The sequence below is a fragment of the Dryobates pubescens genome, chromosome Z (assembly GCF_014839835.1).
Source record: "Dryobates pubescens isolate bDryPub1 chromosome Z, bDryPub1.pri, whole genome shotgun sequence".
NCBI classification, from domain to species: domain Eukaryota; kingdom Metazoa; phylum Chordata; class Aves; order Piciformes; family Picidae; genus Dryobates; species Dryobates pubescens.
Window position 1 is genome coordinate 116,798,920 of NC_071657.1, and position 72,089 is coordinate 116,871,008.

The window sequence follows — 72,089 nt, forward strand, 5'->3', positions numbered from 1 at the left end:
AAGGCTATAATGGGAGCTGGGCTGATAGCCCATATGTGTGCTGCAGTTGTCTGCATATGTTCATGTGAATCCACCCTTAATCTCTTCAGCAGCAACGAGACCATGATTTCCCAGTCCCTTTATCCCAGCCAAAGTGCAGTTGCTGCATACCATCCCTCATGTCACCATTCCTGCTTAGTGCAGGCCCATGCATCTGTGCTGAGTCAAAGGAGGGAATGGATGCAGCTGCAAACTCACTTATCAAGTAAAGGAAAGAACAAGAGCTAATTTAGGAGAAATCTGTTCCCTGATCCCAAACCCTGCACAAACACTGAGCCATGATGGAAAAGGTTGGGAACCTGCAGTGTGAGATGGGCTGGAAAGCTGAACCATGTCTTTGGAAACAGCCTGCATTTAGGCCAGGTTAAAGAAATTGAATGTGGAGACCTAAGAATAGAAAAGCAAAAATTCTCTGTTTTTAAGACCCAGCTAGACATGTATGGTTGTAGATCCTTTCTACAATTCTCCAGTGGGATGAATGCCAACTCTTTCACAGATGAAAACCTGTTCACCTGCATTAACTCCACTGTAGCTAAATCATGTAAAAGTTCCAAAAGACTTGAGGCTCTGGTCTTGCCTTGTGCACATGTACAACAGGAAGAAGCCACGTGAATTCTGCACTCCAAGCAGCCATGTTTGTAGGTTATGTATAGGGGACCTGGTCCTGTTAGTGATACACACAACTTGCTCTAGACACAACATCACAAAATTAGCCACAGACTATTAAAGAGAAGGGCCCATTCCTGTGCCTTCCACTGGCCACAGAAAAGTCTTCAAGCTTCATTTAACGTGGCAGAAGAAATGCTTTGCCTGGGTCCTTTGTGTCTGCAAGCCATAGGAAAGTGTGGAGACCATCACCTATGTTACAACATCAAGTTGTTCTGTGAAGTTTTGGGAGGCTCTTCAGTTTCATGAAGTGTCATATTGTACCAGTCCCATCAGAGGCTGCTCGTTCTGCCTTTCCTCACCCTCTGCCTCGACTGCCTTTGTGGGATGCTTCAGATAGAGTGGCTGACTATGGAGAGAAGAAAATTAAATGGCTATGCAAATTGCCTTCCTTTTTTATCCTCCTCTGATCCACACCCTTAGAAAGTGTGAGAAATGTTGAGTGGCACCCAGAGGGGTTCTGAACTTTCTCCTTTGTGAACAGGCTAGTTTGATCTCATTGCAATAACAGGTGATGCAGGCACCCAAAATGAAACTCACTCAAGCTAGTTATTTAGCTCCCCATTTCCTTCTGTGTGGGATACAAGGAGACAGCGGGCAGAGGCAGGGACTCCAGCCACTACTGGTAATGTTCAGTGTTGCTCTTGAAATCAGCAGGAAGACCCTGAGGTATGTCAACTTATGCGCTTGTGCAGGTCTCCACCAGCTATATAAACAGATCTTTATGGGGTCAGGATCTGCTTTTTTGGCTGGCAGATGCCTTTTAGTGGGTGAAGGAGAGTTCATACCCTTCAGCTATAACTCCTGGTTCCTTTCCCTCTTGGTGATGCTGATCCTCAGATCATGAATTCATTTTGCAGATACAGTTTTGCCTCAAAAATGAGGGAGGGTTGGAAATATTCCATCTGACCTCTAGAAAATGAGGTTTTTATGGTATCAGAAGAAAAGCATCTCAAATCTAAAAACACTTCCCCACCCCTCTCAGTTGGCCCTCATTCAGTACTTTGACATCTTTCCTGCATCATAGATGCATCCATTTTCATTCAGCAAATCAGAGATGACCTTTAAAGTTCCCTTCCAAGCCAAAACATTGTATGATTCTATCAAATCCCCTGAAGGCAGCTGTTCTCAACACAGTTCTTCCACTGACTAAGAACAGGAGTTCATTTCTTCCTCCCTACTTAACCACAATCGATTAAGCATATTAAGGAGTTTGTAACTCTTTCTAATATCATCTGGAATGATTTCCACATGTTGCATTCTTCTCTGGAGTGGGCAAAGCTCCCCTGTACCAGGGAAGCAGGGTGCAGGATTACTGAACATCAATTGCACCATATTTTAGTGTTTTATTGGAGGAGAGGTTGCAGGTGGCCCTTTATAGAAAGATACATTTCATCCTTAATTTCCAGATACCTTGTTGTATCCTTTCCACTGGGAAATTAAGCAGACACTCTCCATATCCATTGCAGCTGCTTCTGATGTTAAATTAAACTGCTGCTATTACAGTGAACCATTGCTGGAGCTGAGTTGTGCTCTTCCTTAATTGTTTATGCCTGTGGATGCAAGCCAAGCAGCAGTCCTATAGTGGCAAATGCTGGAGATGTGACCTGGAGAACAGATGTTTGGACCAAAGCCAAGGTGGTTTCAGGAAAGACAGTGAGAGGGAAACAGGAAACCAGTTATCTGTCTGATTTATTGGACAGGGTGAAGAAACTCACCCCAGGGCAGAGTGCTCACATGAGGCTGGTACAACAGTAAACTCTGATTTTAGCTAGCTTGTGGGAAGCCCCTGCAAAACCTATGTGCGCAGCTGTTGATTTGCTAACACTAGATGTGCCAAACCTACATGTTGTGCAGCTAGGTATGAAATTCTAGCATGTTTCCTGATGGCTGCAGAACACTTCATGCAATGTACTGGTTTCTGCAAAGTTATAGAGTCATATAATTGTTTCAGTTGGAAAAAAACTTAGAGATCATTAAGTCTAAGTGTTAATGCAACAACACCATGGCCATTAAACCACATTCTGAAGTCCCAGCATAAGTCTTTTAGATGTGATACAATGCAGGGGATTTTCTCAGATGTAGTAGTCTGAGGAATCTGATCATGACTAGACATTCACCTTTGGTTTCAGAGGAATGAAATGGGTTCATCACATGCTAACAGAAGGGTCTGAAATGAGTCCAGCTCATGATCTGAGGGTGCCAGTTTCTCTCTGTTTATAGAGTCATTAAGACTGGAAAAGACTTCTAAGATCGTCAAGTCCAACTGTCAACCCAACACTATCATGACCACTAAGCCATGTCCTCTCTCAGGAGCCCAGATAATCACCTCATGTGGAGATGCAGACGCTGTAGACATCTAGGATTAGGTGAGATCTGTCCCACTCATGTTTTCACAGAATCACAGTCTGGTTGAACTTCAGTGGGACTTCTGGAGGCCTTCTTGTCCATCTTTCCTGTACAGACAGGGCCACCTGGAACCACTTGCCCATGACCATGTCTAGATGGCTTTTGAATATCTCCAAGGACAGAGACTCCACAACCTCTCCAGGAAACTTGTTGTGAAGTACATGATCACACAGAACCAAAAGGACATGCTATACTGTGAGGAAGGCAGTGGGTATTCAGCATTTTAAAACTGAGAGAAGTTTTAAAGTCAGTGCTTAGGGAGCAGATCCACAGATCTGAACAGGTGTCTTGTAGTACTTCCAAGTAGTGGGTTTTGGAGCAGTGATAGGAGTCTTTAGCAGGTCAGGTTTCTTTCACAGTTTTAACTGTTTCAACTACATTGACTTCACTGGAATGTAAGGTATGCCAAGTTCAAACTTCTAGCCCTAATTTTGCTTCTGTAGTACTTGAGTCAACAGTGTTGCTACATTTTAGTGCTGAGTCATCAATAGAAACCCTTTGGCTTCCTTTAACACTCATGTTCTTGGATGCCCAACATGTTGATTAGTCATTCTGGCTAACACTCTTGAGTTTTCAAAGGTGAATTTTGAAAGTCCTTGTAAGTGAGTTTGTAGACACCTCCTTACACATCCTGCTCCTGTCCATGGAACAGCAGCTTCTCAAAGCCAGGGATGTGCAAATTTGGAACACGAGACATAATCTCTTCTTGCTTGGCAGTCTCCAGAAGTATTACTGTGTGGCAGTTTCAGGCTATGCCTAGAAAATTTTCTACAGATCTTGAACAGAAAGTGGTAGAATGCAAATAAATCACTATTGGGTGCAAAAAGGAAAATAATGATCAGTGCTAAACAATCCCATTGGATAGATTACAAACACAAGCTGGTTGTGCAGGCTAACTTCTTTTCTCTTTTTGGCTTTCTCGCTCTGGGAGACACTAAATTGTTTCTGCTTGACTTTGCTAACCTTGGCTGTGTTCTCTGTTGTGAGTGAGTATCCTAACAAAACAATACTCTGCTCTTTCTCATGCCCCTTTGTGTCCAGGGGGGTAAAGAGGGGAGCAGGGAAGGGGAAACTATTAGCTCCCCTGTTTTTGGCCAGGGGGGTTCTTGTGCTGTTTATAAATTGTAAATACCTGTAAATATATGTAAATATTGCATATTTTGTAAATATTCACAGCATTTCATTTTAGATTGTAGGTTTGCTTGTAAATACAGCTTCATTTACTTCCAGCTGGGCTGGTCTGGCAATTTAATATTGGGGGGAATTTTCAACCCACCACATTGTGGAATATGGCAGAGGCAGAGAGAATGCATCTCTGTTTGCATGAAGAGACATGATACAGATGTTATACCTGTTGTCCTTACCCTTAGGCTGCTGACAGCTTTCCACACTGATGGTGCATTGTGCAGCCAGAACATGCAACTACTTGGATTCCCCTTCTGCTGCCAGAGATCCTTTGATTTGTTTTGTCTGTAAACTAAGTAAGCATCTTAATTTTTGAAGTGAAGGAAATGTCTAAATAATTGCATAAAACTAGAGGGGAATATATATACACACACATTTGTTTCCTTCTGTTAAAGATATTTTTCCCATTTAATTTGATCAGATTTCTCTCATTCTGTCAGTCAAGGTAGAAGGTTCAAACTTTTTATGTCATGAGCCATTCACAAGCCATTCATTGTATTATCGTGCAGTTACAAAAATGGTCTTCCTTACACAACTACCTGTGCTTGAGTACCTAAATGCAACTGGCTTTCCAGAGCAAGTTCACCATGCATTTTGGTAATGTTTCTGAAACACCCTTCAGAGAGATGCTTTCCTCATCCAGAGGAGAACAGGATAATCCTAATCTCCTGCATCCAGACCCAGGCAATGCTTCGCCTTTCCCATTAACTTCTGTAAAATTACAAAAGTGCTGATGTTTTCACAGTTGAAGATAGAGCCACATGCAGAAGTCCTTGGACAGTCTTCAGATGAGATCTGATAGCTGCTGGTGGCCCATGATCCCTGTGTGATTAGGGATAAACAGTAGATATGAATCACAGCATTTTTTTCTCTCCTCCTGTCCTATCTGATCTTCCCCAGCAACCTGATGGCTTTCTTCTAAGTACAATATCCAAGTGAGTTTGAGTCTTTGCTGTTTTCCTGTGTGTCTGCTGACATATTCAGGAACTCAAATGGGAAGGAGTATCTTCCTAGGCTTTCCTTGTATAGATTTACCTTATGTATGGTAAAAAATTGAGGGAAATATCCTGGGAAACCTCCTCTGCCAAAATCTCTCTCAGAGAAGAGGTGCAGCTGCTTATATGGGCTATCAGTGGGTGTTTCAGTCCCAGTGCTAACTGCAGCTGTTTCTCTTCAATTCATAGAACAGGAAGAAGTAGAAGATCTCACCATATCCAGCACACAAGCAAAACAACGACCTGCTGTGACCTGGCCATGCCATAATAGAAAGGTATTGTGAGTTTTACAGTCACATTAGACTTCCGCACAGGGGCTTATGGAAGCTCATCACTCCATGCTGCCTGGTGGGAGAGAAGATGCTCAAGAAAAAGTCTACATCTTAGTTTCTCAAGTTTTCCTCTCCCCTTGATGGTAGTGCCTTCTGTCTCCTTAAACAAAAAGTCCATGTTTTAAAGTCTGCCCATCAGAGGAGCAGTTATCCCCATTCATTCACTGAGAAAATCCTTTCTATGTTGTCCACAAGTGTGATGAAAAGAGAATCCACTTTTGCTGTAGACTGGACTTATCTGTCAGGAAAATACCATTTGCAGGTAAGTAAGTGCCACTCCCAGCAAAGAATCTGGATCTTCCTCTGTGTGAGGCTAGAGAAGCTGCCCTTGGATAGAGCATTTTATGTGGTACAAGAAGAAAAGACTTGGGATGCATACCACACCATAAGTCATTCAGCTTTTTGTTGTTGTAGTTGAACAATATACTGTTGGCAATATATTTGACAGGAAACAGCTGGTGTTAGGAGTCACATCTGTTAACTCTGGTGGTCCAAGACACAGATGTCTGCACCTGAGTTCAAAGTGCCTATTGCACCTCATTGCCTAGAAGGCAAGCCAGGAATTGAGACAAGCTCAGAAGCTGACCCAAAAGTTGGGTGGTAAAGCTCAGCCTTTGGGTTCAGATAGCCCAATGATGGCAGCAGTTAATAATTTCTGGTTTCATTAAATCTTCTTGCTGGAAGCTTTGAAAGAGCCTGTAGAAATGGCCAGCTAAAAGGCTTTGTTGTGCTTCCTTACATCTAGACTTTATGTTTCTGTTTTCAGCTGCTTAAAGTTATCCTGAGAGCTATATTTTTTTATGATATTTTTTCCTGCCCTACTCTCTGCACAGTGTGGTTCATATGAGTTGAATTTTCTCTTTATAGCTTCACTCATGAATATGGGTCAGCACCAGGCAGTTGCTGTATATAAATAGTACACAGTTATTTCACAGTTTCATGTTCAGCTTGCAGGCTTCCAACAGCCTTGTATTCCCGAAACCCTTTCTATCCTCATAGCATTTGGGTTCTTGAACGTGTGACTCAACGTTACAGAAGAGGGTATTCCAGCCAAGAAAGTCCTGCTTCGTCTCCTGCATCTTATCATTCTCATTCCTGACGGCTGGTGTCCACTCAGAGCTGCTGTTGTGGGTCTTTCTGGCCCTGTGATGAGTTCAGCTACGTGGTTACGCCAGCAGCTGAGCTACGTTACCTTATGCACGTTAAGCAGTACTTGGTCAGTCTGTCTTCTTGCTAGACAGTGGAGGAAGTCTGAGTGTCTCCAGCTGGATGGATGACTAACGGCCAGCGTACCCCTGTCCGATGCAGATAAGAGGCTGGTTAAAACCGAGGAAATTTTTAGACTCTTCCCAAATATTGCCTGTCTTTTATTTGACACAGGACTTGTCATGTCTCCCTTTCTGCGTATTGGTTTATCCAACTATGACAGCGGCCCTTACCTGCCATCCCAGGGGGAGGTGATTAACCCTTACTGTGCCGTGATGGTTAAGGAAGCTGTGGAGTCAGGTAAGTGGAGAGGTATTAAATATGCATGTGAGCTTCTATCAGACATACATGCACCTTACTGTGTCATTGCTGGTGTGTAGGAACCTCACTGGCAAATCTTTATGAGGATTTGAGGAGTGCTTCTTGTGTCTCAGCACGTTGCAAGTTTGGTTTTGGCATGATGTGCAAGACCGTCTGATTTTAAGATGATGCCAAACAAGTCTATGTCTTTAATTTGTGGTTATTATCAACTGAATTGCAGGTCCTAGCATGTGACGGAGCAGATGAGCTGAGCTATATTTGGTTTCACTTTTCTATGAGCAGTTGGCTGGTTTGTTAGTGGGACTCCAGACAGATGAAATCTGGATGTCCTAGAAATATCCTGGGAGGGCTGATCTTCTTTGTCACATTTTTTTGAGCAACTGACAGGTCCAGTGGCGTTCATATTTTTTTTAAAAAATAGCTCTCAAGCAGAGAGCTGTTAATTAACTCTGTCTTTGCAGAGACTTAATTTCTGTTCCTAATTGCTCTGCTGTGTAAAATGTTTGAAAGTGAAACCTCCTGTTTTCTGTGTCTGGATATACGGGTTGCTGCAGACTTCTCCTAAATGAACAATGTCCTAATAGGGAAAACATTTGTTATATGTCTTGTGCACGAAAGTAGTCGCAGTGAGAGGATGAAAAGTTCTTCAGGTCTGCTTTTCAAGAACCATGAAAATCAAGACCTTCGTCATATTGGCTGTTATTTATTTTAAGTCCTTGATAAATTCTTATCTTGACTGCTGTGACTCTTGAAAAAATTAAATCAACTCAGAAATGCCTTTTTATACCTTGGGAATCCCCTTGACTCTAGTCTCCAGAGAATGTTAAACTAGTTTAAGAAGAGAGATTTTAGAATTTTAAAAATAATTCAGTCTTTCACTGGGGAGGATAATTTATTTGTTACTTTCTCCTTTCTTCTTATTTTTTTTTTCTTTTTGGTGTTCTTTGTTTGATCCCTTTGGGGCTTTGTTTGTTTCTTTGCTTTATAAGAGTCAGTGTTTATCACTTTGAACTGCAGCTTGGCTTCAATGATTCTGGAAGATGTGGTGACTGGTAAATTCAAAAGGAAACAAAATACTGCATGACAAATAGCCCTAAGATCTCTTTCACTAAAAATGTGTCCTCTTTTAGCTCTGTGCAGGGTTTGACTGTTTGCTTTAGTGAGGCTTTGGAAAGCCATTACTCAAATTGAAGTCTCTGTCAGTTCAAAAGTGAGTAAAATTAATTTGGTCAGAGCAGACCTGTATTTATTTGTCTCGAGTAGATCTGGAAGTATTTTCTGTCATCAAACAAGCACCGATGTGCTAATTAAGGGATATAATTTTTGTGCTCCTGAGAGATTATGATTTTATTATTAATAGTATCAGTATTATTGGTGCTATTATTATTATTTAATAATAAATCCAACAACAAGTCTACCAACAGCAATGAAAAAACAGCAGTGTTCTTGAGAGAACTGTTCTCCATCAATGAGGTTTAACTATAAGAAAAAATGCATCTTTCTATTAGAAGATACCTGTTTGATGAGGTGTAATTGCACTCATCTAGCCATTGCTCAGAGCATGGTGGGACAGCCAAAGAGACTTCTCATAATTTTAATGATAGTAGCAGGAATCACCTAAAACTGATTTACTTCAGGTTTCCCTCTTATATTGGGTTAAACCACTTCTGGGATGTATTCATCTTCTGCTGGTGGAGGGTGTTTAAATGTGTAGATGACTAACCTTACCTTAAGATGACTAAACCAAGATGAAGCCACAGTGGGATCTATCTCCCCTATAATTCCATTCTTCTGCAAGGATTTCAATACCTGATAAAGTCAGCTACCCTTGCATTACAGCCCAAGGAAAGAAACAGGGGTTTCTATGATGGGATTCATCTTACCTTTAGGAAGACATCCATAATGCATCTGATGAATCATGTGCTCTCCACTGACTCCACTTTAGACAGCCCACTCAGAGGTACATGTCTGATGTTCAGTGAGATGAGCCTGACTCCAAATACCAGAAATACTCTCAATATGACCATCCTAAGAAGCTTTTGAGATCAAACAGGTTCAAAGAAAGCAAAAGCAATGAAGGTCTCAGAGCAAACATTACTTGACTGTATTTGAAATTGCTGCATCCTTTCTTTGTGATATTTTTTATCATGATTTGCTCTCTAGCTCCCTGCTACTTGATGGTAATGGGATTAAAGAAGCAAACCAAAACAAAAACTGTATTAGTGCCCTGGTATGTAAATTTTAGCTAAAGTGGCATGTCCAAGGAGCAGGAGTGCATCAGCTGCAAATCTGGTGAGAGATGAAAATAATCCTGCCTGCCAGCCTTGTGTTCTGACATATGGCCATTAAGATTCCTTCAGGGCAAATGACTGATGTATAGCAGTGAGTGCAAAATGCAGGGCAGGACGTGCTTAAATCCAAAGCTGAATCCAGGATAGATCCAGTCCCAAATTCTTGCAAGATTTCTGCTGGAACCGATTTGGTAGATGACTGCGCTCTGACTTTTGCAATGTCCTGTTATGAATCAGATGTGTACCACGTGTGGGATTAGCAAATCCAAGGAGGTTTGTTTGTTTGTTTGCAGACAGAGCAGTGGTAGATGATAAATATGTTTGGTTCCCAACAGAAAGAAGTTTGACTCTGTCCCTTTGTCAACCAGCCGTGATGAATACGTCATTGGGACAGAGTCCCCAGGGTTCTGAAAGTAATGCGCACCACCTGTGGACACAGAGGTGTCACAGCAAGGCCACCCTAAAGAATTTCAGAAGTTCAGGATAGATCTTGGGCAGCCTTTTTCCCACTTGCTTATTTTGCAAAAGGGAATTTGAGTCATAATCTTGAAAAAAACAAAAGCCCCCAAATCTCCACATAGTTAAAACTGGTCTGCAAATTTATTACTGATGACAAAAAAGTTCAGAGGCACCTCTGAGGTATAAAAAAATCTGCCCTTTAAAAATGGCTTCTGCCTCCACAAGCCACCTGGCATTGTGCCATTTTACCACCTGTCTTGGTGACATTTGCTTCTTGAAATATCCTGCTCTGTGTTTGAACTCAGCAAGCTACCAGGAGAAATGCTCCTGGCTACAGTGGAAGCTGCTGCCTGGGAAAAACAGATGCTGTTTTATTCTTCAGGAGCTCAGGGTTAGATTAATCCTTGGCAGCGTTCCACAGACGTCAGCAGGGATGCGCTGGGGAAGACTGGCTGGTCCCATATATTAGCCAGTTCATTCACATTCCAGGGTTTGTTTATTTAAGCCATATCTTTTGGAGCCTGATGCCAACAACAGCACTTGTTTTGCAAGTGCTGTGCTTCACACCTGTGGAGCTTCACTGATGTGGGAAAGAAATAAAGGTCTTTACTGAGATTTCTGTTCTTTGTGATGCCAGGAAGTTTATGTCTCATTTTTACACCTTGTTTTTATGTCTTGTTTTTATATTTTGTGTGCTTCTGTTGAAAGAATGCATTGAAAATATATTTGCAAGTTCAATGGGAATCATAAAATCATAGAATTATAGGGGCTGAAAGGGACCTCTGGAGATCACTGAGTCCAAGTCCCCTGCCAGAACAGGATCACTCAGGCCAGGCCACAACAGAAACACATAGAATGGTCCAGGCTGGAAGGAACCTCCAAAGATCATCTAGTCTGACCTCCCCTCAGTCATCAGGGACATCCCCAACTAGACCAAGCTGCCCAGGACCTTGAATATCTCCAGGGAAGGAGCCTCAACCACCTCCCTGGGCAACCTGTTCCAGTGTTCCACCACCCTCATAGTGAAGAACTTCTTCCTGATATCCAATCTAAATCTGCCCTTCTCTAGTTTGAAGACATTGCCCCTCATCCTGTCACTACAGGCCCTTGTAAACAATCTGTCTCCATCCTTTCTGGCCCACTCAGCCCCCCCACCCCATGCAGGCAGGTTTTGAAAGTCTCCGGAGAAGGAGACTCCTCAACCTCTCTGGGCAGCCTTTTGCAGTGCTCTGTGACCCTCACAGTAAAGAATTTTTTCCTCCTGTTGAGGTGGAAATTCTTGTGTCCCAGTTTATGTCCATTGCCCTCCATCCTATCGCAGGGCACCACTGAAAAGAGGCTGGCCCCTTCTTCTTCACACCCACTCTTTGCATTTGTACATTTGTACCCGATCTTTGTGTTTGTAAGCATTAATCCTAGTTAGTTATGAGTCATTACCATGGAAAAAATAAAAAAGGAAACAACAGATCTGGATTACTGCAACTTAAGATCTCCTCTCAGTGCCTCAGAATACAATGCTTAAATCTGCATATGTGAAAAGTCAACCCCACCTGACTAATGAAGACAAATTCACCTTAGTTTGAGGTGCTTTAAACTTTCGGGAAACTGAATTTGAACCTAAGGTTTAACTGCACAACCACTTGTCATACTGGGTAGGACAAGCTGAGAAGTTGTCTTATGCTGCAGAAATGATCTCCACTCTGTTTTGAGATGCAGATCAGTTCTGATGGTCAGAGCATACTGCACCTGAAAGCAAGTTTATGTCTTTGAATCAAGTGCAAAACTACCTTCTGAGAGCCTGGTGTTGGGTTAGCTAATTAGTGTTGGTTGCAGCATCCTGCATGCATATCATTAGGAAGGTACTGTCTCAAGCTAAATCTGTCTAGTGAGTAGAGTGTAGTGTAGTGTCTCTGGCATTCATTTCTCCAGTGTATGGGGTAGTGAAGGGAGCCTTTTGTTACAATCTCACAGCCCTTGTGTTTCCTTTTTCCTCCCCCCTTATGTCCTGCCTCCAATAACTTTGGAGCTTGTTTACCAATTTTAATCCATCCTGGAGGTATGCTACAAGCCTTAGAAATCCAGAAGTTCCTGTCTGTGTAAATACAGCTGAGTGGGGAGGAAAGAAACCTGAATTAGTCCTCCCATCTTGGAAAAAGGTATTCCCTAGCACATGTCATGTGCTTTTCCAGCTGAGTGGGATGCAGGACAGGCTGGAATTATTGGAAATAGGAGCAGGGTCTTTAGGAGAAAGGAGTCAAAGGTCTGCTGCTCACATGACTGCTTTTTATTCTCTTATTCCTCCAGCTTCAGTGCTTGATGAGTTGAAAATTTGGAGATGGTAACTATGAAATAGAATTTACCTCAAGTAAGCATCCAAGCCTTTTACAGGGTTGAATGAAATGAAGTAGGCTGTATGAAATAAATAAATAAAGCTTTCTGAGGCTCTTTTCAGAGAAAGCTAACTAGAGAGAATTCTCTGCAAGCTAATGCTAAGCCTCAGAAATATCCATTTGATATCCATCACCATTTCAAGATGTGTCTGCTATGAAGGAAGAGTAATTAATGCATGAGGAAGAGGTGCAGGAAAAGTTTGCTGAGTTGAAAACTCTGCACCACTGAGGATGCAACTGCGGGTCTGCTAGACAGTTTGTGTATTAACATCTCTGAGTTAGCTAAGATGTTGCAACTGACTGGATGTGCCTTCCACCTGAACCTTAATCACAGAGTGCACCTAGCTTTTGGGAGGTTTGCAGCAAAGCCCTTTCATTTTAGATTGCTGTGGGACAGATGATACATGTAACTGGTTATCTGTGATGAGATTAGATGTGAGTAAATGTGTAGTCTACTCAATCTGCTCAGCAGACTTAATGGAGTCAAGGGTGGAAATTATCTTTTCTAAGGTAGGTGCCTGTATTTGGTCAAATGAACATACACAAACTCCATTGGTTTATATTCTCTTCACTGGCTCTGAATGGAGCCATTGTTCAGACAGCTCAGATCTGGACATACACAGTGTAGACACCTAAAGTGAGATAAATCCCATCCTAGTTTTCACTTCACATAGTAAGCTCCTAAGACACTCTAACATGGCTTATTATACATTGTATCAGAAGAGAGACATTGAAGTGGATAAGTAACACAGATCTGTGTCAGGGATTATAAAGTGGTGGTCTCAGTACAGGAGAGAAGTAAATCCAGTTAATCCAGACCACTTCTTGTTGACAGAAAATGGCCAAGTGTACGTGCAGAAGAAGCCCACCATGTACCCGCCCTGGAACAGCACCTTTGATGCCCATATCAACAATGGCAGGGTCATGCACATCGTCGTCAAGGACAAAAGTGCTGAAATGGTTTCAGAGACCACGGTGGAACTCAAGGTGCTGGCAGAGAGGTGCAAAAAAAGCAATGGGAAGACAGAGATATGGGTAAGCATTGTTAACTTCTCTTTCGGGATGTGATGGCAGCTGCTGTGGGGTAGGGAATGCCTTATGTCCATGCCAGGATGTGACTGCAACCAGCAGAGCAGCATAAACTGGTTGTCATCTAAGAAATCATATTTTGGATCTACTTGAGTATGACTCGAAGGGAAGACTTCCATGAATGATAGAAAAAAAAGAGCCTGGCACTTTTATAGCACCTGCTGCTGTTATATTGAAACACATGCCCTCTGTTAGCAAGGATTCTGGTCCAGGTGAGCCATGCCTATGTATCAATCTTCACTTAGAAAACCCACCGGGGACAAGTGCTAATGTAAGTGGCTACATGTGAATTATTTTATGTGCTCTGGGGAAACAGTTTTAAAAATTTAATCTGCTTTCAAGTACCTGATTCATAGCTGCCTGACTTTGGAGTTATGTCAGAGAAACTCTTTTAAAGCCATGGGAGGAACAGTGGAGTAAATTTGAAGTAACAGCCTTCATAAGGATGCTAATTGTAAAGTTTTGTTCCCCGATAGTCCAAGCAAAAAAGCTACTGATAACAATCTTTAACATGCAGTATTAAGTAGCTATACTATGAATGACAATGAAGTGTTATGATACTGTGGGGGGGAAAACTGATTTTTTGAATTTTTTTCTTTGGTTTATTTCTCATGCCAGTTCTTGGGCTAGGCTGCTTGGGTTAAGCAAAGAGTAAAGTAAAAAAGGCCTTGGTCGCTTAACAGACCTAAGAACAAGATTTGATGGAGATTTACACATTTAACACATAACTTGGAAGGAACTGAGATACTCAGCAGGATGCCATCCCTAGGTTCCAAAGCCATGCTGGCTGAAGAAGTCCTTGAATGTATGTCTTCTTATTCCTAGGCAAGCGGATACAGATTTATAAATGCACCTATGGAAAGAGGTTCAGATAAATGGAAATTTCCAGGTCCTGACAAAAGGCCTAAAAATGCCTGAGAAATCTTGTAGCACCACTCATGTTAACTGTAATGGAAGTTAGACTTGAAGGACCAAGCTTCTAAAAGAGCTTAGTATCTTTCAGAATCATAGAATGGTTTGGGTTGGAAGGGACCTTAAAGATCATCTAGTTAAAACCCCACTGCCTGTGGCAGAGACATCTTCTACTACACCAGGTTGCTCAAAACCCCATCTAAACATGGCCTCGAATACTTCCAGGGAATGGGTATCCATAGCCTCTCTGGACAATCTGTGTCTTGGCACTCTCACAGTGAAGAATTTCTGCCTTACATCTAATGTAAATCTACCTTCTTTCAGTTCAAAGCCATTACCTTTTGTCCTATCCTCTTATGCACTCTTGTAATAAAGTCCCTCCCCATCTTTCCTGTTGACCCATTTAGGTACTGGAAGACTGCTGTAAGATCTCTGCAGAGCCTTCTCCAGGCTGGACAACTCAGACTGTCTTAGCTTGTCTTCATAGGCCTTTTCAAGCATCTAACTGGAGTTGGTTGATTCTTTTAGAGATGCTCCCACTTTTCCCTTGCAAGGTCCTCTGGGAACAAGTTGTCTCTATAGATATTGCTGGATCTGAGCTGGTATCTGAGCTGCCTACAGATTCCGTGGTTTAGTCACATTTTTCTCTTCTATCATCCTGTTCCAAGAGTTTGTTAAGAGGTGGTCTAGCTTCTCTGTAGTTGCTCCTATCCTGCCTTGTTGCCACACATGGGTATGAGGTACCTAAAAATTAGCATTAATTTACATTCATTAATTCCCACTGGGAAAAGGAACTAGGTTGAACCATCTGAAATGATTGTTAGTTCTTTAAGTGACTGTTTAATGGTTTCACTGGTCTTTTTTTCTTGTTTTTCACTTATCTCAACCAGCTAGAACTGAAACCTCAGGGGCGAATGCTGATGAATGCACGATACTTCCTGGAAATAAGTGGCAAGTGATTTTGTTTCTTAATTGATAGATGTGATTTCTGGTTATGTGGGCAGACAGGGTGTCTTCACTGAAAGGCATGTCTGTGTTACTACTGATCCATTCATAGGAACTATCATAAACACACCGGAAAAGCAATTGTTTATGATATGGTGAGGATGAAGATTGAGTGTGATTTGCAAGGCAGATTTTTGGCCATTTCACCACTACCATGATAGATTTCCTCATTACACTAAGCAAGACAAAATAGATAAGGAGGTGGCTGCCTCTGAAATAATTCTACTTGCATGTAATATGTCTTGATGAGCATTTCAGTGCAGATATAAAGGCTGGGATACAACGTATGGTTGATAACACCCATACATGTTAGTTGCTCTTCAAGATCGAGAGCAATCTAGGCAAACCAGAAAAAGAACTTAGACAGTGATTCATCTGATCAAATGCAAGTGAGCTGAGTTGTTCACTGAGCAACATCTCCTGGTCCATCTAGGCCTCCAGGGATGTGACAGAAGCTTAGTCATCCTGGACAAGGGACACACAGTCATTTGTGTTTAATCACTGGGAAACAAATCTCATTTGTAGAATTCAATACCTATGTGGAATGCATTTTGCTTTTGTGACCGTTTGAGGCTGTGCCTTTAAGAGAGAGACAGTGTTGGGAACACTCTGGCTGAATGTTTTGGTACCGGAACAAAAACACTGTGATATTCTAAACAAATTTCATTGGTAGATGGGCAGAATGCAACTTTAAGTTGTAGGGCAGTTGAAGAAAGTGGGTTTGTAATCCAAATGCTTGGTCTTATTCACCTGTCTTTGATGCAAACTTCTTACTGTCTTTCACAGATATTGGGTGAAGCTGTAAGGTGTAGATATCTAGAATGACCTTCCATTTGTAGAAACATGGATGTCTTAAAAGCAGCTAATAGCATGTTCGTACTGATATTTTGTTCATCCATTCCTACCATTCCTACCAGACTATTATTGTCTCATTGTATACCTTATCATAGAGGCTAAAGCATAGACAATGCAAGTTGTGTCTATTACAAATATCAAGGTCATCATCAGATCACACAGGGAGTCAGTTTCCGCAGAAGACCTATGTAACTTGCTGTGTAAAGCATGAGTAAAACAAAGCAGAGTGAGAGGGAAATATGGTGTGCATATCTAGTTTTGTAGACACAAGTAGATACCTAAGTGGCCATGTGTACGTGCAGGTGTAGTACAAAATTGGTTGGTTTGCTGTTCAAAAAAGCTTAAGTGTGAGCTGTGAATGATGGCATGAACACAGAAAACAGCAAAACAGTTGTTGGCATAGAGAAGAGCAAGAAAGAATATTTTAGGGTGCTTACTCACACATATGTGCCCAGGTAAAAGATTCAGTTAAATACCCACAGAGATAAATGTATACATGTGTGTTTGTGTGAATGTGTAGGTAATTCTTAGTTTTTATGTAATATAAATTTATTAGGGCATGGTTCTTCAGTGCTATACAAAGTTAGAATTTTATATTTAGCTACAGACTATCTTTCCTTGGGAAATTTCTTGCCTACATTTTAGAAGCAGCATTATAAATATTCAAGGGAGTGTAGAGTCCCCCAAGTTTAAAGTCATTTTAGTGTCCTTGTAGGAATGGCAGATTAAAAAAAAAGCATCCAAATAAGCCTTGTGTGGGTTTCTGAAATCAATATTTCATAATATTCATTCCCATGAGTGAATCATTATCTAGAGTCATTTAGTATTTTGGCAGCTGCATCTGGTGATGGGTTTATGGATGGACTTGATGATCTTAGAGATTTTTTCCAACCTTAATGATTCTGTGATTCTATTTTATGATCTCAAGGCATTTGATCAGAACAGAATTCCTTAATAAGTCTTCTGTTTTCCTTCCCCCCAGATGCGAAGGACCTGCCTGACTGTGAGACTGAAGGCTTTTTCTCCTTGCACCAGCGCAGGGGAGCCATCAAGCAGGCCAAAATCCACAATGTCAAGTGTCATGAGTTCACAGCTACCTTCTTTCCACAACCTACCTTCTGCTCTGTCTGTCATGAGTTTGTATGGTAAATGAAAATAGCTTTAATCATTTTCCCCTTTTAACATTAGGGACATGGTTCTTAGGGACATGGTTTAATGGTGGACTTGGTACTGTTAGGTTTACAGTTGGACTTGATGATCTTAAACATCTTTTCCAACCTATATGATTCTATGATTCTCTGATGTATATCTCTTCTACTGTCAGTCAAGGCAGCAGGACAGGACCCTTGACATCTTGCTTGTAGAGTTATTGCATCACTGCAAGCAAGTGGTTCACAATTGCAATTCCAACTGTGACAATTCCCTTCATTTTTAGTTTATTTTTCATCATTTCCTGTTTTGTTTTTCTCCAACCGCACACCAAGATGTCTCGTGAGCCCAGTTTCCTATTTGGATAGTGCAAAATTCAGGATGCGAATCTGTGCTGAAAATGCTGTGAAAACCACGGAGAATCACTCCACAGTTGGATTTAATGAAGATATTTAGATTACAGAAGCCCTGTAAAGATGGATAAAAATCAAGGCTGTTTTGTTCTGTTTCTTCATAAACGTTGTTTCCTTTTCTTTGTCAGGGTTTTTAGAGAACTCAGAATTAACCATGTCTCTGTTTATTTCAGGGGGCTGAATAAACAAGGCTATCAATGCAGACGTAAGAAAAATTTTTTTTTTTATATTATTACTAGCATTACTTGCTTGATCCTTGCTTAAGGAACTTTAGTAACACCATGACACACTTGTTCTTTCAGAGTGTAATGCTGCCATTCATAAGAAGTGCATCGATAAAGTAATAGCTAAGTGTACAGGATCAGCAATCAACAGCAGAGAAACAATGGTATGTGTGATTATTTGGCTGCTTTTGGAAAACTTGGGTGTCCTTCAGATGCCTCCTACATTGCTCTAAGGCTTCTTAGGAAGCAAAAGGTGCTACTGAGCTAAAGGCTGTGTGATCTGATCTGTGCCCTTTATTTATTATATTTCCAGTGGTTTCATTACCTTATACTTCTGATTCACTCAAATGCAGCCCTTGAAAAAGGTGAATCAGGACCACCATTTTTCTAATGTAAGAAGTACAGCTCAAAGGAAAGTCATGGACATGAGTTGGAGATGCCTCCTTTTCTGGGGCATTCAAAAGTTGCCTGAATGAAATCCTCTGCAACCTGCTCTAGGTGAACCTAATTTAGCAGCAGGTTTGGACTCCTCCAAAGGTCCAGATCTCCAGAGGTCCCTTCCAATTGCTACCATTCTATGATTTACCAGGGGAAATTCTTCACTGCAGTATATTAGACACAACGTCACACTGAGTTTTCATAGCAGCACTTTAACATCCCACTCTGTTATCTGAGATTACCAAATAGTCAGCTGAAGATCTAGCATCTCCACTATTTTTTATTTTATATTTCTATTGCCAATTTATAACAAATTTCCTTTTTTGGTAGTCAAAAGTGGAACTTCAACTCTTGATAGACCTATTCCTTTTTTCTCAGCTGTGTCCCACAGCTTCTCTCTGCTTTCAGTCCTATCCTGGTTGCTGTTTTCCTTTTGCTTCTTTTAGAAATGAGATTCATCTCACCTGTATTCTGACATCTGTGGGGTAGAGTATCTCAACTTTGTCATCACCTCTGACTCCCTATGAACTAAAAGAGTCACTCCAAAGCATGATTCATGACAACAAAAATGGACATCCATTTCAGGATGGGATGAATAATTTTAGAAGTACCTTTATTTTTCCATTGAGCATTAAGGGAGTTATCTGGTCAGATAAATCAAGCCCAGGACTTAAAGAACCCAGTTCCCACTGAACTGCATGGATCTTATGTGTATCTGAATGATAGTTACAGGCAGTGTCTTCTTGGTGGTCATATGCCAGGATAAAGAGGCAGTAGGTATCCCAGCTACTGTAATACAAGCCTGGGTGCTGTTGGTTTTCCATGTGCACAAAAGTGAACTGAAAAAATGTCTTTTCTCTTGCAGTTCCACAAGGAGCGCTTCAAGATTGACATGCCTCACCGCTTCAAAGTCTACAACTACAAGAGCCCAACTTTCTGTGAGCACTGTGGCACGCTCCTCTGGGGCCTTGCACGGCAAGGACTGAAGTGTGATGGTGAGTCCCCAGTGTATGTTGCACAAGCTGAGCCTTTAGAAGATTACAATCTAAAGAGCCAAATCTCATTTATCATGCTTCTCCCTGAAACCTCTCTGAGATGGCATGTAGGGTGGTAAAGAAGTGGTCAAGAGGACTGTTGCTAAAGGAGGATCATTCTTCAAGGAGGGTGGAAACTGTTAGTACACAGAAAGATATGTGGTCTATGAGGATGAAGAGTCACTTCCCAGAGAAGCAAAGAACATCTCAATGACACTACTGATCTTCCAAAATCACTCCTAGTATCAACTTGCCTGGTTTTTTTCTGCTGTCAGACAGACCCAAGATACTTCACCATCTTCATAATCTTATGCCAATGGGAAAATCCTGTTCTATGGTTACAGGTTCTCTCTGAGTTCCTAGACTGTAGAGTTTTAGCAGCCTGTAGCTACAAAGGCTGATGGATGTGGGAATGCAACCTCTTACCCAGAAAATAGAAAAATTCTTCATCTCCGTAAAGAATCAACAAGGAAAATGTACCTAGGCTTCAAGCTGTTTATGTGGCTGATCTCTGCCCTTGGCCAACAGCTGCACATGTTCCTGCCCAAGCTGATGCCAAACCCTTTACAGTCTAGCTATCCTTTGTTGTCCTGACACCTCTTTTTCTTTCTTTCAGAATGTGGCATGAATGTTCATCACAAGTGCCAGACAAAGGTAGCAAACCTTTGTGGAGTTAACCAGAAGCTAATGGCTGAAGCTCTGGCAATGATAGAAAGCACCCAGCAGGTAAATACTTTAAATCTTGAGTGAACTCATTCAATGTTTGCTTCAGTGCAAGAAGTAAAGCCATTGATAGGGGCACTGTGTGTAGCAAGTTTAAAGATGAGGAAATAGATCCTTTGTGGAATACATAGTTTTAAGTCCATCTCAGCACTTGTGGAGGTGAGGAGTTTTCATGGATTCAAGTTACAATGTCCAGTGTTCACAGAAGAGAAATCCATTCAAGAGTAATAAAATTATTAATTTTGCTAACAGAAAAGCGTTGCCTTTAAATCTAGAACAATCTCAAGGTCACATGCCTCTGGAGGGAGGGACAGTATTCTGAGAAGATGACTTTGCATGCCTACACTTCTTATATCTTTACCTGGTGTCTGTTAATGTCCATTGCAGATGGGACATGACTGAGTTAGAGTCTAGCTCTGATCCAGTACAGTTGTAGTTGCATTATGTTCACAACTGAGGTTTTGTAATATGGTCCAAGGCAGAGTGGAAGGAACTTGGTTTGGGTTCTTTTGCTGTCACTACCTTGCTTCATGCTTGTGACTTAGTGGTTTGTCCTGTGATGCTCTGATCCGTTTGCAATGAAAATCCCCAGAGCATGGACTCTCATGAACAGAAGTGGACCTTGAGGAGAGGATTTAGATTCTACTGTCATATGAACAGAGAAAACTGAATTAAAAGGAGAAGAAGTAGCTAATCACAAACCAAATACTGCAAAATAATTGAGATTCTCATTCAAAATCAGAATTCTTAGGATGCCTTTCAGCTATTGAGCAACTTCAGAGAGGGACAAAGTCCGCAGGTACCTATTTCTCCACATTTAGGTTACTCAAGTATCCCAAGGCGACATCTTTATCCATACAGCAGGTGTTTTTCCCTTCAGAGGGGCTATCTAATAGGTTTAGCTCTGCATGTTTCTCACCTTTATGTGATAGATGAGTGCTGCCATACCTCCAAAGAGGACTTTTTTCTGCTCTTTTTTCTCTGTTTCTACCTGTGTTCTCTCTAAAGCTACTTGTACTGTTACTTGGAGTCACCATTGAGAGGTGAAGAGGGCCAGCACCAAATACTTCCCCCAAAATACTCTTCTGATCTCCAGAAATTTAGCCTTTTGGAACTTCTTAAGCCATAGGTGGAGTTTTACTGTTTAGTAGCCCTCAGAGGATTTATCTTTCATGCTTTTGTGTGAATCCAGACAAACTCTTACCTTCTGCAACACCCTGATGCAAGTTTTTCAGGATGAAATCCAGACACTCTATAGAGATGAGACCACAGCGTATTTCAGCCTCTAGTATTTTTCCAGAGTCTGTTCAATCAAACTATTGGTGAAGAAGTTGCTCATTAAAAAGGCCTTTGTGTGGTAAGCCAAGGCCTCAGACTCTCGTGCAAAAGAGGGGATGCCTATATTGGAAATGCAGAGACCTATTAACAGCCACACTCATCTCGCAGAAGGCTGTGGTTTCCTCTAGGTTACCAAACCCCTAAGCATTAGATGTGGAGATGCTTTTCTCCTCAGCAAAGGCATCTTCTAGATCTTGGCTTCTGTGGCAGTCACACTGAAGAAGCTACAGTGTCCATAAGCCCAGAGCATGATACCTGGCTGCAAAGTCATTTGCTGTTTTCTGTAATTCAGGCTCGCTGTCAGCGTGACACTGAACAGATCTCCAGGGATGGACCTCTAGAAATTGGCTTCCCTGTTCCTGTGAAGGAGGTAACTCCACTTCAGGCATTGCCAGCACCTACAACAGGAAGAAAAGGTAGTTTCCCCTAGTGATATGGCACAGCAGGCTTTGTTCATTTTGGAGTTGTGCATGGCTAGGTGAGGGTGACAAGGATGGGGAATTTATCAACCACTGAATCTTTCATGCATCTCTCCAGCCTAAAGCAAGACATACCTTTTCTCATCCCAGAATATCAACAGCTCTTCCTAGTCACATCTTTTGTGCACATCATAAACCCTAAATCTCAGCCTGGACCCTTCCCTTCCTATAAACTTGCACGTCCCTTTCATCCCAACTTCTGGTGACATGAGAGATCAGACACCGCTCATTCGGCTAACTCCTAAATTCTCTGTCTGACCCAGTGCATGAGTTCAGCTTATACCTTCTTTGGCAAGAGGGTGTTTATTCCCTTCTTGGGACTCGTGGACTGTAAAATCAGAGAACTTTAAGGATAAACCAAGCTCTAAACAGGAAATTTGGAGTCCTTTTGATCACCGTGGCAAATTCTTTTTCTGATTTCATATTTTTGAGTGGGGGTCAACATCCAATACCTTCAAAAACCACTGACAGGTCTCCACATCATTTATCCAGGAGCTGATACAGGTGTCACAGCCCTCCAGATGTTTAGAGGGTGAATGAGAGACTGGAGAGGAGCACTGATTAACAGAACTGGGGGCTACTGGGGGGCTACTGGGGGACTACTGGGGGCTCAGTAGCCAGAAATAAAAATCACAGTCAGCTGGGGAGGTCCCTTGTTTATCTCCTTTGTGCTTGGGCCAAAAAGTTCTGGATATTAGGAGCAAAAATGTCACCATCTTTCATTTAACCCATCTGTCCCACATAAAAGACCATTTCAGGACCCCTCCAGCTGCATGGCTCATGGTGCCCCTCCAAGTGCAGCAGCAGACTTATGATGGCACTGACACAATGCTCTTGTGCCTCCCATGATCTTAAACTGCATATAGCAGAAAGGGGAGGGGAAAAATGGAAGAGTGTAAGTGAATCAATACTTAAACCAAGTAGGGACTGGAACAGTGCATCCTCAACTCCAACTCTAACCAAAATCAAGCAGAGAGCCCAGGCCCCACCATCATTCATTTTCTCAATGAAAGTTAATGCTGCCCTGGAAACTGGATGTAAAACAAGATGTATGTATTCTATGTATTCTATGTCAGAAGGCACTGTTTAGATAGCAGCCACATTGTACCAGTGCTCTGGGTTTGATGCAATGCAGCACTGGGTTACTGAGTGCCATCTGGTTTTGGTACCATCTGCGCTAAGTGGACAGTATCCTTTGGCCTCCAAGGGGAAATAAATGATGTCCCCATCTGTGCTTCTTTCTTTTGTACAAGTGGAACTGGCTATGCTGATGTGAATCAGTAAAGCCCCAAATGGTTTCAAATCTGGTTTAGCTGGGGATCTGTTTAGTTGATGAGTAGTATTTTTATTCTTCATCATTTTGAGACAGTACAGCCAACATGCACTTGAGTACTGGGATAAATCCAGTAAGAGACAGAATCTCTTGATGAGTTCACATACATCCAACTGAATGTAGTGTTGAAGTCAGAGTTGTTCTACTGTAGGACAGCTAAAGTACTTAATCAGAGATTCATATCTGGAGTAGAGACTCGATATCAAAATGCTATCTCCCATCTTTTCACATGCTAGCTTTGGCAAGGGTCTTGAAAAGGGCTGCAAAAATGTGACTGCATCAGAATTGCAACCAGCAAAAGGAACATAGAATGCAGGCAGCCAGAAATTTTGAATTTGGTCATGTTTTACTGCCATAAACAGAAAAATAAAAAGTTTGTAAAGTGGAAGTAATGCCATTGAAGAAGATGGAGTTACACAGGAGTAAAATTTCCTCTGGAGAGAAAGCAAGGTGGTAGCATTCATTAATGCAACTTCATTAATGTGGCCATCACATTTCCACCTGTAAGTGTTCTGGGGATTTTCTTCTTGTTTCCAGAGGTTTATTCGAATGCTTTGATGTGTGTTGCAGAGCCACAGGGCATCTCCTGGGAGACTCCAGTGGAGGGTACAGTGAAGGGGGAATCTCTAATAGAGTCAGACTTTGGAGAACTGCCCCAGGAGCAGGAAGAGCACCAAGTGCAGCTAAAACTAACCATTGAAGATTTTGTCCTGCACAAGATGCTGGGGAAAGGCAGTTTTGGCAAGGTAAGCACCAGGGAACTAGATGCCACCACATAGGTCTGCATGTTGCTTATTATGGCACTAAATAGCTTGTGGCTTGAAGGCCTCTTAGGAAGAAACATCTCCAAGCCTTCAAAGAATCCTTACTCTGACATGGTTGAGTCTTGAACTCCATCTTCTCCTTGCCTAAGACAAAGAGCTTCCTTGCCCTTCACTCTGCCCTCTTAGTTTTCTGTCTCATGGGTGCCCATGACATTTGAGGAAAGCAGCCAAGTGGGGCTGCAGCTTCCCCTCCACACAGGTTGATGTGTCCTGGGCATCCACACAGAGCTGGTGTGAAAGATCTTTGTGCTCTCTACCTTCATGCAGCTACTTCAGCAGACTTAGCTGAGCAAGATCAAAGGGAGATAGAAGCATTTTCTGCAAAGTGGAGCATGGATCATGTCCCCTCTGCAGAGCAGCAGGTCCACAGCTGGGAACGCTAACTGCTCTTTCCCAGCTCCGATCTCTGCTGGAGCATAAAGGAAATTTAGCACCAGCCAAGAATTTTTGTTGAAACAAGAGCCACCTGTTTTCAGGGGATTCATTAATCTTGATGAATTGTAGATTGTTCCTCCTTCTTGCAGATGTCCCCTGGAAGGGCACTTGTGCTATTCAGTGCCAGAACAGAGCTGTATGAAACAATTTCAGAGGAACTCACCATTGTATTTTCACAGCCAACAGGGAGAATGAGTATCATTATGCATCACGTTGTTCAGATCCCTTGTCTTTACATGGTGGAACACTGTGCTTTAAAGAAGGGCTGCTTTTTGCTGCCTAAGTGAGCTGGAGCAATTGCTACAGCCAGTTCTTAAACTGGTGAAATATTTGCTGTATTGGCTTTCCATACTTGAAAATACTTGGAACATCTACAGTTTGCACAGGAAGCAGAGCTGAGACATCAGCATTAGAGCTAAGCCAGAATACCCCCAAATCCATAACCCAGCCTAACCTGGACTCAAGTGCACAAATGTCATATAAACATTCATGTTGGGAGGTATGAGCCTCTGGAGGTTACCTAATCCAACATGCTGATCACAACAGGGGGTGGTGTCACCATTCCTGGAGGCGTTCAAAAAAAGGTGTAGATGTGGTATTTTGGGATGTGGATAATGGCCATGATGATGTTAGATCTACAGCTGGACTCAAAGATCTTAGCAGTCTTTTCCAACTGACATAGTTCTATGATTCTATAATAGATGAAGTTGCTCAGAGTTGTGTGAAGCCTTGAACACCTCCACTGAAGCACATTCTTGCTTCAGCACTTTGTGTCAACAGACTCTCCAAGCCTGCAAGCATTTGCATCTCTCTACAGATGTGGGTGTGGAGAGCATGGGCTATGTCATGCCCTTCTGCAACAAACCTCACCCACAAGTTTCCTGTGTAGGTGTTGTTCCTGATGGCCTTATTTGCTTGGAGCAAGACTCACTTCCCCATAGAGGGGACAGAATGTGCAGATCTCAGTGCCTGAGGGCTCTTTGCTGCTCTGTGTGGAGCAGGTTGAGGGCAGGCTAGACTTGTGAGGAACCCCCTCTGCAAGAGATCTAGCATAGCCTATCTGGACCTAGGAAGTCACAGCATGAATCCAAATTGTGTTCTCCAGCTTCCCCAGGAGAACAGTGTCCTGCACAAAAACAGGGCTAAATAAGGTGCCTGTAGCATCAGCTGTGTTGGTATTTCTGGTCACTCAGTGCAGAGACAGAGGGAGGCTCTGGGCTCTGTTCTCTGTCCAGTAGTGCAAAATGAAATGCAGCAGTAGCCAAGAGGGTAGATAAAGCTTTTGTCAGGGCTGAAACATGTCTGAGCTTACTCAGCAAATAATGTCTGCTAGAGGACTTCAAAGACCTCTTTGATGAGTCTTAAGTATTTATTTAGTCTATGGGAAAGTGTTGACAGGCTGTTAGCACAAAGATCAGCACTGGCACTGTCTTCCTGTAGAGAGTTTTTTGCTCCATGGTCTCTAGAAAACCCTTCTCTGCTGCTTTGTGTCCCATTTTCCCTGGCCACATAAGACAGAGGTCTTACGAGGAGCAGCTGAGGGAACTGGAAGAAGAGGAGGCTGAGGGGAGACCTTACTGCTCTCTACAACTACCTGAAAGGAGGTTGTAGTGAGGTGGAGGTTTGTCTCTTCTCCCAAGTAACTAGTGATGGCACAAATGGAAATTGCCTCGAGTTGTGCCAGGGGAGGTTTAGATTGGATATTAGGAATAATGTATTTACTAAAAGATCAATCAAGCATTAAACAGGCTGCCCAGGGACTGGTGGAGTCAGCATCAATAAACATGTAGACATGGCACTTCAGGACATGGTTTAGTGGCCATAGTGGTGTTGGATTGGTAATTGGACTAGATCCTAGAGGTCTTTTCCACCCTTAAGTCTCCTGTGATTCTAACTGCTCTGGGATGTGTTTGCTAATCTCAGAGAAATTCTGCAGAGGCATGGAGGACTCAGCCTGTTTGCTCAGGCCTCCTGCTAACTGAGAGGAAGAGAAGAAAGTCACTTCTGCTATAGATCAGTTTAACTGCTGCTGAGGATCTGATGCAGGGCATTTGCATTTCACATGTTGACAAACCAATATTCTATGTTTTGTTAGTTGAAGTCAGAAAACAGAAAATGTATCTCATGAGCATTTGCATAAAGATGGTTTCTGGTATCAGAAGTACTTGGCTCTCTGACATGTCCATACTGGCATGTTGCCTCTGCTCTTGTAGTTGCCAAACCCCCCTAATCCTTCATAAAAGCTTCAACAAACTCCTCTGGGTGTGAGGAACAAACTCAAAGCCTATGAAGTCTTTACAATAAAACTGGGCCTTAAACATCAGCTTTTTTTAAGGTCTGCTCTAGTGAATTCCCTAGAGCTCATCTCCCATCCTCCCATGGCTGTGCTGCCAGCTCAGAGAAAAAAACATCACTTTTTCTGAACAGCTGTTTCCACCTTAGGTGTTCCTTGCTGAGCTGAAGAGTACTGACCAGTATTTTGCTGTGAAAGCACTGAAGAAGGATGTGGTGCTGATGGATGATGATGTTGAATGTACAATGGTGGAGAAGAGAGTCCTCTCCTTAGCCTGGGAGCACCCATTCTTGACTCATGTCTTCTGTACGTTCCAGACCAAGGTAAGACAAGAATCTATTGCCTTCCTCCATGGGCTGTGGTTGCTTTGCAGAAATACAGATACTTGGTGAAGTGCTTCAGTCTACTAGATGTTAGGGAACAGCTTGGACATGAGGTGGTGATAAATGAAGGAATCATCAGGTTAACCATTTGGAAGTGGCTCCAGAAATTCCATCTACTTTCTCCACACTAACCTGGGCAAGTGCTTTTAAGGCCTGTGGCACCCAAGACTAATTGAGGTGACTATGCAGATCTGCTATTAAAATCTGCATCCTGGTACCCTAGGCCAAGGATATGCAAAAGCCACATCAACATCCAGGGTGCAGACATGCCCACACTGGTGTTATGTGGACATCTTGGATCCTGCAACAGTATGCTGCAGTGACTAACCTGGATTAGAGCTAACTCAGGAAACTCTAGTTAGGGAGAATAAACCTGCTGTCATTCACACTTTGGGACTCTTCTTTGCTCCCAGTTACTGTTAAGTTGCATCAGATTTGTCCTAATTTATGTAGGACCACTGGTGGTGAAGGCTACTCTTTAGAGGGGTATCACAAAGCATTTCCACCTGAAATCCCACTTAAGACTCCAAACCAAAACTGAAGTGACATTTAAGTAATATATATATCTTCATAGCCCTACATGGCACCAAAGCACCCACTGATTAGCTTTCCAGAGCCTTTTCTACAGCCACAACCAACCATCTAAGAACTAAAGCACACACAAGGCATAGAAAAAAAAAATGAAAGAAAATTAGAGATTGTCTTGTTTTTGTAACCTATTCAAACCACTATGAGAGATGCTCAATATCCCTAAGCTCAAATTCCGAACAGCATCATTCTCTGAAGGCTACTTTTTCAGGGATTTGTCAGGATGCTTCTGTCCCTGCTTAGTCCTAGGTTTTAGTGACACAAAACACTGATCAGTGTGAGGTTATGACCATCTCAGCAAGAGGCTTGCTACTTCTGCAGGGTCAGGAGAAACAAATATAACCTCTGTGGTATATCCTGGAGGGATGCAGCACCTGTTTAAAGACAGATTTAATTCGTAACAGGGAGCGTCTGGGAACTGCTGTAGGCGATGTGACACTGAGCCCAGATATTCAATGTTTAACCCCTTCAGGACTGTCACTGAGGACAAAATGTTCTGGGAATGTTCCTTGCCTGGAGAGGAAAAGAAATAATTCCCCTTTTGAGTGGGCTAGCTTTCAAAGGATAAATGACCCATCCTCAAAAGCAAACAAAATCAAGACTTAATTAAAAAGCTATAATATTCACAATAGTCACAGCTCTACAAGGGGGCTTCTAGACCAGGTAGAGCTGCCTGTAACTCCAGATGGCCCAGGGGGATGCTGGCTGATGCCAGTGGATGACTTATATGCAGCAGCAGAACTCTATTTTCTGTGGTCCAGCCCTGGTCTGGAAGCTGGAGGTCAGGTTTGGGATAGATGCAGAAGTGACAGCCTGCAGCTCTGTTTTCAGACAGTGAATGCATTCAATCATCCACTTCCATCAGGAGACCACAGCAAAAAAAAAAAAAGAGAGGCTAAATGGAGTCACACCAGGAACCAGATGGGATTTGCTGAACATTTCAGAAGGGTATTGTGCTTCCAGTTGTGACTGAGACAAGGAAGACCTGCAGGATGGAAAAGCAATGAGTACTTCAAAAAAACCCTCTTGGATTCCAAGCTCAAAAAACAAAGTAATCTTTTCATACACTGTTTTACAGGCAGCCTCACAGTATTGCCTTTTTTGACATATATAGAATGACTCTCCATCCATCTCATCCTAAGTCAGCATTGCCACTTTAAAGTTATTTGATATCTCCATTTTGCCCTCAAGTTCACAGATCGAGAAGCTGGAATGTGGCTCCCCAAGCCCAAGCTGCTCTGGGCTGTGATTGATTTCTAGCTTGTTTTGCTCCTCTGACCTCTGCAAGCCAGGCAACAATCATTCAACATATGAAAGTCGTTCAGAGCAGGAGAGCTGTGACAAGCCATGGCTCAAAGGACACCATGATTCAGTCATAATATCTTTTGTAACAATCATTATAGAAGCCAGGATACTGCTGTGTAGTCCCTCTGTGGACTTTAATACTGAAAATTTGCATTTTCAGCTGAAAATTTTAAATTTTGGTTTGTTTGGGGTTTTATATAAAGATTTCACTGCATAGATAAGTAGTTTCAAACAGACCTGCATGTGTCAGTGCAATTCTGAATCCCTAAGGTTTTGACTTTCAAGGTTTCTGAGCTGCTTCAGGTACTGGGTGCCTCTGCAAAGGACAGTAAAACCAGGAATATTCCTACTCTGAAACAAGAATCTCAGTAGCCCCCATGTCTCCATAGGGAAAAAAAGTCATAATCTTTTGACAGTTCTCTGAGATGAGTTTCTTTCTGGCCTCAACCCAGCTAATGAGTGAATGCTGAGATACAGGAAACTTGACAGCCCTTCACAGAGCTTTTTGTAGGCACCAAGCACCTAATGCTCATTTTCATTAAATGATTGGTGCTTTCAAGACCCAGAGTATTTGTCATGTTTTGCTACATAAGAATAAATTCAAGCACATGGATTATTTTTTTCCCCAATCTGTTTTTGAGCATCACAGTTTCATTTTACTGCAGCAATCTTTGCATCCAGATATTCAACTGACATAATTACATGGTGTGAATTTTAACCACACACTCAGAGAGCTATTTTGTTGTATTAGGTTTAAAGGGACACTGTTGTGGTAAAGAGGAGGAAAAACATGTTTATAGTTCTGTGAAATTCCCAAATTAGTCATGCCAAAACAATGACTAGCATCCCAGTGCTTATGTTTTATTCTTTTTGCATTTCACTGATCTGTGATAAACACAGGCTTTCCTTTATTGCAAGTCACTTTGGTTTCTGGTGTTTTGGGCTATTTTTTTAACCTCTTTGACCGAGTATTTATTCACACCCTTTACCTAAATGCAAATTAAGTCTTGAGGCATTTTGTCTTGGAGCACAAAATAGCAACCCAGAAGATTCGCTCAACCCAAAAGGAGAAGTAATCTTTATTGCAATTTAAAAACAGAGGCTGCAGATACATTTCTTTTCTGCTTTAGTAATGTATTGCATCTTTTCAAAATCTTGGTGGTGAGCCATTTTCACATGCTTCATTGTTTTAATCTGTTTAATACTGACTTTAAAATCTCTTCCATCAACAGGAAGGAGAAAAGTATCTTAAGAAGTGTGATCCTAACTTAAAACTACTGGGCTTCTGAAGTGTTTTCCATGAGTATTTTCAGGAGATATCTCATTAAAATATCTCCTGAGGGGAAACTGCAATTCCTGCAAATTTTTCTAAGTGTACTTTCATTTTTCTTTTATCTTTGTTGTGCTGTTAAATGGTCAGGGCTGTGTTACCTGATCTGAAGCAGAGCGTGTAGGTTGGTACATGTGTGTTTCACACCCTTTTGATATTCATCTCCACTGCCTGACTGTGCCACTGACCCTCTGAGCAGCCTTGGAGCAGGCTCACATGCCCCTCCCAGGCATTGCAGGGTCTTCTCTGACCACAACACAGCTGCAGGATGCTGATGCATTGCAGGAGAAGTCATCATGCAGAGTGGTGAGGCTGCAAGCCTTGACTGAACCACTGAAGCACAACAAAGTATTCATAGAATTGTTTAGTTTGGAAGAGACCTTTAAGATTATCAAGTCCAACTATTAACCCAGCACTACTGAGTTTCCACTAAACCATGTTCTTCAGGGCCACATCTAAATGTCTTTTAAATACCCCCAGGGATAGGCACTCCTCCACTTTCCTGGGCAGCCTGTTCCAGGGCTTGACAAACCTTTCAGTGAAGAAATTTATCCTAATTTCGGACTCAGGGGTGACCTTATTGCTCTCTACAACTACCTGAAGAGGGGTTGTAGTGAGGCAGAGGTTGGTCTCTTCTCCCAAGCAACCAGAACAAGAGGACACAATCTCAGGCTGCGTCAGGGGAGGTTTAGGCTGGAGGTTAGGAGGAAGTTTTACACAGAGAGAGTGATTGCCCATTGGAATGGGCTGCCCAAGGAGGTGGTGGGGTCGCCGTCGCTGGAGGTGTTCAGGGCGAGGCTTGACAGGATGCTTGGTTCCATGGTTTAGTTGATTGGGTGGTGTTGGATGATAGGTTGGACACGATCTTGAAGGTGTCTTCCAACCTGGTTTATTCTATTCTATTCTATAGGGTCATTTCCTCTTGTCCTATTGCTTGTTATTTGAGAGAAGAGACCAACACCCATCTCACTACTACCTGCCTTCTGGTAGCTGTAGAAAGCAATGAGATCTCCCCTGAGCCTCCTACTTCCTTAAACAACTCCACTTAGCTGCTCCTTATAGACTTCTGTTCTAGACCCTTCACCATTCATTGCCCTTCTTTGGATATGCTCCAGCACCCCAACATCCTTCTTGTAGTAAGGGACCCAAAAACAAACACAGTATTTAAGATGTGGCCTCACCAGTGTTAAGTACAGGGGGACAATCACTTTTCTCTGCTCCTGCTGGCCACACTATTCCTGATCCAGGCCAGGATGTTGTTGGCCTTCCTGGACACTTGAGCACTTCAGCTGATTGTCAACCAGTATTTCCAGGTCCTTTTGTGCTGAACAGACTGAAAACAAACACAAACATGGTATGATGGTCACAAAATGAGGAGTCCTGTGAGGTCAGACCAGATGTCTTTCTAGCCAGCATCCTGGTTTTGCTGTTGATCAGGAAGGAAAGCTGAAGAAGAGAGTACAGGGCAATGCAGTGATTTTCCCTTGTACAAACCTTCCCATGCCTTGGTGTTCAAACATTTAAGAGGCATGCTATTGAAGCTACAAGGTTTCTATGGCTCCATTCTCCTGTTATTTCTGGGAGAATATTTCAGCTTGGAAACCTCTGATTCAGGGCTAGTCAGCCAAATTTGAACCAGCTGATGGGAAAGTTGGGGAAGAGCTGGGAATTCTAGGGAGTCTTTGAGGATTTTTGCCTCCTGCAACCAGAAGGCAAGTTTCATTCTGGCCAAGTTGCATTCAGTCCTGGCCAAAATTTCCACTTGGTTCAGTAGAAATAACAGCAATTCAGCAGAGGTTTGGGATTTCAACAAGGTTCTGCCAGAGAATGTGTGAGCAGCTGTAATTATCAAAAATGTGAAGTCTTTAAAAGACAGTTCTGGGTGGTGTCAGCCCATGTGGTGTGAACAGGTGGAGTGTATTGGCAAGAAAAAGAAGGGGCCAGCTCACAAGCATTTTATAAGTGATAGATGATTGACACACTCAATATACATCTTCTCATTGCCCTTCTGTTGTCCAGCTCCAAGGAAAATCAGCCCAAAATGCGTTCATCTTTGCCTGAGATTTCTAGAAGTCTGGGGTTCATCAAGAAAAGTGTGTCCAGTAGGTCTAGGGAGGTTCTTCTCCCGCTCTGGTCTGCCCTGGTGAGACCACACCCGGAATACTGTGTCCATTTTGGCTCCCCAGTTCAAGACAGGGATCTGCTGGAGAGATTCCAATGGAGAGCCATGAGGATGATTAGGGGACTTGAGCATCTCCCCTACAAAGACTGAGAGACCTGGGGCTGTTTAGTCTTGGTAAGAAAAGACTGAGAGGGGATCTGATCAATGTCTATAAATTTCTGAGAGGTGACATGCCGTCAAAAATGCTGACAGTGCAAAAAAATCAGAATGAAAGGTAAATGGTGAGATCAGGGACTGAATTATTTGGCAGCTGTAAGAAATGCTGCCATCTCCAGAAGATAGACTGATATTCACATAGGAAAAATAAAGTCATTAAACCAGAGTACAAAAGTAAACCTGAACTTACTTTAATCTGTAATAAATTGGCTTTACTGTTCCCCAGATGGTGCAAACAGCAATGTTAATTGCTCCTCTGGTCACCTACTAGTGTAGGGTGACCCTGTGTTAACTGTTCCTCATAGGAGCAGACACAGTGAGGAGCACAAGGATAGGAAGCTGTAATGGAATTGCAAGGTTTACTAAGTGATGGGTTGGAGAAGGCTGGGAGGCCTTTGGCTCCTATCTGTCCCATGAATTAAAATAGATCCAAAGCATGGAAGAACACCCATAGTAGGCTGGGCTGAGCTGCATGAAAATAAAAAACAATAATTAGCTGCAGGAATTGCCTTTCTCTTGGCAAGAACCAGCCTAATGCAATGGGCATGCAGTGAGGTTAGGTGATTTAATCTGCATTGAGTCTTCTCCTCATGGAGCCATTTGTTAGGGTAATTGCTCCAAAAATGGATAGAGCCACACTGTCCTGCAGCATTAATTATTCCAATATTCGTCCTCCTAGAAGCCCTGGAAAGAAGAATTTTTGCTTTTCAGTAAATGGTGTTAAACTGTGTATTTGTGTGTATGCAAGTGCTTTCACAGGCAAAGAAAACAAAATCTGAAAATCTCTGCAGAAAAGTGCTCTGGAGGGCTTCCAGCTGGTTTGAGGATTTTAAGAGCCTGTTACAGGATGTACCTTCAAAAGATCAATTTAAACGCTGCCTGCTTTATACCCATTGTTTATAGAATTGAAAGCAACTCGGATAGTGACTATTCATTCTCACAGCAGTTACATGCAGAACAGAAGCAGGTCTTTTTAACTCCATCCCTGCCGTGTCCTGAAGAGGCAGTGGGAGCCCAGCTCAGCACAGACTGATGTGGCAAGAAGCTGAGTTCCTGCAGCACTTGAGTCTTTCAGCAATGGGCAGGATTGATTGTTTAGCAGGGTCTATGCAACAGGACAAGAGGTAGTGGTTTTAAACTAAAAAGGAGAGATTTAAACTCAGTCTAAAGAAGCAATCTTTTATAGTGAGAGCAGTGAAACACTAGCCCAGGTTGCCTGGAAAGGTGGTAGATGCCCATTCCTGGAAGGATTCATGATCAGTCTGGTTGGGTCTCTAAGCAACCTAATGTAGCTGAAGATGTCCATGCTGCCTGCCAGGGAATTGGACTGGATGACCTTTAAAAGTCCTTTCCAATCCAAACTATTCTATGTTTCTATGATTTTAATAGCTTGACTAGAGAATTGTGTTGTTTTGTGTGCGGGATGCACAAGTTTGGCTTGAGAATTTGTTACCCAAGGATATTCTCATGGTGGGTCAGTAGGTTATCTGTCAGCTGTCTGGAAGGCAGATGGGTAGGGGAAAGGCACGGGGCTCTTTCCAAGCCTCCTTCAGAGCTCTGTAGGTGTCAGCACTGAGGAACAGCATTTCTGTTGGTTGGTTAACATTCCTCACTAGGACTAATCCACAGACTCTACAGGTGCAAGACTTCCAAACTGAAAACCTGCACCCATTTTATTTATTGTCCAAATTTGTATTCTTCCACTGGGAGGCCAAATCTGGCCCTGTGTTTGTGGGATGGCAGGTGAGGTTTCCAGCCAGACATCCCTTTAAATAAAAGTACAGTATTTAAAAGGATCTGGCTAAAGAAATTACACAAATTAGCACAGACAGCTGTTATCTGAAAGGAACAAACACTGTGGGGTTTCTAAATAGCCAGCTCTTGGCTTGCTGCCAGAGATGCTTACATTAGATTTTACAGACAAAAAATCTTCCTTTGACTATTAAAAATACAAGTCAAAACTCTATCTCCTCCTCACAAAAAAACCACAAACAAAACCAAATAAAGCAAACTAAAGATGGGTAAGACAAACCCATCAGATGACTTCAGATGTCCACAGAACAGAGAGAGGCTTCTGAGAAAATAAAAATTCCTGGTTTCCATTGCATTTTACACACAAAACCTGAGATTCCTGAAATGGAATTTTGAACCAGGGAGCACAACTGATTGCATAGATAGTCTTCTTCCAGCAAAAGGCCTCTGTAGGTGTAATTCAGCGTGATAGAGGTCGGTCTGAAACATCCTCCAGCTTCATCAGTGAACTGGAAGAAGACCTAGATTGTGCCCTCAGCTAATGGTACAAAGCTGGGCAGAATGGCTGACACACCAGAAGGCTGTGCTACCACTCTGCGAGATGTTATCAATATCTAAAGGGTGGGTGTCAAGAGGATGGGGCTAGACTCTTTTCAGCTGTTCCCAGCGGCAGGACAAGGGGCAATGGTCACAGACTGGACGAGAGGATATTCCATCGGAACATCAGGAAAATCTTTTTCCGGTGCACTGGTACAGGCTGCCCAAAGAGGTTGCAGAGTCTCAGTCTCTGGAGACTTTCAAAACACACCTGGATGTGATCCTGTGCAGCCTGCTGTGGGTGACTCTGCTTTAGCAAGGGGGTTTGACTAGATGATCTCCAGAGGTCCCTTTCAACTCCTGCCATTCTGTGATTCTCTAGGGGTCTGGTGCTGTAGTAGTTATGGCTCATGAAGCAGCAAAGGGATCAGTGTGGCGTACATCAAGAATCAGAAAGAAAACCTTGATGATCTGTTCTGTTCTTTATTCAACAGAGATTTCCCCTTATCCTTCCTGTGTGCCGGAATGGGAGTTTTCTACTTTCCTGGTAGAACAGATGATAGTTGCATGCAACTGAGGACAAAGACTGGATAATTTTCCAACCTTCTCTGACTTGAAAATACTCAATGGACATACAGAAATATGAATCATTCATTAATCTTTCCACCAGGAAGTTAGATTCTGCTTTATTTAATAGAGCAGCTCCCAGGCTTAAAATCAAGTGTGTGCTTAAACAAGTTGCAGCATCTGGCCAGGCTCTCCAATAACTTAAAAAGGTCAAACCCATGTGCATCCACAAAATATGTGCAGGAATGCAGGTTCCACCAGCTTAAGATCACTCCACTGGATGGATAATGCTGGAACAAGAACACACTTGCAACTTCCCTCTGTCTCTTCCAGTAGTCTCCCTGGAATCTTTTCCATCTGTCCTGTTAAACAGGCACTGTAGAGTTACTTCCTCTCTTTTAGTGAGCCTTGGGTTGTGCTGGTAAAAATGAACGGCACTAGATGGTTATTGAGTGGATTTGCAATGTTTGCTAATGCTGTGTATACAAATCAGAGCAGAGAGGATGAATGCAGGCTTGGAGAACAAAGAGGAGAAATGAGCAATGTAGAAAAGAAACTGCTTTCTATCCCAAACTCTCACTGTAATCTTTTCCTTCCTCCTTTTTAATGCTTTCTGGGTGGATTTTTTTTTTTTCCTACTTCTGTGTTCCTCTCCCTCATCCCTTTTTATCATCTTGTCTCATTCTCTAGGAAAACCTCTTTTTTGTGATGGAATACCTCAATGGAGGAGACCTCATGTTCCATATCCAGAGTTGTCATAAGTTCGACCTTCCCAGAGCAACGTAAGATGTTATTATTAACTTTTGGCTTTCAGATCACACACATGGTAGAAGCAAAAGGAGCAGCTGCAGACACCAGGGGTCTTGATACATGCAGATCATCACCCTGACCTAGTGATGCACTTGGAGCAAGCCACTTCCTCTCACTTCCTTTCCCCTCCCACAGACATTTTAAAGCCTAATCCACTCAGTTGACTTTAGTCATATATGGCCTTGCTTTGCATCCTGGGTCAACCAGGGAAAATATTTCTGTCAGGAAGCATTACAGACACTGCTACACCCTCATCAGCACTGCATCTGCCTGTAGCCTTATCCTTTAGCCTGCAAAACAGAGACCTTCTTCTAGCCTGCAACCCAGCCCCCTGCTAACCTCAGCACAGTCCAACAAATATTTGTTCAGAGCCAAGATCTGAGCTGGATTAGTCACCTTCCAAGGACTGCAGATCCTCACAGAGAGAGGCTCCAGAGGGACCTTTCAATCCAGTTGAGACCTTACTTCTGGAAGTTCTTCCACTCTCTATAAACAGCCTCCTCTGTGCCTAAGATCTTATTTGCATGACCCTTGGGTGAGGATCCTTTCGAAGCAACATACAGGTGTTTGCTGTGAATTACAGCAGCCCTGCATCTGCTGTTTGTTGCACTTAGTGAGTTCTTGTTCAGCCCCTAGTTGGAGGCCCAAATAACATCATGCACTAATTTTTACCCTAGACATGCCACCGTCAAAAAAATCCCACAGATTAATTTCAGCCCTCTGAGGAGCTAAATATCTTGGGTTTTTTCAACACTGGGTGGCCTGTAACGAAGCTGCAGGACTTGCTTAAGCTAGGGTTCCCATCCAGTGAGCAGAGGTGAAGCTGTTGTTTGTTAGAAGTAATGGGATTTTCTCTTTTCCCCTGTATGGTTCAAGGTGCAGGAGGGAGAAAGACATAATACCTATCAAAAGTGCAAAAGGTAAATTTAAACAAAAAATTAACACACCAAAAGAGAATTAAAAATGTATTGAACTTTGATTAAAGTAAACAAAAGAATTAGACTACATGAAAAGTGCTTTTAATCCTTCTGCAAGCACAAGTTGTTTTGAAAGTCAATATTGAAGCCACTACAGGAATTAATTTTTATTTAATAATTAAAAAAAAAATTAAATCAGTGTTTAATTTGATGATTTTTTTCATAAGTATTTGAATGTTCAGAATTAAGAGTCAATGCATTGAAGACCAAGGGAGCAGAGCTGGTCATCCTGTGATTGCATTCCCTTCTGGGAGGGCCCTTCCATTGTGCAGTGATGCTTCAGCCTTATGCTAACTCTTTGCAGCAGGATGTGGTGTTGTCCTGTAGGCCAACATGTGTTGAAAGCAAAGATCCCAAAAATACTCCAGAGAAAGACCAATGAGCTGCCAGCTAGTTCACATCTTGGATGAAATTTCATGAAGAAATCATAAAAGTCAGTTTGGCAGGCCAGGGAGTTTGTGGCCCTCAAACTCAGATGCCCACTTGCCTGTCCGATTACTGGAACCACTCCACTGTTCATGCAGCAGTTACAGAGTATGGCAGATTAAAGCTGCTCTTTTGAGGTCTGCAGCATAGGTACCACCTGATCTGCCTTCTTTGCAACAGCTGATGCAGGGTAGGCAGTGGAAGCTGGGTGGTGGTCTGTTGCTCCACAGCTATTCTGGAGACATCCTTGGGTACCGAAGTACCCAAGTGCCCCAAAGCTAGTTGCATATTAAAAAAATGAAGCTGGCCATGCAGTGAGGCTTTCACATCTGTAAGGATGAGGAGGCTCCAAATCTCCACCATTTCACAAAATGTCTTCAGTGGGAGCTGGGATACTTAGATTTGTGGCATGGTTTTGGGAATCTCACATCATCCATCAAACAATGGATGTAAAACCCAGTTATTCCAAGTCTTCTGGATACTTTCCAATCCTTCTAAGAACTCAATCAAATTTTGACTGCCTCAGAGACAACCTCCATCATTTGGGGTCTGGTCAAAGCTCCTGTTGGGAAGCAACCATTCTAACTTGTGCCTTCTATTACTCAGGTTTTATGCTGCTGAAATCATATGTGGACTCCAGTTCCTCCATTCCAAGGGCATAATATACAGGTAATTTTACTCTTTTGTATCAAATATGCTAAATCTTCCCTACTTTCCCTGCAAGCTCCAATGATAAATAAGAAAATATTGCTTGGATGTACTTAATGTTAGTGCATTTCTATGCAGATTTCTGTTTTATGGAGTCTGGTTGTTTTCTTTTGAAGACTAGTATAGAAAAGGAAGTTTTGAACCCTTTTTGAGAATTCAGAACAAGTCCATTGATGCCTTTATACTGAGTCGTTCATATAGCACCCAACCAAGGTGCCCAATTTATGCTTTCCATGTATGAAGGCATATAAGATCAAGTTAGCCATCAGAAATTTGGTATGTCTGCTGTGCTGATTACCCTGTGACAGTGGTGACAACCTCAGCTCAAGTCACAACAGCAAGGAGACGAGGATATGCCTTTATTTTTGGATTATTAACAGTTCCATGGTGAGATGGGATTCATCTCACCTACCACCACAGATCTGAGCTTTTATTGTAGTGAATAGAGAGGAGCATTTTAAGCTTTGTCAAACGTGTTACAGAGGTTATGAGGAGTGTCCATTTCTATTAGTGGGTTCTACAGGGAGCTGATAGGGACTACGGGGGATACTACAGCAGCTGCACTCAGAAGAGTTCCTCCCAGAGTTACTGGTATGAACTTAGTCTACTATCACAGAATCAGAGAATGGTTTGGGTTGGAAGGAACCCATGGGCAGGGACACTTTCTGGACCAGGCCACCCAAAACTCTATCCAGCTTGTCATCAGTCTTTCAAATCCCAAGGAGAAGTTCTCTACTACAAAACTGCCCATTCAAGCTTTTGCTTGGCCTCCTTAGGAGCTTCAAAGTTATGCATGGATGCTTTAATTTAATGCACATTGTGCTTCAGTCTTATATAAACAAACAGAGACAAGATGGGAGCAAGAAGAGCTGCAGAAATGAGGCCAGGGTCTGCTTTCCCATGGTCAAAAGGAATAACTGAAATTCTAGGGGGCCCTAGTCCAGATGATCTTCATAGCAAAAGTTAGTTACTAGGCTGCAGCTTTCTATAAAAGCAGGAATCAAATAGCTTGTCACAAAAAAATGAGAACGCTCACTAAAGCAGCAATGTTTGCTGAAACCAAAATGAGCTTATTTCAATGTTTGCCATGTAGTGTGAACATTAGAACAAGTGCTAAAAGTGGATGGCTTGTTTACAGTCATCTTTCCCATTAGAACACAAGCTTGGATTCAAATGAACTCACCTAATTATTCATGATTAGTAGTCATGTGGGAGCCATTTATAGGCTTTATTGACCAATGATGGTGATTGCATAAACATGATATCAATATCTATGGCATTAAGCTAAGAGGATCTCTGGGGTCTCAGCGAGTTTCTGTCTCTAATTATTGTTCTGGATGACTAAAGGGAAACATTTTCTGAGGTGCCTAAATCACTTAGCCATGTCTGTCATTTCTGTTCAGACTTCTCAGAAAATTTGATTAAAAATATCTGCAGGTCATTATGAGTTTGTGGCAGCATTGTTCATGCTGATATTTTGTTTGTAATTCACATTTTTATTGGAATTGCTACACCAGTGACATGTCAGGGTTTGGGACCAGTTTCCTCAGGAAAAGAAAGAGACGTGTAGAACCTGAAGCCATGTGAAACGCGGACAGAGTGGGATAGCTGGACAATGAGTAGCACAGTGATAGGAAGTAACAGCTCATTCACAGGGTCATAGGATCATTGAATGGCTTGATCTTGAAGGGCCCTTGACATTTCTCTAGTTCCAAACACCATAGCACAGACAGGGGTATCTTCCACTAAACCAGATTGCTCAAAGCCACCTCCAGCTTGGCCTTGAACACTTCCAGGGAGGGGGAATCCACAACTTCCCTAGGTAGCTCTTCATGTATAAACTTCAGGTCTTCTTATATCGGCATCATGTTGTCTTATATCAACCTCAGGTCATCTTACATCAACCTCTATCTTGTCTGTCAAGCCACTGTTGCTCCTCTGGGCACTACACCTGCAGGACCAGTCCACATCAGAGGACACTGCCATTGCTAGGAGAATGATGCCTCCCATCACAGACTGGGACAGACACAGGCTGTTGTGGACAAAGGCATGATGGGCCATGGTCTAAGCCACAACAAGGGGTTGCAGAAAGAGACCCAGATGGCCACTCTGCAGTAGAGAAGAAGGAGGAAGGGCCACTGCCCACTCATTACAGTTATTGGAAGAAACAGCTCATTCATAGGATCATAGAACAGCTTCAGATGGAAGGGACCTTGAAGTTCATCTAGTTCCAACCTACTGCCTACTGCCATGGGCAGGGGCACCTCCCACTAGACCAGGTTGCCCAAGGCCTCATCCAGCCTGGTCTTAAGCAGGAAATGGTGAGGAATTGCTTTGGCTATCGAGCTTTGAGAGAAAAGATTTAACCAGTCCTACTCCTTTTTGGTTTGGCATTTTTTTTTATTGAAGACAATGACAACAAGGTCAGTGGAGAACACACAGACATCAGTGTCTCAGCCAGAGTGTGGCAGTTTTAGGCTGTGCCTAGGAAATTTTCCAAAAATCTTGAGTAGAAAGGAGCAGAATGTAAATAGATTACCATTGGATGTAAAAGGGAAAATAGCGATAAGGTCTAAATAATCCCTCTGGCCTGATATCTAGCATAAAGTTAGTTGTATACACTAAGTCTTTCTCTTTTTGGCTTCTTTGCTCTAGCTGATGCTTCTGCTAGCTTGCTGACCTTGCCTGTGTTCCTTTGTTATGGCTAAGTTCTAATAGCTACTCTTTGCTCTTCTTTCTCTTGTCCCATGGGAAGGAGGGAAGGAGGGGAATCCCCCCTGGTTTTGTCCAGGGGGATTCTTGTGTTGTTTATAAATACATGGAAATATTGTATATTTTGTACCTATTCATTGCATTTGATATTTCTAGATTGTAGTTTTGCTTGCAAATATAGCTTCATTTGCTTTCCACTGAGCTGGTCTGGCAATTTTGTGTTGGGGGGAATTTCAACCCACCACACAGAGCTAACACAGCACTCAGAAAAGAGAATAGAAATTATTTTTGAAAGTACATCACTTGCAATGTAGTAGGAATAATGAATCCAGCTGTTCTGCATCATGCACTCATGTTTGGAAATGTTGGCTGAAATCTTAATGAATGAGCCGAGATGTTTTAGGCAGAAACTCCAGTCCCTGGTGCCAGTGAGTTTGAAACTCATCAAAATAATGAAAGTGAACTGTAGGTGATGGTTGTTTTTTTTTTGGTTTTGCTTCAATCTACCAGATGAGTGAAAGCAGTGCTGGCAGCCAGAGATTGATCTCAATGGTGTAACTAAAATAAGTCATTCCAGCTGGAAATTGTGACAACATGAGTGTCTGCCATTTGGAAGGCAACTGTCTTGGTTGTCTTTATATTTCTTTTTGACTGATGATTCCCACTTTTTCTTGCACCTTATTCTAGCAGCCATGAACTATTGCTCTATGACAACAATTTAGTGTGTAGATGCCACGAGGTTCCCCATCCTGACTAGGACCTGGCTGAAGCAAGACAAGTTGCTATGCACAGAGGGAGTCTGAATAGCCTTCTTTCCTGCAGTTCATCTCAGGAACATCATGCATTAGAAATTCTCTTCATAGAGTCAAAGTCATTTCTGGGGAAAAAAAGGAAAAACAAAACCACCACCACCAATAACAAAAAAATAAATAAATAAATAAAACCCACACTGCAAAACAGTTGTCACAGGGAGGGTAAATATGTGGCAACCTCATGGTTAGGATTGTAGCCTGGGGTGTGGAAAATGTGCATAGGCTCTGAAACAGCAGTCCAATCTATCCTCAGCTGTGGGCACAAGCAAATGTTTCTGGGTGCTTTGGGAACCCTGAGAAGGAATAGTTGTTGATAGCACAGGGTAGACAGTGCAGGAACATGGATCTCTGAGACTGGGAAGCTCAAATTCTACCTACATGCCAGGTGAAGTGTCACATCAGTGAACTAAACATTTCCCCAAGCCATTATTTCAATGGAAAGCAAAACTTTTAGGTAAGGTATAAGAAGTTTGACATAGAAGCCATGCTGCCCTTCCTTTCTCTCTGCCTTTTTCTTTCTTTCTTTACATTCTTTTCCCTCCTTTCAAAGGTTGTTCCCATGTGAGGACCCCTTTGTTCTCTGTCAGTGGCTGCAATTCATCAACATGCTTTAATTTCCTTCTCTCTTTTTATTCATTCTCTGTGCTCCTTGCTTTCCAACAATAATTCAAATCCTGAAACCTCTGACAGCAACTCAATGGTTTTGTGTGAAGGGCTTTGTAAATCTCCAGGGCTCAGATCATGCATCCCACCAGTGAAAAGATGGTGAAGTTCTGCTGATAACCTGGGATTGTTCTGACTCCTTGCAAGCCATGAAGGGCTTGCAGGTCCTTACCTCTTCCAGCACTGAGAGGGAGATCTGGCAGCAGCTTCTGAGACAGTACTGAGATTTCCAGGGAAGGAGAAAGTCAGCATTAGCTGATCCCTTCTTGCTGACCTTCTCCAGGCTGCGTTAGGACAGAAGCACTAGCTGTTGCAAAGTACTTTCCAGCTTCACTTTCTACATCCTCAAAGGAGGCAGCTTTAAGAAGACTGTAGAATCATAACTGGTTTGCATTAGAAGGCACCTTTAAAGGTCATCTAATCAAACCCCCCTGCAGTAAGCAGGGACGTCTTCAACTAGATCAGGTGCCTTAGAGCCCCATTCAATCTGCCCTTGAAAGTTTCCAGGGGTGGGACAACTACCACCTCTCTGGGCAGCCTGGGCAGTGTTTCACCACTCTCAGGGTGAAATATTTCTTCCTTAGATCTAGTCTAAATGTGCCTCTTGTCCTATCACAACAAACAGGTCCTGCTAAAATATGACTTGGGTAAAGTCTTCTCCAACAGTGGTGGGACAGGAGGAGTAAGGAAGAAGTCCAAGAGTGCAGTTCCTCAGCCTTCCTTTGTAATTGCAACATGAGGGCACTACATGGAAGCAGATAGCAAGTTAGTTTGTGTAACCTGCTGAAATAACTCATGTGGCTCTGCAATGCTTTAAAGGCAGATTTTCCTTCTTTTTCTCCACAGAGACTTGAAGCTAGATAACGTCCTCCTAGACAATGAGGGGCACATCAAAATTGCTGACTTTGGGATGTGCAAGGAGAACATGTTTGGAGATGCAAAGACAAGTACTTTCTGTGGAACTCCTGACTATATCGCTCCTGAGGTAGGTGTGGGTTGTAAAGAGGTAAGCAAGCTGCTGTGGAACAGAGAACATGTCTTAAGACATGACTGTCAGTCAGTGGTAGAGCCTTCAAAGAGTAATAACCTGCTTTTGAGCAGTTCCAGGCTAGAAACTGGATTTCAATTTGACTCAGAGTCTGCATTGCTGTCTGGCATCGCTTATGTTTGTGGATAATTAATTTTTGGGGGCCTTGGAAGCAATTGGTGCTGGCTTAACCAAGAAACACAATACTTAATGGAAATACAATTTGTGCCTTTGGAAAAGAAGCTCCAAGAGGTACCTCCTGCAATTCTAGGAGAGAAACAGCATGAGGAATGGGAAGTATGTTCCCTAGTAGTCTTCCATGGCTATGCAGGCTCCTTGATAGCTGGTGGGGAGCTATGGGCACTTCCAAAGTGATGTCATTGCAAGCTGAGAAAGAAAATAGAAAAAAGTTGGACAAAATGCTCACCTGGAGCAGATTCTCCTTCCTCATGGATTAACCATCTTTTAGCTAGAGAAGGAAAGCTGAGGTTTGCCTTCCATCAGGGATATGCTCTGATGCACCCATAAACTTGGACTTCTCACTTACTCAGACAAGTTCTTAGCTGGCTGCAAACACAGCCTGCATCACAAGCATCCTCCCAGCGACGAGTAAGGCACTATATGATCTAAAAAGATTTTGCCTTCAGAGCATAGGTTTCAAGGTCTTAAACTTAAAACTGAGCACAGACTTGAAGGTCTGTCTAGATAAAAAAGAACCAAGGACTGTTTTTAAAAGGGGTGCAGATGCTTGGAGACATAAACATGAGAGTGGTCATACATCCCAATTTTTCCTCTTTAAACGTTAGCAGTCAGAGGAGAGGCTGTTGCTGTACAGAGGACAGCTGAGTGCTAACGTACTAACTATGGGCTCTGGGCTAGCTACTTCTCTGCTATGGCTGTGCAGGGCAGCCAGAGCACCTCATGTCACTTCGTGAATCCATCCCTGGAGGACATATCTCCACAAGTTGCATCCTGGTGAAGGAGGCTCTTAAACTAGAGAAAATGGAGTTGTATCAGGGCTAGGATGTACTTAAGCTTATAAGGGCATGGCAAAGCTTGTAGCTTTTGTTAAGTAAGGTTCTGCTCTGTCCCCTTGACTTAGTAAAGCTGGAGCTCACATGGAGAAAGGTGCTAAGCTCCATGCAAAAACATACCAACAGTTCCTCTTCTCATAATGCAGTTGATATCTACTTCTGCTTGGCAGAGAAAAGGTGGGCCTGACCTCTACATGCCTATGCAATAAAACTGTGTGGTCACAGACACCAGACTCCAACTTGCCCATAGGAAGATCCTTTTCATTTCCCCGTGTTTCTTTCTATGTTTTCTTGTGTAGAAACTTGTTGTTTTTTAATGGGTTTTTTTCCTAGAAATTTTAGATAGTTTGAACTAGAACTCTCCAGAAAAAGGGTAAGCTTCCTTAACCTGATGACCTTACACAATGATAGATCTTGTTGTGGAGAGGCTTTGACTAATTAGGTGGCAAATTGGGACCAAATAAAACATTTTTCAGCTCAGAGAAGAATCTACAAGTCATCCATGCACCATTTTTGGTATTACTCTGAAATCCATTTAATCTCCTTTTGAGATCCCATTTCCTGATTTTAGTCTTTTCTTGATGGATATTGGTAATTTACAAATAGCTTTTAAAGCTTCTGGATTATTTTTTTTCTCTTTCACTACAATTCATTGATCTTTCACTGTGCACCAAGGGCTCAATTCTGCTCGAAGTTACGCCACTGCTGACACAAGAGCTGGTCTCTTCAAATCAGTTAGATTTTTATAGTCTAACACCAGATGCAAGTGTGCTCTGCAATCAAGCTGTAATTGCCTTTTATTCCCCTTCAATATGCTTTTATTTAATAAAGGAAAAAATGTTATTTTCTGCCTCTAAAAAAAGAGAGCTCAGTAATAATCCATTATCTCTGATTTTACTTCATAGAAAAGAGGAAGACTAGAATAGCTTAGGGTTTTATTTCTGCACCATCATTTATTTTAGAGATTGAATGAGTGCACATGAAATACTTTGCCTCTAAATTGGAAGCACTGCTCTAGTTCATGGATCATCTCTCCTCCCAGAGGCAGGGGCACTGGACTTCTTGTCAGTATTTCAATGGAGATGCTAGCACTGTAATTTGTTACCGATCCGGCACCTTGGTTACAGCCATGAAAAAAAAGGGGGCTTGGGGTCAGTAGACAAGTAATTCATTTTTTTTATTAAAAAAAAAAAAAAAAAAAAAAAAAGACAAGAAAAAAGATAATAAACCTGAAATTAATTTACTGAGTTTATTTATTTTCCCAGAAAACTTCAAAGCTTATAAATCTTTTCTTTGACTGCCATACAACATTTAATTTCAATTTCAAGACATTTTGTACTTCAAAAATTAAGTCTTCTAAAAATAATATACCTTCCCATAAGGAAAGGTTGGGATGATTTTATTTACAAGGGATCCAGCTGTAAGCCCAGGAACAGGCTGGAACAGGGAGGTGGTGGAGTTACCATCCCTGGAGGTGTTAAAATAACATGTAGATGTGGTGCTGAGGGACATGGTTTAATGTTGACTTGGCTGAGCTGGGTTGGACTTAATGATCTTAAGGGTCTTTTCCAACCTTAATGATTCTATTATTCTATAATTCTGTAAAATATACTAGGGGGGTCTTGCTGATTCCTTGTTTTTTTGGCTCCGAGTGAAACACATTGTACATATTGCATCTTATATTCAAATACTTTTTTGTCCTTTTCCTATCTCCTCTTTTGATTTTTGGGGACAGGTGTGGGTTTAGAATTCTGACATCAGGATCTTGCTTTGCTGGATGCCACAGGTATATGCAAAGGGATACTTCTCACTTAATGTGTGAAAATTCATCTAAAAATGAAGCATTAGACAGCTTTATAGTGTTGCATAAGGATTAGCATGCCAGAAGACAAGGCATGCCTTCCTATCTTAGCTGTGTAAGTCACCTTTAAATTGCTTCCATTGCCTATAAAGAGACTCTAGATAATTAAATTATTAAGACACAACTTCTAGGGGATAAGATGAATCCAGGCCCACCCACTTCCACTGTACCTCAGAGACAGCAGTAAAGATAACCTCTCTAAATCATAATTTTTCAGCTATCAGCAGATTCGTATGTATTGATCTAGACAGTTGTTTTCACTGGTATTAAGCTACCTCCAGAACATGTCATTGTCACCTACATTGTAGCTATAGCATAAGGAATTATATTGCAATCAAGCCATGGGCTCCAAAGTGAAGATTGTGCATTACAATGAACTATTCACCTCTCCAGCTCTAAAATCTTCATAAGGCTCCTAGACCTCACAGTCTCCAGAGGTACCTTTAGACATCTGCAGTGTAAATATCCATATATCAGCAAGTTATCTAGGCTCCTTGATAAAGAAAGGAGATGAACAGAGAAAGCTCCAAGGAAACCTTACAGCAGCCTTCTGTTACCTGAAGATCCCTTCCAACCCAAACCAATCTATCACTCTGTAATTCAATGATTTTATGACACTGTGACTCCTCTCTTTGGGCAGATATTGCTGGGGCAGAAGTACAACACCTCTGTTGACTGGTGGTCTTTTGGTGTCCTACTATATGAGATGCTTATTGGTCAGTCTCCTTTCCATGGCCAAGATGAAGAGGAGCTTTTCCAGTCTATCCGTATGGATAACCCATTCTACCCTCGCTGGCTTGACAAGGATGCTAAGGATATTTTGGTGAAGGTAAGAATTGCCATCCATTGATCTAAAGGGCTGTGGGGTTTTTTGTCATAACTGTCACCTTTGATTTGTGCAACTTCAGCTGTTGTTTAGAGAAGCAAATTTACTCTGAGAGGACCAGAGAGAGTCACTTTCTTGTCTGTCAACCTCAAAACTCACCTAACTTATGACAAAAGACCATCTTTAAGTCTTATTTCTCTTGAGTTGTGATGATGGCTCCTCACCTATAGTAAGTAGGATCACAGGGTATCAGATACCAGCAAAGATCAGTTTCTTTGCAGAGCAGTCACTAAAGTGTAAGGTATGTTAATTCCTGCAAGAGATATTCTGCCAGGCTTCACACTAAGGTTTACAGTGACTTCTGTGATAATTATGGCTTTGAAAAAGTTCTTGTGCCTCAGAGATATGAGGACATGTAGGGTAGATTTCTTTGGTATTCCATGTGATTTTCAGAAGAAAATATTTTGCATCTTTGCACTGAGCTAAAGAGCAGGAAAACAAAGCCTGAGCTGTGTCCTGAAGTGGTGGAGCTACTCAAGCTAGTAGCACCATGTCATCTGAATTTTTTGCCCTTTGAATCTCCTGCATGGCAACACACACTGTCCTTTCTGAGTGGACTACTCTTGTGATTCCCTCTAATGAGCATCCTCCTCATCTTTAGGTTCCCTTTCAGGAATACATTAATTTTTTTATTGCTTCCTTCTCAGCTTCATGCCATTTAGCATCATAGTCTTTCTGGCTTGGGATGCAAATTATTCTAGAATGGCAAGATAAAAAGACAATGAAGTCACAACTAGTCTAACAAGTTACCTCTCCTCAGCTGGGTCTAAGGCATATTAATTCAATATGGAGCATGATAAGATAACACACATTGAACATGTACAGGGACTTACAAATGCTCAGCTGATCAAAGAATCATAGAATCACAGGATTATAGAATGTACTGGGTTGGAAAAGCCATCTGGAGGCCATCTAGTCCAATCCCCCTGCAGTCAGCAGGGACAACCCCAACTAGATCAGGTCATTCAGAGCCCCATCAAGCCTGACCTTGTATGCCTCCAGGAACGCAGCCTCCACCACCTCCCTAGGCAGTGTTCCACCATCTTGATAGTAGGATGCCCAGGAAAGAACTTCTTCCTAATGTCCAGTCTAAATCTACCCTGCTCTAGTTTAAAAACATTTCCCCTGTCCTAGTGTTACAAGCCTTTGTAAATAGTCCTTCCCCAGTGTTCTTGTAAGCCCTATTCATTTACTGAAATGCTGCTATATGGTCTTCCTAGAGTCTTTCCTTCTCAAGGATGAACCACCCCAACTCTCAACTCATCCAAGTGCCGGGTTCTGCACATTGGCCACAGCAACCCCATGCAGAGCTACAGGCTGGGGTCAGAGTGGCTGGAGAGCAGTCAGGCTGAGAGGGACCTGGGGGTGCTGGTCGACGGTAGACTGAACATGAGCCTGCAGTGTGCCCAGGCAGCTAAGAGGGCCAATGGCATCCTGGCCTGCATCAGGAACAGTGTGGCCAGCAGGAGCAGGGAGGTCATTCTGCCCCTGTACACTGCACTGGTTAGGCCGCACCTCGAGTACTGTGTCCAGTTCTGGGCCCCTCAGTTTAGGAAGGATGTTGACTTGCTGGAACGAGTCCAGAGAAGAGCAACAAAGTTGGTGAGGGGTTTGGAACATAAGCCCTACGAGGAGAGGCTGAGGGAGCTGGGGTTGCTTAGCCTGGAGAAGAGGAGACTCAGGGGTGACCTTATTACTCTCTACAACTACCTGAAGGGAGGTTGTAGACAGACAGATGTTGGTCTCTTCTCCCAGGCAAGCAGTACCAGAACAAGAGGACACAGTCTCAGGCTGCGCCAGGGGAGATACAGGCTGGATGTTAGAAAAAAGTTCTATACAGAAAGAGTGATTGCACATTGGAATGGGCTGCCTGGGGAGGTGGTGGAGTCGCCATCGCTGGAGGTTTTTAGGAGAAGACTTGACGGGGTGCTTGGTGCCGTGGGTTAGTTGCTTGGGCGGTGTTGGATTGGTTGATGGGTTGGACGCGATGATCTTGAAGGTCTCTTCCAACCTGGTTTATTCTATGTATTCTATGTATTCTCTCTCAGCCTCCACCCACCCACCAGCCCTTCTCTATTGGAGAACAGCAGGTCAAGCAGGGCCTGACCCCTGGTAGGCTCACTTAACAGCTGCATCAAGAAGCTGTCCTCCATACACTCTAAGAACCTTCTGGATTGCCTCCTCTCTTCTGAGTTAAGTTCCCAGCAAATGTCTGGCAGATTAAAGTCACCCACAAGGACAAGGTCTGATGATCTTGAGACAGCCTCCAGCTGCTTGTAGAATAATTCATCAACCTCTTCATCCTGGTTGTGTGGTCTATAACAGACTCCAAGCAGGATGTCAGTTTCGTTAGCCCTTCTTCTGATTTTAACCCACAGGCACTCAATCCTTTCATCCTCCAGCTCAAGTTCTGTGGCATCAAGAGATTCCCTATAACTAATTTGTTCAGAAATGCATATCATAGCAGAGTGAGATTTTGAACATCTGTATCTGGGACACATTCTGCCATGTCTCTGCACAAACAACCTGTACTTCTGTCAGGATTAAAGATAGAAATCATCTTAATACCAATCAATAAATGTCCGTGTTTAGGAAAAAAACCCAGCATTTCCTCTGTGATGGGCTATTCTTACTGCCACTGACTCTGGATAATTACTTATTCCACCCTGTATTATCACCACAGTCCTGGCATGTTATACTGAGGATCCAAACTAGTTCTTCATTGAGAAATGTAGTAAGGTAGAAGAGCCTTCACACTTTCAACCAACTGTGCTTGAGTTTGAAGTCTGAGACCCTATCTGGTAGGACTGTCCTGTTGAACACACTGCTGTTGATAAAAGATTAAGGTGTTTCTTCAATATTCTAGCTTTTTGTGAGAGAACCTGAGAGGAGACTGGGAGCAAGAGGGAACATCCGCCAGCATGCCTTTTTCCGGGAAATAAACTGGGAAGCTTTAGAAGAGAGAAGGATGGAGCCTCCTTTCAAACCAAGAGTGGTAAGGATGCATCTTCTTACCATTCCACCCATCTCATGTCTGTCTTTCCTGAATCATTCATTCCCCAAATATTTAAAGTCTCCAGCACATGCTAGCAATAAACCAAAGCCAGGACCCACAGGAATGTTATAAAGCCATCTATTTAAGGATGCTATCCAAAGTCTTCAATATCAGAGACCTTGAATCCTTCTAGATTCATGGAGTCAGTATTTTAAGGAGTGGTAAATGTCATCTTCACACTAGAGCTAAAAGTTTTAGGCACCAAGTGAAGGCTTTCAAAATGTCCTCAAATGTCCAGGGTTATCTTCTGGAGCTGCTCTGCACATGTGGTCCCTGTGTAACAGTAGATGAAGGACCTTGGTCTCCTGTCTAAAAGTAAATGGAGGACCTTTTTCTTGGGCAGTCAGAATGGAAACTGTTGCCTCTTACTTAAATCTCTAAATGCAGATTAAATTTGCCACAGGCTGTTTGGTCTGTTGTGTACATCAGAGACAATCAGCTGAACACATCTACAGTTTGAATCTGCCACAACCTCACTTGTTGCATAGGTGTGGGAAAGATAATTGTGAGCTTTGTGCATCTGTTGGCTGGGCTGCCTAACCTAAACATCATGACTACTTTGTGATGGCTATAAGTCCAAGTCTAGCATGCCCAAACCTAAGATACCCACTTTCTGAGTTATCATTGCAAAGGTCTGGATGCCACTTAAAACACCTTCCCTTAACTACACAAGTGCAACCTACTCTGTAGGGATTAGCTTTCACTGCACTGCAGAAACTAAAGAAGCAAAAGAAGTTCAGGTAATGAGCTGATCAGGATAGTCCTGACTACTTTTAACAGTCCTGTTAAACTATTACAGTCCTATTAATAACAATAATATAATTTCATTTGACAAGTGCATGATATATCCATTTTACAGTTCTTCACAAGTGTTATTTAATTGATGGGTCTAGTCCATCCTGCCTGGCAGAATTCATGGACCACAGGCTCAATGTCTCCTATATAATATTTATTCTCATTACTACCTCCTTAGATGGTATTAAGCAAGGGGCTACCACTGGTTGCTGGGTATTAAGAGCTCACTGCAGCTTGACATGCTTCTGTGCATGGTTTGGGCTAGAGTAATAAATCATTGTGCAAAAAGACAAGAGCAAAAGCATTGTGGGTTCCCTGGCTGAGCTGAGCTTGTTCCCAACTACCTGAGCTGTGCCCACAGGAAGCAGCCTGATAGGGCCAGTACCGTTGTAATGAAGATCTGAATGTTCATAGTTTAACATCTGTTTTTTTCTTTCCTTTTCTTGAAGAAATCCCCCAGTGACTGTAGCAACTTTGACAAGGAATTTCTAAATGAAAAACCCAGACTGTCCTGTGCTGACAGAGCACTGATTAACAGCATGGACCAAAATATGTTCAGCAACTTCTCGTTTGTGAACCCTAAAATGGAGAAAATCTTTTCCTGAGATCTGAATTACTGAATGTCTGATGGGACTCTCTGTATTGATTTGAGTAACACTTTGTCAATTGAAGACTATGCATGGATATTTTTATCAAGAATCCACCAGAAAAACACCTCAGTGAAAGTTTGTGCCATGCCTGGAGGCTTCCAGTTTATATCAGTCCATAGTAGATGCCAATCAATCTTCCCAAATGACGAAGTTTCTTCATGGTATCTTTTGGTCTCTCTTCTCTCTTTTCCCAATGTTCTTGAAGTTGAGAGCATCTGAAAAAAAAAGAAAGTGACAAAACCTGTTCCACTCTGCTTGTGCACACAGTCAAAGGGTTTCTCTGTAAGAAAAAACAAGTCTGAGCTTCTTGTGATGTCATGCCCATTTCTCAATTCTCACCTTGACCCACCTCCTTCTGAAAGGCAAGTGGTTTCCTCAAAGCCTAGGGGCATCTGGGAAGACTTCAGGCCAGGTGCTTTGGTAACCTCCACTTGTACATGTGCAGAACTGTGCATATGTACACAGGAGTTTTGAAGAAGCAACTTTACTCCCTACACACTTTAAAAGCAACGTTCACAGGTGTTAGGATTCAATTTTGCTCCAGTGGGACAAAGAGACTTTGCAGGTGCTAATTGCAGCATTCATACATTTCAGTCAGAGTCCTGGAGCTAAGGACTCAACCCTTGAATGAGGATTGTGCCCATAGCAAGTGTCAAGTTTGATGCAGAAAACCAGTGGTTTACATTTAGTACTTGATCAGGAGGGATGGGAAGTTGCAGTCCAGCAGAAAGCCACAAGAACCTCTGTTCCAAAACTCTTTAACTGTCCTCATACATGCCACACTCAGGGCAAATTCTAAACTGGTCTTTCAAGAGTTTTATCCTAAAACCATGTGAGAAAGGTGGAGGAGGTTTCCTCAAACCAGTGTTTAAAGTGTCCTAAAACAAATCTTTCCGTTATAGCCCTGGCATATTTTACTTGAATCATACAATCACACTATGGTAGGTGTTGGAAGGGACCTCTGGAGATCATCTAGTCCAGCTTCTTTGCTACAGCAAGGTCAGCTACATCAGGTTGCACAGGATCACATCCAGGCAGGTTTTTAATATCTCCAGATTAGGAGACTCCACAACCTCTCTGGGTAGCCTTTTCCAGGTAGAATAGAATTAACCAGGTTGGAAAAGACCTTCAAGATCATCACGTCCAACCTATCACCCAATACCATCTAATCAACTAAACCATGGCACCAAGTGCTTCATCCAGTCTCTTCTTAAACACTTCCCGTGATGGTGACCACACCACCTCCCTGGGCAGCCCATTCCAATGGCCAATCACTCTTTCTGTGAAGAACTTCTTCCTAGCATCCAGCCTAAACCTCCCCTGGCACAGCTTGAGACTGTGTCCTCTTGTTCTGGTGCTGGTTGCCTGGGAGAAGAGACCAACTCCCACCTGGCTACAACCTCCCTTCAGGTAGTTATAGACAGCAATAAGGTCTCCTCTGAGCCTCCTCTTCTCCAGGCTAAGCAACCCCAGCTCCCTCAGCCTCTCCTCATAGGGCTGCGCTCCAAACCCCTCCCCAGCTTTGTTGCCCTTCTCTGGACACATTGCAGGTAGTAAAGGCTGATATCCTTGCAAAGGCTGATATGCTTTCTATGTCTCCAAATGATGACTGAATGGTTTGGCATGCATAGTGGACACAGGTTAACAAGCTGCATGGTCACAAGGCAGGACAGCATGTCAGGTGAGGGTGGTTGCCTCCTTCACCTTGTGGTATTTTGCCACATGTTGTATCCCTTTGCAGCCTGTGGAAACATAGATGAGTTTTTAAAAAGTCTTTTCTGTGATCCTTTCATAGCAGGATCCTTTTACATGACACTGGACTGTTTTCTATGGTTGGAGAGATACAGAACCACCCAGTTAATTCTTGTCACTGAGATACCATTTAAATACTGGGTCAAAATTAAGTCAAAGCCCTGAGGATTCTATAATAACTTAAACTTAGGCAAGTAAGCCAAAGTAGTGTTAGGCTCTAATTGAAATGTATCCATTTGGAGGTTTTTTTCATCAACCCCTTCAACTTGTGGGGAGGTTCTCACCCAGAATCAGATTTCCTTCAGAGGTACCTTTCTGACTGTGCTGGATCAGGCTGTCCGTTTGAACCTTTCAACAGGGTGAATGCAGCCTTGCAGGCAGTGCTGGGACATCTCTGTTAGAGACTGCAGGTAGCAAATCCTTCAGCACCAAGAGCAGAAGTGCCCAGCATCTAGAAGCGCAGCAGGGTGCCCTCACAAAGGTTCAAGTCCAGTGACTCACAGACACTGGGGGCATTTGTCTTCACAGTTTGTGCAGCTGGTCACCATGTTGAATGAGAACAGTGGACATGTGGTTTTTTTAATTCCAGTGGTGTTTGTACAGTTTAATAAAATGTTGTGTACCATTGGAAAGTGGTCTTGAAGTGATTAAATAGGGACCAAGAACAGGAAGTGCTTAGAAAAGCCATTAAAATGCACCTGTGCTTTCTTGGAGATGTTCCCCAGGGGAATTCCAACCCACAAATACCCAGGAGCAGCAAGGATTTGAACAACTGTGACAGCTCCATAGGTCAGTATCTAAAACAAGGATTTGGTGCTGTGCAAAGGCATCTAAGAAGACCGTGAAATTATTCTTTTCACTTCTGTGGTGAAGTAGTTGTAAATGGGTCTTGTTTCTCAAAGGGGTTGCAGAGCCAGATGTGTAGAGCTCATTACTACTGGAATCATAAAATCATTTTTGTTGGAAAAGACCTTAAAGTTCAAGTCCAACTGTTACCCAGCACTGCAAGGTCACTACTAAACAATATCGCTCAGCGCCATATCTACATGGCTTTTAAATCTTTCTGTGGAAGGTGACCCTGCCACTTCCTGGAGCAGCCTGTTCCAGGGCTTGACAACCCTTTCAGTGAAGAAATTTTTCCTAATACCCAGACTAAATAACCTGTCCCTGGAACGACCTGAGGGCATTTCCTCTCATATTGCCTGTTACCTGGAAGAAGATACTGACCCCCACCTCGCTACAGCTTCCTTTCAGGTAGTTGTAGAAATCCATAAGGTGTCCCTTGAGCCTTCTTTTATTCAGGCTGAACAACCCCAGCTCCCTCAGCTACTTGTGTTCTAGACTCTAAACCAGCTTTGTTGCCCTTCTTTGGACACTCTGCAGCACCTCAATGTTTTCTTGTAGTGAGGCACCCAAAACTTATTGCTGTATTCAACGTGCATAGAGAGTGACTCAGGCTGTCTTCCTTTGAGGCTGAGTCAACCAAGTCCTTGGAGAGCTTCACTCCATCCACAGACTATGGAGTCTGAATGATTTGATCCAGACTAACACATTTCCAAGCATTTGAAGACTGACAGTATCCCACTCTGAATGACTGTTAGGGATATTTTTACTGCAACAGTGGCTTGTGCTTGACACCAATGTAGGGACACCCCAAGAGTGTAGACTAAGGTAGGAGGGTGCTGAATCACTCCATTGTGGTTAGGTAACTGTAAAGTAACAGAGTTTAACACTTCTCTGACCAGGCAGGGCTCTCTGCACTCTAGCTGTGGTCCCATATAGCTGAAGCAGCCAAAAATACAATAGACTTGTAAAGGAGGATGTTTGAGTAACTGCTGCTAGAGAAAGCACAATGTTAGAGTTACTGTAGATCTTTTGATGCAAACCACAAAAGCACATCTGCTTCTCTCTGCAAGGCCTCTTCAGCTTAAAAAACAAAGCAACCCATTGAGAATGGGGGGAGGGAGACAGAGAGAGGTTGGTAGAAGCCACCACATACATTCATGCTGTACTTCTCATCAGTGCCACAGCCTGAAAACCCTCCCAGCTGTGCTTGTGGTGTGGAAAGGCTGACGTGGTAAGCAGAGAGCATTTTCCTGTGGTGACAGCGATTGAAAGATAGGAGCTTGTGAGGGCTGAAAGCCAAACATCAGCACGGAAATGAGCAGGAGCCCAGGTACTCATAGAGATGCTCCTTTGCCTTGGTTGAATCTGGTACCTCCTCAATACCCACCTTGTCTTTTTCTTTCTTTCTCTCTGTCTCTCTCTCTTTCTTTCATTCTTCTGTTCTCTTGTTCTTTCGTTCTTTCTTTCTTTCATTCTTTCATCTCTTTCATAAAATGTTCTTTTTATGGCATAGCAGACAAGGCTTGTCAGGTTTGGTTATTAATTCACTGAAGGTCCAGTCCTGTTCTGGAGGCCCATGGGATCACAGCATTTCTCTGGGAGCATGGCACCTGCAAACATCCCAGTCTGACCTCCATCACCACCATGTTTAGCTCAAGTTTTGAGAGTCCTCACCATCCAACTTCTTTCCCAGTCGTGTTGCTTCACTCAACAAATGCACAAATTCCTGCTTGTTATTATTCACCAAACCAAACCTTAGGCTGATGAGCAGGTCAGGACAAGTGAGACTCACCAGTGAGTGACTGCCCTGATTTCAGCTCTCCTGCAGAGACTTCCAAGGTGCTTCCAGAGGAGGTTGGTTGGTGTCACAGCTCCTTAGTGTGCAGCCCAGGGGAATGGTTGTTTCTTACACAGAGAAGACCAAGCTTCATCCTGTACCCCACAATGTTCTTTGCTGTCTGTGCAGAATGGGAAGGCAACATTGTCCAGTGGTCACTGGAAGTAGGTATGCTCCTCTTTTTACCATTTGTAAAGATATTTGTACTTTGGACACTTAAAATCCAAGAGAGAGAGGACAGCTGGGACCTAAGCTATTCTCTTACTCCAAGAGATGCCAGCTCAGCTAGTGTGTCATCTACAGCAGCTAAGATCACAATCAACATGTTACCCAAAGCATACTTTGTAATATGAAGCCAGCAGAGGCCTCAGTTCAGACCACAGGAAGTTTTCTACCTTCGCTTCTTACAAAGAAGTTTTACCTTTGCAGCCAAGACAGCACATTCACTGCTGGTGAAATACAGGAATGAATGTATTTCTGGCTCCTCTGGCACTGGTTGCAAGCCAGTGGTCCTGTACAGCTCAGTGACTATAGCTGACTCAATGAGGTCTGTTCTGTTTGATTGAAAGAGTCTAAAAGTACAATTCATCCTATCCTAAGACAGGAAATCAGATTTGTTCACTGAAATTTCTCTCCCCCCTCTTTCTAGAAAAGTAGGTGAGTGCTACCCTGTGTGTAGTTGTGCACCACTTCTGGGTTCAGTGGGGCCTTACTCTCAGGTAGCTATAGTAATGCCATTGTATAAATAGGGAGAGTACAAAAATACCTCAGCTGGCTCTGAGTGAGGCTTGGTTCTCCCAAGACTCATGTCCTATCAAGTGATAGGACAAAAAGAAATGGCCTCAAGGGATATTTAGATTGGATAGTAGGAAAATTTTCTCTACTGAATGAGCGGTCAGGCACTGGAATAGGCTGCTTAGGGAGGTGCTGAAGTCACCTACCCTGGAGATGTTCAAAAAATGTATAAACATGGCACTTCAGGACATAGTTTAATGGCCAAGGTGGTGTTGGACTGATGGTTAGACTCAATGATCTTGGATGTCTTTTCCAGCCAAAACAGTTCTATGAGTCTGTGATTGAGTATGGTATATCAATTCTCCCTTGTGGCACCCTGGTTTAACAACTAGAGCTAGGAACAGCCAAGGGATTGATCCACCTCACCATCCACCCAGCTAGCCTAGACCATCAATTTGTCTGCAAGACTGTCATGGACTGTGTTGAAAGATTTACTAGTCTCAAAATAAACAGCATCAACTGCTTTCACCAAGCTAAAAATTTCATTTGTCCCTAACAAGTTTGGAAATTGCTTCCCAGAGAATTTTCTTCATCAGCCTTTCAGGGGTTGAGGTGAGACATATGAGCCTGTAAAGCCCTTAGCCTCCATCTTGCTTTTCTGGGAAAACAGGAGTGACATTTGCTTTCTTCTACTCCACACTGCAGTTGGAGACCAGGCTCATGATATAGGTCTTAATCACTTCATAACATAAAGCTCCTGCATGTCTGTCGATGTGACTGGATAGAGGCTGGTTGTAGTCTGCCTGCAGCTTCACTTAGAAAGCCATAGACATTTCCCACAGTCCATTGCCATAAAGGAGCTGAAGCCCTTTTACAAATATTTGGTAAGGTCTTGTGACAGTCACTGGTGGATTTAGATCTAGCAAGACTTTGCCGGCATTGCCTAAACAGAGATAGGGTCCATGCTAACATGGTGGGTGGGCTTGGGCTCTCCAGCTTCAGTGCACCTCAACCTGTAACTGCACCCAGACATGACTCTGGGTAGTGAGTGATGTACTGATGTTTAAAGCCATCCAGGACCCCAGCATAACTGATGTTTAGCACTTCAGAGTAAGGGCAATCATTTCACCTGAGATTTCTCATCAAAACAGTGATGTTGCCTTCAAAGCTCAAGTGGGCTGAAAACTTAAATGAGTATCATAAGAGATGATCAGTTGAGATGAACCTACAGGAATGCTGAGGGGCACAGGCTCTTTCTCATTCTACATTTTCACATGTTAAATTTAAAAATTCTCAACCTCTGTTCCAAGAGGCAACTGGATTCTGTCACTCAAGCCATGCTGCTCTGCTGCCGAAATACAGAGCAGCTGGAGAGGTGAATCGTTGTTTTAATAATCACCCAGAGGAAAAGATACTGTTTGAGTGGAGAGAAAATAAAAATTAAGCATCACATTTAATTTATGATGCAGCCCTTTATTTTAAAGGAACATAAACAGAAAATATTCAGACACCAAAGGAAGAATCTTAGCTTGCACTTCTGAATTCTTTTTTATTATTGCTGTTAGCCTCCCAGTAGCAAAGGAAATGAATTCTCTGGTAATCATTTCCATTTAATTTTCAGCTCCTTTCTGTTGATAGCATTGTGCATAACCTTTTTTTCCCCTAACAGTTACTTCAAATTGTGTACTTTGATATTCTATTCAGCTAGTGGGGAAAGAAAAATCAGTTCTAAAAAAGCCATTTTATCTCTGCTGTACACGAGCTCAGCAGGGTAATGTGATATCTCAGAGAGTATACTTCTTTTAAATCATTGGTATTTTCCACCAGGGTGAAATTCTTCAAGATATAACCTCTCATTTCCCCTCTCCTTCCCCCCTAAAATGTCATGGGGCCAAAGTAGTAGAGAAAAAGGGACAAAATATCAACCCTCATTCAAAAGAAACAATAATCCAGCTAGCAAATCAACTCAGTTCTGGTCATAGTAGGCAAAATGAAAAGAGTAAAAAGAAAATGACAAAATGGTGAAAATGGAGCATGCCGTGATCATCAGGGTAATAAACCCCAGACCACAGTGGCATTTTTGAGGTAGTGAGATTGGAGTCAGCAGTGACACAAAGTGACCTTTCTTGGAAAAGATGCTGTTAAAACTTAATAATGCATTTTATTTCTTCAGGATATCCAGTGACAGTGAATCCAGAGATTCAGGTGGGAAGAGGAACGTTAGCTGTTGCTTTGTGCTAGGCTGTCTCCACACCAAGTCATACACTTGCTTCTCTTTCTTAGGGTGGACTGAAAAGGAAGGAATTAATAGAAAGTCTCCACAAAAGACTACAGCAGGTTTGGCTGAAAAACATCCATCTCTGTGCCAAAAGCAGGGCTTGAACCTCCTAAAATGAGGCATTGCCTTAAGATTGCCATTAAATAATCTGTCTGAAAAAACAGCAATTTCCCATATTTGTGTAGGCTAACAAATAAAAGGAGATTGCAGTATCAGCTCAAGCCAGTTTTTAACAGCTGCAATCACCTTGAAGCACTTTCCATGTTCTAAATAGACAGTCTTCAGCCAGCCACTTGTGGTCTGTGATGTGGTCCTTTATCAACACAGGAGCATATGGGCAAATAAGTTCTTCTGCACTCAAAGTTTTGAGTCTAGATATACCTGAGAAAGTGATTAGGAAAGTTCAAGCTACAGGCTGGAGCTGCAAAGACTACTGCAAGAGAAAAGACCTGTTTGTTCTCAGTATAAAGAAAAAATAAAGTCTGATAGCTATGATGTTGCTCTCTGAAATGTGTATTTCTTCCTTACCATCAGTACTCAACCAAACAGTGACACTGAATAGTAGTGAAACTATGATCATACTCTTCAGTTTTGGAAGAAATCACTAAGCTTTCAGATGGAGGCAGTTTTCTACTGTGTCTCACCACAGGTATAATTTAGTGTTCCTAGCATGATGCCTGATTTACACCAGGGAATTAGACCCAAACATCTGCCTGTTACTATTTTTGGATTAATTTTGTGCTTCTTCAATTGAGACTGCTGCTACAGAGTGACCTTGAGTAGGCACTAAAACAGGATGGTGGAACAGCAGCCTGGAAAAGTGTTTTTGTTTGAGTGTCTCTGCAGGGAATGCAAGCCTTGCTTAATATGATGAAGACTCCTTTTCTTCATGGTCTGTAGACCTGAGTTTAATGTTAGGTCCTTGGAATCCATTTTTGGTGATAGCACTAGCCATATTTGTCTCACCTGACTTTAGCTATTGAAATGCTGGGGTCTATTCTAGCAAGACAAGTAGTTCCTCACTTAGTCAGTGGAGTCACTTGTGTTTTATCCCATGTCAACAAACAAGTGGAAAGAAACATGCTCCAGATTCCTGTAAGACTAACAGATGATAAACAACCTTTCAACACCGAGACCTGCGTAATACTGTCTGTGCCTTTGACACACTTGCAGTCCAGGTAACATGAAAACAAGTGCCATAGAAATCAGATCTGTGATTTATGGATGTACTGGAGTATGTGGTTAGATGTTTGTACCTGAACAAGCAGAACCTCAGCTCCCTCTACAGTCACTAAGGACTAGTTATTACTGGCAGAGAAATTTGTAACACAAGTAAGTAGATACCCATATAATTTGTACTCTAGAGTTCATCAGTTGTTTTGAGAAGGTGGCTATTACAGGTCCAGGAGTGCTATCTCCCATATAGGGGACTAAAGTCCAGTCTCTTTAAGAATTAGGAGAGTCCCCTTACAGGTGAGATCAGAATACTAAAATCACAACCTGTGCTAATTAAACAGGAGTCTGTAGAGACAGCAGAGTGATTTTATGAACTTTACAGTCCATGTGGGCTGACTAACCCTTCCCCTAAGCATTGCCTATTTATTAGCTAAACAGCAAGCAGCAGAAATGCTGTGAGGTAAACACAGTTGCTGTGATCTCTGCACTATCTCTAGCTGTGTTTTTGATGATAACACCAACAGGCCAAAGATGTTAACCCAATCCCTCAATTCCTGGGCCTATGGTCTCTGAATAAGGGGAAATCAACCCATCCTGAAGTGTAAATTAAACCAGAATACTTTTGTGCCCATCGTTTTGTGTATCTCCTAAGACCATCCGGGTTGGATGAGGTCTTGAGTGACCTGGTCTAGTGGAAGGTGTCCCTGCCCATGATGGGGTTCATTTCAACTACATAATCTTGAAGTCTCTTCCAACCCAAACTGTTCTATGAATTTATGGGTCTGTGCATCTGCATCCTTCTCCCATCTCTTTCCTGCAGAGGAGGAAGCAGATTTCATCTTCCTCTCACCTTTCACCATGAAAAGGAGTGATTTCATCTGGAAAAAAGATATCAGAATTTACTTTGTGCCAATCATACAGCAGAGGGGATGGTAAGATTAAATAGACTAGATACAAAGGTAGAAAGACTAAGACTATATATAAGGGAGATGGTTTTTTTACAATGAGGATGATGAAACATTTGCACAGATTGCATAGAGAGGTAGTAGAAGCCCCATCCCTGGAAACAGTCAAGGTGTGGTTGGATGAGGCACGGAGCAACCTGATCTAGTTTGAGGACATCCCTGCTCACTGCAGAGGAATAGAATTAGATGACCTTTAGTAGTTCTTTACAACCCAAGCCATTCTCTGATTCTGATTCTATGAATCTATGATTCTATGAAATGCCTAGAGAAAAAGCCTTTTGGTCTGTTCCATGACAAAGTCAAAATGCCTCCTGAAATCTCAATAAATTGATTGTAAAGAAAACTCATTCAAGTAGCTTTAATGGCTATCAAAATACTCATCTTTTCAGGGGTAGAAATCACTTTAATCTAATTCCAGGCAAGTTATCTTCCTTCACTGCTCTCAGTAATGTCCTCAGCAAGTTCAGGACCTGGGTCCACAATTCCTGAATGCTTGGCTATCTTTGGACTTGGAGATTTAGTTCATATCAGTCTCTCTTGGGCTCTTTTTCTCTCGTTCACTTGTTGTGTTTAAATTATTCCTTCCTTTTTTACTCGGTCAGCAGAGAATTGAAATCTGCTGATGTCAGGATCTCTTAACAGATGGGAGAGCGGTATTGATTATGCAGTTGAGAGTAGGACATAAATAGCTTGTTAAAAATAAATAATAATAGTTTAAATGCTGTGTACAAACCTTTATAAAACCTAGTGGAGCAAATCAAATAATCTTTCCAGAAATCTATCTGACTTTTTAACAAGATGATGAAATTCAAAAGCCTTTTTCACTTACTTATGTTAATGCTGATATAAGAGCTGATTGAATTAACAGTCTGGAACTGCTAGAGATGAGCCTGCCTTCAACATCCCAGCCAAATGAGATGTTTGCAGCTGATGTGTGAAAGAGAAAAGAGAATTGATGAGGGAGAGAGAGCAGAAGGACAGGAGCTGCAGAGTGCAAGCCAGTTTTTTTTCAGAGTAGAAGGAGAAATTTATTTTTCATCATAAATTCAGAGTCTGGGCCCAAACTCACTCCGTTGTGTGTGACATTCAAATTGGGCTGTAAGGCAAAGCATGCATAAAGCCATGGATTAAATATATCCTTCCTGATTTTGGTTCAGGGTCAATGTATATAAAGTCCTTCTGAAGTGATACCATTGTGAAGTCCATGTGTAAGGTCCATCTGCCTCTCCATTCCTAGTACCTGGCTACTCTACATGGTCATGACTCTGAATGGTCACGTTAAGTGAAAAGAGAAATTATAATTTTGAGGTTAGGAAGCAAAGGGGAGATCTGAAGAGAAAGTACTTTGAGCTGTTATTACCATCGGTGTAAATGCGCTCAGAATCATAGCATGGTTTTGGTTGAAAGGGACCTTAGACATCATGTGGTTACAATGTTTCTTCCATGGACGGAGACACCTTTCCCTGGAACAGGTTGCCCCTGAACACCTTGAACACTTCCAGGGATGGGATATCCACAGCCCCACTGGGCAACCTGCTCCAGTGTGTCACCACCCTCATAGTAAGGAAGTTCTTCCTGATATCTAATCTAAACCTACCCTCTTTCCATTTAAAACCATTACTGCTTTCCTGATTTATGTCTATGCTGATCAGGCAGAATCATGCAGCAGGGCCTGAATCAGTCCATGAGATTTGTTCAAAATGATAATGATAGCTCAGGCTGGGGAACAGGATATTAGAAATAAATAAATAAATAAATAAATAAATGGTCTTTCCAATTATTTGTTAGAAACCAGAATTTTCCTGGTGACAAATTCCCTGGTATTTTCACACTAATCTATTTTAGTTCCTGTTCAGCCAACAACCAAGAGATAGTTAGAAGCACAGCCAGGTTTGCAGACACTCAAGCAGGTGCACAAGGACATGCATCCCTGCAGATGCATCTGTGCACCCACACTGATGCTGCCATCAGGGCTGGCCCTTTGCCCTGAAAGGCTCAAGATGCCTCCTCCACAATGATGTTGCTTCTCTCAAGTCTTCATCCCTGCTGCTGCAAAAGTAAATCATGAAATCATAGAATAATTTCAAAGATACCCTGTAAGGTCATCTAGTCTAATTCCCCTGCAGTGAGCAGGGACATCTTCAACTAGATCAGGTTGCTCAGAGCCCCATCCAGCTGGCCTGGAATGTTTTCAGGGGTGGGGCATCATTCATTGCTCTGGGCAACCTGAACCAGTGTTTATCATCTTCACTAGAAAAAGAAAAATCCTCCTTAGGTTTAGTTTAAATCACCTGGGTTTAGTTTAAAACCATCATCCTTTGTCCTGTCACAAGATGCCCGGATGAAAAGATTGTCCCCATCTTTCTTATGGACCCCATTTAAATACAGAAAGGCCACAGAAAGTCTCCCTGAAGCCTTCTCCAAGCCAAAGAACCCTCGTTCTTTCATCCTTTCTTCATAGCAGAGATACTTCATCCCTCTGACCATTTTTGTGACTTTCTCGGCACCCACTCCAACAGGTGCATATCTTTCTTGTGCTGGGGACTGAAAGTTTTCAATGGCTGATTTCAGCTGAAGCACCACAAACAGATCCTGCTGAGATGTTTCAGCTGTTATTTCTTACAAATTCGAGGTGCTGTGTAAAAACAAACAAAACCCACAAGCACCACATAAACCGAAACAAACATTCAAAGAAAAAGCAAGAGATCCCAAAGAGTGTCTTTTCAGCAGATTTACCCTTCCTAGTGAGACCACATCTGGAGTATTGTGTCCAGTTTTGGATTCCCCAGTTCAAGACAGAGATATATTAGAGAGTATCCTATAGAGGCTTACAAGGGTGATGAAGGAACCGAAATATCTGTCTCATGAGGAAAGGCTGAGAGACCTGGGGCTGCTTAGACTGGAGAAGAGCAGGCTGAGAGGGGATCTGACCAGCGTTTAACAGGGGTGGGTGTCAAGAAGAAGGAGCCAGTCTCTTTTCAGTGGTGCCCTCTGATAGGATGAGGGGCAACAGACACAAATTGGAACACAGGATGCTACACCTTAACAGGAGGAAAAACTTCTTTACTGTAAGGGTAACAGGTCACTGGAACATGCTGCCCCAAGAGGTTGCAGATTCTCCTTCTCTATAAATTTTCAAAACCCACCTGGATGCATCCTGTGTAGACTGCTCTAGGTGATCCTGCTTTAGCAAGGGGGTTGGACTCGATCTCTGGAGATGCCTTCCAACCCCCACCACTCTGTGGTTCTATGATTCCAATGCAGAGATAAATATCTGGCCACAAGACTTTCCATAGAAGCCACAACCTAGGTGTCTGAGATATGAACAGGCTGGAACACAGATCAGTGAAGCAAAATTCCTACACACTCTCATAAAGAAAAAAAAAATCAATTAAAAAGTTTGAAATAATTTTGCATGCAATGAATACCTAACTTGTTGATTGTGATGCTGAAGGATGGTACAGAGTCTAACAGCACACCAAATGTTTTAGCTATTTTTAGTGAGACATTTGTGGAACAGAAAAATTAAAAGGCGAAAACTCATAGCTGGGTCAGATGGCTAGACCTCATGGTACACCAACCATGGCACAGGATAAAAAAACCTACAAATAGAGAAATTGTTCCCAGTTTTCCTCCCTTTCACTTCCAATCATAAAGAGGGAATAAAATGAACAATGGAAATATTTTGTGGCAATGGCAATACAGGAAGAGTTTGGGGGAAATTCCCTTTCCCAGATATTTCCAAGATGATCTCAGCAAAGGGCGAATATGACCTCTGCACACTTCCTTTCCTATATTAAAAAAAGAGGTTACAAATCTACTTTAAAATGTAGATGTGGTAGGTAAAGAGCCACAGCACTTTGGAGATCCTCTGCTAGTATGGTGATTAAAAATACAGGCATTAGATAAAAAGTTCAGTAAGGGAAAAGGTAAGTCATGCTACTCTTGATTCACCTCAACTAAAGAAGGAAGTTCTCACAATCGAGCAGAGAGGTGCTGTGTAACAGCCCCGAGGCATCACACCAACGTTAAAAGGAATTGCTGCTACAAACAACTTATTTGATAGACTGAGAATCTTTTGTTTGTTTGTTTGTTTCAGAAATGGGTGGTAGTTTCACTGAGTTGTTCTTTATTCAAATAGCTGGTGTAAACACAGTTTTGTCTCTCTTATAGCAGGACAGCAGTGTTCTCATCACTCCTTCCTGGCTATTTGTGCCACGTGTTGGGTATTAAATCACATAACAGTACTGATCACTGTGCTACCACAGCAATCGGCCGTCTCGGGGGGAGGGGAGGAAAAATAGGAGGGGGAAAATAATAAAGGAGAAAAAAGAAATAAAAGGGGGAAGGGAAGAAACAAAAAAAATAGAAACTTTCCTTTTTCTTTTTTTTTTAATGTTGGCAAATTATCTGCAAAAAGCTCAGCATTGTTTGAATAATAAAAAAGCTTTTACAGATGGCCACAAAAGTGTTTGCAGCGAGAGCATTCTCATGAATATTTATTCTCACCAATTCTCCTGACAACTTCACTTTCTGCAGACATTCTTACAAGTAAACACTTAAACACTCTCCAAAAACAGGCAGATAAAAAGGTTTTGCACATAAACACAAGAACGCTCACAGATTATTTATTTTGCAGCACTAGCCAGAAATCTCACCCAAAAGAAAAGCCCTCTTGCATTCCACTCTCTAGATGCACAGATCAGAAATTACATCCATATCGAATCATAGAATTGATTCCATTGGAAAAGATCTTTAAAATCATCGTGTTGACATAATACCACCAAGACCAGTAAACAGTGCTCTGAAATGTCATGTCTATGCATATTTTTTAACACTTCCACAGGGAGTGATTCCACCACCTCCTTGAGCAGCCTGTTCCAATGCCTGACCACTCTTTTAGGAAAGAAATTTTTCATAATGTTCAACCTAAATCTCCAGTGCTGCTACTTGAGGCTATTTCCTCTTGTCCCATCACTTTATTCTGTGGGGAAGAGATCAACAGCCACCTCACAACAACCACATTTCGGGCAATTGTAGAAAGCAATAAGGTCTCCCCTCAGTCTCCTCTTCTTCAGATTAAATAATCCCAGTTTCCTCAGTTACTTCTTGTAAGACTTGTTCTTCAGGCCCCTCACCAGCTTCCTTCCTGAAGAGCTTGGTCTAAGAGCACAGAGAAATGACATGATACTGTTCTCATTTTACAGATGTGGCATTGATATTGACCAGAATGGAGGCACTAGCTATCACATGGCAGAATCACAGAATTGGCCTCTACTCTTTCTGAATTCCCATCCTTGCACAATGTTCAGGGGGTTGTTTGTTTGTTTGTTTTTCACCAGCCAATTATTTAGGAGCTTTTTAGAATGTGGACTTTGGGTCTTATGCTCCTTTTGAACTCCAAGCAATGTGCTACCCTATACATGGTACACTAAAACATAAGGAAGAAATCTTTTACAGAGAGTGGTGAAGCACTGGTACAGGGTACCCAGAGAGGAAGTAGATGGAGAAACATTCCAGGTCAGGTTGGATGGGACTCTGAGAAACCTGATCTATTTGGGGATGTCCCTGCACACTGAAGGATAGTTGGACTAGATGCCCTTTCAAGGTCCCTTCCAACCCAATGTATTTGCATTCTATGACTGTATGATATAACTACTTTCTAGTTAGGGTCAATACTTTATATCCTAATAGAGGAAAGAATTTAATGAGCTCGCTTTAATGAGCATGGACTATTTTACCTCAGCCAAATTCCATGTTCATTATATGATTTTTAAAACCAAAGCAAAATAACTTTTATGGGTTTCCACAGTAAATAGCATAGCACACTGAGTGCAAGGCAGAGAGGATGGAGATCTGGAGGCTGACGTATTCAGCTGAGATACTTCTACCCACATGGTTCTTTTACGTGGGTTGAATCACTGCAGATTATGTCCAGTTGAAAAGAAACAGTATATTCTGTGGTGTTTAAAGATGTCACACTCATTGCAGAGCTTTTGGAAACCAGTGAGTCAGCAGGAGGAACACAATGCTGGTTCCAGCTATTAGGCAGTTATTTAAAACAAAGCAAACAGAAACAAAAAAAGCCACTTGTGAATTCAACAGATGCAGTGAATTCCCTGATTTGCAAAGGCTAAAGTGTTTGCACAGAGGAAAGGGGCAATTTTATTAACATAAAGGTCACTGCAGTTCAATTATTTGTTCAAATGTATTATTCAGTATTTTTCTTTTAATCTCATTAAATGTGGATGTCCGTAGACAGATTCTGAAGATGCAGAGAAAATCAAAACAAAAAGCATGTGCAGAGATGGAAAAGCAACAGGACAGACACCTTGTGGACACACAAAAGAGCACAGACAGATTGTAATCCAGTCAAGGAAACCTACAGGAGGGCTCAAAAAGCCAGCTGATTTCCTGTGAACTGTGTCAATTCTCATGTTTCTTGACTTCTCTGTTCATGGCTGCCTTGTTGCAGTTGTGTTCCCAGCAGCCCATAGACAATGGAACAGCCTGTGACCCACAAAACCCACCGCTGGAACTTCTAGATAGTCAGGTTCCCAGGTGAAAAAAAGAATGAAGCCACTCAACCAAGAATTAACTTAAAATCCTCATCAGTCCATGGGTTTACCATTACCCAGTGGTGTTTCAAACCCTTCAGAGATGCTGTCTGGTCAGAAAGGCAATCTTTCATGGAAATAGGTAGAATTTAGTCATTAGACCATAACTTTGCTCTTTTTTTGTTTGTTTGTTTTGTTTTGTTTTTTTCCCTTCAGGATATTGAGATGCTTAACTTCCTGTAAGTGGAACCTGGAAAAATGAAGACATCTTAAGTGATAAGGCGAAATGTGATTACCCTAAGCTCTCTGGCACAGATATAGTCTCCCTATATATTAGAATAGAATAGAACAGAACAGAACAGAACAGAATAAACCAGGTTGGAAAAGACCTCTGAGATCATCGAGTCCAACCTATCATCCAACACCATCTAATCAACTAAACCATGGCACCAAGCACCCCACCCAGTCTCTTCCTAAACACCTCCAGTGGTGGTGACTCCACCACCTCCCTGGGCAGCGCATTCCAATGGTCAATCACTCTTTCTATAAAGAACATCTTCCTAACATCCAGCCTAAACCTCCCCTGGCACAGCTTGAGACTGTGTCCTCTTGTTCTGCTGCTGGTTGCCTGGGAGAAGAGACCAATCCCCACCTGGCTACAGCATCCCTTCAGGTAGTTGTGGACAGCAATAAGGTCTCCTCTGAGCCTCCTCTTCTCCAGGCTAAGCAACCCCAGCTCCCTCAGCCTCTCCTCACAGGGCTTGTGCTCCAAACCCCTCACAAGCTTTGTTGCCCTTCCCTGGCAAAACTCAAGAGTCTTGGATGGACTCTCTGGACATAACTAGAATTTTTAAAATAATCACATAATCACAGAATAATGGGGGTTGGAAGGGACCTCTAGAGATCATCTACTCCAAATCTCCCTGCCAATGCAGGGTTACCTATGTTATGGTGCACAGTATCATGTCTAGGTGGGTTTGGAATCTCTCCAGAGAAGGAGACTCCACAACCACTCCGGACAGCCCAGTCCAGTGCTCTGCCACCCTCAGAGGAAAAATGTTTTTTCTTATGTTAAGATGAATTCCCTTGAGTAATTTGAATTCCTTCCACAAACAACACTTTCCAACTATCACAAACTCAGGCTGACTGTTAGTGTAGATGCCATGAACTGATGTGATGCCATTTGGTTGGAAATAGTACTGACTTCATGACTTTCCTGTAAAGGTTTTTAGCAACATTTTTGGGGGGGTTTTGTTTTGTTTGGTGTTTGTTTGTTTGTTTAATGAGAAAATTAGGGAAGTTAAGGGGACATTTTATTGCTCTGAGTGTCCAAGCATGCTGATTTAGGATTGCTAGCTGGCCATCCATCTGAGACTGTGAGTCCGACTGAGGAAGGTCACAGTACTTTTTATTGTGCCCACCTGGGTGACTGTTGCACTTAGAGCATACTTCCAGCATGCTGTAATTTGTGCTTGCAAATTTGAAACCTGCTTTCCTAATGAGTTGCTTTAATTAGCTGTTTGAGTGGAATTTCCTGCCAGCAAACTCATTTGCTAAAATACACATGGAAGATAAATGCAAAAGAATATAAATTGTGAGTGTGTCTTGAGAGTAGAGTGAATATATAGTAATTGCCATGATGCAGTTAATCTGGGTTATTTTTACACCTGGAACTGTGATTCCTGAGTACTGAAGACGTCTCACTGTTATATATATCCACTTCACTTGGAGAGATGCTGAATGTAGTTGAGCTTGGACATGAAAGAAAGTCGTTTCCATCTGACACCCATTTGCTGGTTTAAATTAAATGAACTGGCAATCATAGCTAATTTCCTGCTGCTGAGAGACCATACCAATAATTGCCAACTCTAACCAGAGAAGCCCAAAACTGGTGGGTGGGGGTGGTTGCTTTACAGGCCCATAGTGTGGCAATCACACATCCTCCCAGGTCACCTCTGAGATCAGGGGTAGCGAGAGCTTCCACTCCTAAGACCAGGACAAGAGGATGTTCACACTCCTCTGAACTATTACATGATGATGTGCTCTAATACAGGAGGACCACACTGAGCCTTTTCCCCTCTGGAACTCCTCTGTACTGCCTGGCAAGAGCTGTGTGGCTGGGGATTACTACAATGTACTTACATTATAACCCTATCTAATAACAGAACACACTCCTGGACCATAAACCACTACACCATCCTCCTTTTCCCTAGCTGCTGATACCACATGTGAGCATGACAACAGCAGTCACAGCAAGAGAAAAGCCTCTCATCACTGTCCTGCAAGCTTAAAATGTCTAGGAAAGTCTGACTTCAGCAGAAAACAAGCAGTAAGATTCATGACAAATGAGGGCAGGTTGGAAGCAAAATCTTCAAGTTTTGCTATACTGCCCTAAAAGGGGTCACAGCCTCTCTTAGCATTGGCTTGTTGCTTGCACCCTTGTCTTCCAACAGCCTGTCCCCTTTCTGCTCATCCTTCCAAATTATAGAAGCATAGTATCATTTTGGTTGAAAGATACCATTGCCATCATTAAATCCAGTTCTTAATTTAGCACTGCCAGGTCACCACTAATTCACGTCCCTCAGCACCACATCTATATGTCTCTTAAATACCTGCAGGGATGCAAACTCTGCCACTTCCCTGGGCAGCCTGTCCAAGAGTTTGACAACCTTTTTGGGGAAGAAATTATTCCTAGTATTAAACCTAAACCTCCCCTGGTAAAACCTGAGGCTGTTAGTTCTTGTTCTATCATTTGTTACCTGGAAGAAGAGATTAACACCCACCTCACTGCAGCCTTCTTTCAAGTAGTTGTAGAGAGTGAAAAGGTCTCCCCTAAGCTTCCTTTACTGCAGGCTAGGCAACCCCAGTGCCCCCAGATGCTCCTCATCAGTCTTGTGCTTTTACATAGCTCTCAGATAGTCTTTAGCTTCAAAAGCTTTCCAATCCACTTTACCCCTCTCCTTGATGCCTCTACAGCATCAAACTCCTTCATCAATGGAAATAGTCTCCTTGCCACAGACTGATAGATTGTCCTCATGGATATAGCCATTCAGCCCCAACCTCAACCACTGAATTCCCTCACTAAGCCCAAACTCACTCAAGGACAGTTCTTCACAGTATCACAGTATCACAAAGGTTGGAAGAGACCTCAAAGATCATCAAGTCCAACCTGTCACCACAGACCTCATGACTAGACCATGGCACCAAGTGCCACATCCAATCCCCTCTTGAACACCTCCAGGGATGGCGACTCCACCACCTCCCCGGGCAGCACATTCCAATGACGAATGACTCGCTCAGTGAAGAACTTTCTCCTCACCTTCAGCCTAAACTTCCCCTGGCACAGCTTGAGACTGTGTCCCCTTGTTCTGGTGCTGGTTGCTAGAGAGAAGAGACCAACCCCTTCCTGGCTACAACCACCTTTCAGGTAGTTGTAGAGGGCAATGAGGTCACCTCTGATCCTTCTCCAGGCTAAACAATCCCAGCTCCCTCAGCCTCTCCTCATAGAGCTTGTGCTCAAGGCCTCTCACCAGCCTTGTTGCCCTTCTCTGGACACGTTCAAGTGTCTCAATGTCCTTCCTAAACTGAGGGGCCCAGAACTGGACACAGTACTCAAGGTGTGGCCTAACCAATGCAGAGTACAGGGGCACAATGACCTCCCCGCTCCTGCTGGCCACTCTATTCCTAATGCAGGCCAGGATGCCGTTGGCCTTCTTGGCCACCTGGGCACACTGCTGGCTCATGTTTAGGCGGGTGTCAATCAGCACCCCCAGGTCCCTCTCTGTTTGGCAACTCTCCAGTCACTCTGACCCCAGCCTGTAGCTCTGCATGGGGTTGCCGTGGCCAAAGTGCAGCACCCGGCACTTGGACTTGTTAAATGCCATCCCATT

At 42.6% G+C, this 72,089-nt stretch overlaps 1 protein-coding gene across 1 annotated transcript; it reads left to right on the forward strand.

The window, feature by feature from the left end:
* Positions 1-6,951: 6,951 nt before the first annotated feature.
* On the forward strand, positions 6,952-52,102 carry PRKCQ (protein kinase C theta). Its single transcript, XM_009900247.2, has 17 exons — positions 6,952-7,132; positions 13,129-13,328; positions 15,185-15,245; positions 17,137-17,299; positions 17,890-17,921; positions 18,019-18,104; positions 19,244-19,373; positions 20,029-20,138; positions 21,766-21,889; positions 23,856-24,031; positions 26,987-27,160; positions 36,328-36,419; positions 38,457-38,519; positions 43,592-43,730; positions 47,308-47,496; positions 50,420-50,548; positions 51,853-52,102. Exons 1-17 carry the CDS (start codon positions 7,015-7,017, stop codon positions 52,006-52,008), a joined length of 2,142 nt encoding a protein of 713 aa, XP_009898549.1. The 5' UTR covers positions 6,952-7,014; the 3' UTR covers positions 52,009-52,102.
* Positions 52,103-72,089: the final 19,987 nt, after the last annotated feature.

What these genes read in the sequence shown, in the direction of transcription:
- PRKCQ (XM_009900247.2), top strand. Translation starts at nt 7,015, where the DNA reads ATGTCTCCCTTTCTGCGTATTGGTTTATCCAACTATGACAGCGGCCCT. An exon ending in TAAGGAAGCTGTGGAGTCAG is followed by an intron (nt 7,133 to 13,128) that starts GTAAGTGGAGAG and finishes TCTTGTTGACAG; the next exon opens with AAAATGGCCAAGTGTACGTG. An exon ending in TCTGTACGTTCCAGACCAAG is followed by an intron (nt 27,161 to 36,327) that starts GTAAGACAAGAA and finishes CTCATTCTCTAG; the next exon opens with GAAAACCTCTTTTTTGTGAT.